The sequence below is a fragment of the Scyliorhinus canicula genome, unplaced genomic scaffold (assembly GCF_902713615.1).
Source record: "Scyliorhinus canicula unplaced genomic scaffold, sScyCan1.1, whole genome shotgun sequence".
Taxonomy (NCBI): Eukaryota; Metazoa; Chordata; class Chondrichthyes; order Carcharhiniformes; family Scyliorhinidae; genus Scyliorhinus; species Scyliorhinus canicula.
In genome coordinates this window covers 626,511-688,975 of record NW_024055734.1, presented here as the reverse complement: position 1 = coordinate 688,975, position 62,465 = coordinate 626,511, and the positions used below count along the sequence as shown (strand labels likewise).

Genomic DNA, 62,465 nt, shown 5'->3' with positions numbered 1-62,465 from the left:
CTCTATCCCAGGCCTCGCTGTATCCTGTAAGTTTCAATACTAACCCCCCTCATCCTTCCAAACTCTAACGAGTACAGACCCAGAGTCCACGACCGTTTCCTCGTACGACAAGCTCTTCATTCCAGGGATCGTTCTTGTGAACCTCCCTCTGGACCCTCTCCAAGGCCCAGCCCATCCTTCCTTAGATACGGGGCCCAAAACTGCTCCCAATGCTCCAAATGCGGTCTGACCAGAGCCTCAGACGTACATCCCTGCTCTTGTATTCCAGCCCTCTCGACATGAATGCTAACATTGCATTTGCCTTCCTAACTGCCGACTGATCCTGCACGTCAACCGTAAGAGAATCGTGAACCAGGACTCCCAAGCCCCTTTGTGCTTCTGATTTCCGAAGCATTTTCTCCATTTAGAAAATAGTCTGTGCCTCCGTTCCTCCTTCCAAAGTGCGTAACCTCACACTTTTCCACATTGTATCTCGGGATGTGCACCTCCTCTGATATAGCTGAACGAGGATGGAGACCCTCGCTTGCTCCAGCCTCTTTCCTGATTGCTCCATCTCGGCGACGCTGTTTTGTTGTGTGAATCCACCAGGTGAAACATTTGGCCCATCGAGTAGTCCTCGACCCTTCGGGAGGAGAGAGAGCACCACGTGGCGTCATCGTTATTTGTTCCAGCAAGGGTGAAAAGTCTGGGTTTGACCGCTGCAGTCACGTTTTTAACGAATCCCCGTTCAAACGGAAAGCATATGGCGGGAGCAATTAAGGCGCCGTACAAAGCCCGCGCCGATGCAGTTTTGTTTGGATGAAGAGAGGAGGCCCAATCCTCCTCCCTATCCCCGTGAACTCCACCGAACCTACACGTCCCCGGACGCTGAGGCACAATTTCAATCGTGGCCAATCTACCTCAGTGGTGGACTTGTGGGAAGGAACCGGAGCACCCAGAGGAAACCCACCCAGAGAGGGCGGGGAGTGGGGGCGGGTGGGAGAGAAAATGTACAAACTCCAGACGGACAGTCCCCCCCCCCCCCGAGGCTGGGAATCGAACCTGCTTTCCTTGGCGCTGATTAGCGCAGTAAATACCAAAACCCTTAACTGCTACCTTTATTACCACGCAATGAAAAAGGAAAATCTCTGGTGACCGTAGCTCCAAGCAACTGCATCCCCTTGCCGAGCTGAAATCTGATGGACACCACAGGGGAATCCCCCCTCTCTTCATCCAAACAAAACGGCATCAGCACGAGATTTTTAGGGCACCTTAATTGCTCCTGCGATACGCTTGCCTTTCGAACCGGGATTCTTTAAAGACGTGACCGCAGCGGTCAAACCCAGTCTTTTAACCCTCGGTGTCACAAATAACGATCAGACCCGATCTCTCGACACACTTCACCACCCGCCCCACTGTGACCTCCGCATGCCCCCTCGCTGCACCCAACGTTCCTCCTCCCCCCTCCACACAGGTAAGGCACCCCCCCCCCCTCCCCGGGGTCGATCCCCTGCATGGGCAATCTGGCACCCGGGTATATTGGCACCCTGGTAGGGTGCCCCGGGGCGCAGTGCCCAAGGTGGTCGGGAGCCCAGATTCCTATTAGGGCACCTTAATTGCTCCCCGCGATATGCTTGCCATCGGAACCGGGATTGTTTAAAAACGTGACCTCAGCGGTCAAACCCAGTCTTTTCGACCTTGTGCCAGGGTACCCGGGGTGGGGGTGGGGGGGGGACAAATGCCGCCCTGGCGCAGTAACGATGCCCGTCTCCTCTCTCTCCCTCCCCCCCCCCAACAGAAAACGCGAAGCTGCGGCTGGTCGATGGCCACAAGCCCTGCTCGGGCAGGGTGGAGGCCTACTACAACGGGACCTGGGGCACCATCTGCGACTCCGGCTGGGGCATCGTGGACGCCCAGGTGGTGTGCCAGCAGGTGGGCTGCGGCTTCGGCCAGTCGGCCACGGCGGGGGGCCTGTTCGGGGAAGGCACGGGACCCATCCTGCTGGACAACGTGCGGTGCAATGGCTCGGAGCGGTTCCTGTGGTCCTGCCCGGCCCTGAACATCCTGCCCAGGAGCTGCCGGCAGAGGAACGACGCGGGGGTGATCTGCACAGGTGAGCTGAGGGGTGGGTGGAGGGGGGGGGGGGGGGGTAGGGGGGGGGGGGGGGGATGGCAAATGGTCAATCCACCTAACCTGTACATCTTTGGACACTGAGGGACAATTTAACATGGCCAATCCACCCTAACCTGTACATCTTTGGCTACTGAGGGACAATTTAGCACGGCCACTCCACCTAAACTGCACATCTTTGGACACTGAGGGACAATTTAACACGGCCAATCAGCTAACCTGTACATCTTTGGGCACTAAGGGACAATTTAACACGGCCAATCCCCCTAACCTGTACATCTTTGGACACTGAAGGACAATTTAACACGGCCAATCCACCTAACCTGCACATCTTTGGGAACTAAGGGACAATTTAACACGGCCAATCCCCCTAACCTGTACATCTTTGGACACTGAGGGACAATTTAACACGGCCAATCCACCCTAACCTGTGCATCTTTGGACTGTGGTATTAACCGGAGCATTGAGATAATACAGCTTGCACACGGGGAGATTGTGCGACTGACCGTTGGCTGATCGGGAAGCGACTCTGGGTCTCACCCTGCGCTGTGGGGCAGCAGGATGGGCAAATCGGAAACTGGGTCCCCCAGGGCTGTGGGGCAGCAGGATGGGGAAATCGGAAACTGGGTCCCCCGGGGCTGTGAGGCAGCAGGATGGGCAAATCGGAAATTGGGTCCCCCGGGCTGTGGGGCAGCAGGATGGGGAAATCAGAAACTGGGTCCCCCAGGGCTGTGGGGCAGCAGGATGGGGAAATCGGAAACTGGGTCCCCCAGGGCTGTGAGGCAGCAGGATGGGGAAATCGGAAACTGGGTCCCCCGGGGCTGTGGGGCAGCAGGATGGGCAAATCGGAAACTGGGTCCCCCGGGGCTGTGGGGCAGCAGGATGGGGAAATCGGAAACTGGGTCCCCCCGGGGCTGTGGGGCAGCAGGATGGGGAAATCGGAAACTGGGTCCCCCGGGGCTGTGGGGCAGCAGGATGGGGAAATCGGAAACTGGGTCCCCCGGGGCTGTGAGGCAGCAGGATGGGGAAATCGGAAACTGGGTCCCCCGGGGCTGTGGGGCAGCAGGATGGGGAAATCGGAAACTGGGTCCCCCGGGGCTGTGAGGCAGCAGGATGGGGAAATCGGAAACTGGGTCCCCCGGGGCTGTGGGGCAGCAGGATGGGGAAATCGGAAACTGGGTCCCCCCGGGGCTGTGAGGCAGCAGGCGATGGCGGCCTGGATGTTTTAACCGCAGTGTTTCCCCTTCGCCCCAGATGAGCTGCAGAGCCCGGAGATTTCCGTTCTCAGGACGTCCGGGATATTCGCCCATGGGGAATCTCTGCAGATTCAGTGCACCTGCCCCAACTACTACACGGGGGCCAGGTTCCAGCTGTACAAGGTGGGCGAGGCGGCCGACATGGTCTCGCTGGAGGCCGGGGCAGAGTACTCGAACGTCACCTTCTTGGTGGCGAACATCACCAAGGGCCTGGCTGGCTATTACACCTGCACGTATCAGCTGCAGAGCGGGAACAGGCTTTACAATTCTACCATGAGTGACAAGGCCAAAGTCACGGTGATCGGTGAGTGGGGCAGGGGGGGTGATGGGGGTGGAGGGGCTGGTCCCTGGGCTTGGGATGCCACAGGAACGGGCGATGCCCAGATTCCCGATTTGATCCGAACGTTTTAGACGTTGACCCGGGAACCCGCTGGCGGACGGCAGCATCGATTGGTCAGTCATAATCGCCCCCGGTTACCGAGTGGCTATATCGTCGCGTTCACTCCCCTCCTTCTTTGTCCATCGCTCGCTCTCTCACTCACTCTCAACCTCTCTCACTCTCTCACCCTCTCACTCTCTCTCTCCCTCTCTCACTCACTCTCAACCTCTCTCACTCTCACTCTCAACCTCTCTCACTCTCAACCTCTCTCACTCTCTCACCCCCTCACTCTCTCACTCTCTCTCACCCTCTCTCATTCACTCTCTCTCTCTCTCACCCTCTCTCACTCACTCTCAACCTCTCTCACCCCCTCATTCTCTCACTCTCTCTCACCCTCTCTCACTCACTCACTCTCTCACTCTCACTCTCTCTCACTCACTCTCAACCTCTCTCACTCTCTCACCCCCTCACTCTCTCACTCTCACTCTCTCTCACTCACTCTCAACCTCTCTCACTCTCTCACCCCCTCACTCTCTCACTCTCTCACCTCTCTCACTCACTCTCTCACCCTCTCACTCTCTCACCCTCACCCTCTCTCACTCTCTCACCCTCTCACTCTCTCACCCTCACCCTCTCTCACTCTCTCACCCTCTCACTCTCTCACCCTCACCCTCTCTCACTCTCAACCTCTCTCACTCTCAACCTCTCTCACTCTCTCACTCACTCTCTCACTCACTCTCAACCTCTCTCACTCTCTCACCCCCTCACTCTCTCTCTCTCACCCTCTCTCATTCACTCTCTCTCACCCTCTCTCATTCACTCTCTCTCACCCTCTCTTATTCACTCTCTCTCACTCTCTCACCCCCTCACTCTCTCACTCTCTCACCCTCTCTCACTCACTCTCAACCTCTCTCACTCTCTCACCCCCTCACTCTCTCACTCTCTCTCACCCTCTCTCACTCACTCTCAACCTCTCTCACTCTCTCACCCCCTCACTCTCTCACTCTCTCTCACCCTCTCTCATTCACTCTCTCTTACCCTCTCTCATTCACTCTCTCTCACCCTCTCTCATTCACTCTCTCTCACTCTCTCACCCCCTCACTCTCTCACTCTCTCTCACCCTCTCTCACTCACTCTCAACCTCTCTCACTCTCTCACCCTCTCTCATTCACTCTCTCTCTCACTTACCCTCTCTCATTCACTCTCTCTCTCACTCTCTCGCTCTCTCACTCTCTCTCACCCTCTCTCACTCACTCTCAACCTCTCTCACTCTCAACCTCTCTCACTCTCAGCCTCTCTCACTCTCTCACCCCCTCACCCTCTCACCCTCTCTCACTCTCTCACCCCCTCACTCTCTCTCTCTCTCACCCTCTCTCACCCCTCACCCTCTCACCCTCTCACCCTCTCTCACTCTCTGACCCTCTCTCACTCACTCTCAACCTCTCTCACTCTCTCACCCCCTCACTCTCTCACTCTCTCTCACCCTCTCTCACTCACTCTCAACCTCTCTCACTCTCTCACTCCCTCACTCTCTCTCACTCTCACCCTCTCTCACTCACTCTCAACCTCTCTCACTCTCTCACCCACTCACTCTCTCTCACTCTCTCACCCTCTCTCACTCAATCTCAACCTCTCTCACTCTCTCACCCTCTCTCACTCTCAACCTCTCTCACTCTCTCACTCCCTCACCCTCTCTCACTCTCTCTCACCCTCTCTCACTCATTCTCAACCTCTCACTCTCTCACCCCCTCACCCTCTCTCACTCTCTCTCACCCTCTCTCACTCATTCTCAACCTCTCACTCTCTCACCCCTCACCCTCACCCTCTCTCACTCTCTCTCACCCTCTCTCACTCACTCTCAACCTCTCTCACTCTCTCTCACCCTCTCTCACTCTCACTCACCCTCTCTCACTCTCACTCACCCTCTCTCATTCAATCTCTCTCACTCACCCTCTCTCACTCTCAGTCCCTCTCTCACTCTCTCACCACCAAACTCTCTACCTCTCTCACCCTCTCTCATTCACTCTCTCTCTCACTCACCCTCTCTCACTCTCAGTCCCTCTTTTTCTCTCACCCCCTCTCTCGCTCTCTCATTCACCCTCTCTCACCCTCACTCTCTCACTCTCTCTCACCCTCTCTCAACCTCTCTCACTCTCTCACCCCCTCACTCTCTCACTCTCTCTCACCCTCTCTCACTCTCTCTCACCCTCTCTCACCCTCTCACTCTCTCACTCTCTCTCACCCTCTCTCATTCACTCTCTCTCACTCACCCTCTCTCACTCTCAGTCCTTCTCTCTCTCACTCACCCTCTCTCACTCTCAGTCCCTCTCTCACTCTCTCACTCACTCTCTGTCACTCTCAAACCTCTCTCACTCTCTCACCCCCTAACTCTCTACCTCTCTCACCCTCTCTCATTCACTCTCTCTCTCACTCACCCTCTCTCACTCTCAGTCACTCTCTCTCTCTCACCCCCTCTCTCGCTCTCTCACTCACTCTCTCTTACTCTCTCACTCTCTCAATCTCTCACCCCCTCACCCTCTCGCTCTCAGCCTCTCTCACTCTCTCACTCTCTCACCCTCTCGCTCTCTCACTCTCTCACTCACTCACTCTCTCACTCTCTCACTCTCAGCCTCGCTCTCTCTCTCAATCTCTCACTCTCTCTCACTCTCTCACCCTCTCACACTCTCTCAGTCGCAAACTCTCACACTCTCACTCACTTTCTCTCACTCACTCTCTCTCTCTCACACTCTCTCACTCTCAACCTCTCTCACTCTCTCACCCCCTAACTCTCACTCTCTCTCACCCTCTCTCTCGCTCTCTCACTCACCCTCTCTCACTCTCTCGCTGAGCACTCCGGAGCACCCGGAGGAAACCCACGCAGACACGGGGAGGACGTGCAGACTCCGCACAGACAGTGACCCAAGCCGGGAATCGAACCTGGGACCCTGGCGCTGTGAAGCGATTGTGCTGACCACTATGCTACCGTGCTGCCCTGACTTTTCAATAATGCAAAATTGAAACTCCGGACGTGAACCGGGAATCCAGTCGGAGGTTGGGGGGGAGGGGGGGGGGGGGGGCGGAAATCCATCCGGTTGACCCCCTTTCCATTTCGCCGTGCGGTCGACCCGAGCTTTCCCTCACGGCCTTGCGCCCCCCTCGACCTCCCGCGCGATGTTCCGCCGTTGCCGTCCGGCTTCCTTAACCAATCTGCCTCTTTGTTCCCCTCCCCCCCCCCCTCCTCCCCCCTCCCCCCCCCCCTCCTCCCCCCCTCCACCCCCATCCCCCCCCCCCTCCCTCTCCCCCCACCCCCACCTCGTTTGCCTCCCTCAGAGAAGCCCACCAAGCCGCACATCCAGATATTCCGCGACTCGGGGACGTACTCCATCGGGGAGTACGTCACCATCCGCTGCACTGCCTCCGCCATCTTCTCCGGCGCCATCTTCCTTCTGCTGAAGGCGGATGGGGCCGGGGAGGTCACCTACCAGGCCGTGCCATCGGCGGGCTTCGCTGTCACCTTCTCCATCGCCAACCTCACCTACGGCGACGACGGCAGCTACTTCTGCCGGTACCAGCTCAAGCGGTCGGGCCGACTGTACAACTCGACGGAGAGCGATCGGGTCAACGTGACCGTGACAGGTGAGGGGCTTCCTGGGCGCACGATCGGCGGGGGGGGGGGGGGGCTTCTTCACCCTGTCTGAAATGACCCTGGTGGGCGGTGGGCGGCCGGTGGGACCGGGCATTTCTGTGCGCGCCGCACGTCCACTGGTTTCACCCATGGACGAGCTGGTGCGCGTGTTGGCCGTTCACGTGAGGCACCGCTGACGGTAAATTGAGCAGTGCTGACATCATCTATGGGGGATGGGGGGGGGGGGAACAGCGTTGAGGGTTGGAATCCATTTGGCACTGCTGTGGAACTGGCTCTTGTGCAGGTATAAAGGTTTGGGGGGGATGCAGCAGAAGAGATGCTCAGGGACAGGTTGGAGCGTGGCGCCATCAAAATGACAACGGTGTCACAGAACACAAGGCACATGGAGCGGTAATGGTGGCGTCTAAGGTTAAAGCTTTGGCCCAGACGAGGAGTTAATTGCAGATTAAAGGTCAGCATTATGTATGTTAACGATCTGGAAGAAGGAGCTGAAGACAGTGTTGCTAAGTTTGCAGATGATGCAAAGGTCTGTAGAGGGGCAGGTAGTATTGAGGAAGCAAGGGGGGCTGCAGAAGGATTTGGACAAGCTAGGAGAGCGGGCAATGAAGTGGCCGATGGAACACAATGTGGAAAAGTGTGAGGTTATGTCACTTTTGGAAGGAGGAATTGAGGCACAGACTATTTTCTAAATGGGAAAATGCTTCAGAAATCAGAAGCACAAAGGGACTTGGGAGTCCTTGTTCACGATTCTCTGCAGGTTAACGTGCAGGTTCAGTCGGCAGTTAGGAAGGCAAATGCAATGTTCAGCATTCATGTCGAGAGGGCTAGAATACAAGAGCAGGGATGTACTTCTGAGGCTCTGGTCAGACCCCATTTGGAGCATTGGGAGCAGTTTTGGGCTCCGTATCTAAGGAAGGACGGGCTGGGCCTCGGAGAGGGTCCAGAGGGAGGTTCACAAGAACGATCCCTAGAATGAAGAGCTTGTCGTACGAGGAACGGTCGAGGACTCTGGGTCTGTACTCGTTGGAGTTTAGAAGGATGAGGGGGGGTCTAATTGAAACTTACAGGATACTGCGAGGCCTGGGATAGAGTGGACGTGGAGAGGATGTCTCCACTTGTCGGAGAGACTAGAAGCAGAGGATTCACCATCTCAGACTAAAGGGACGATCCTTGAAAGCAGAGAGGAGGAGGAGGAATTTCTTCAGCCAGAGAGGGTGGTGAATCTGTGGAACTCTTTGCCGCAGAAGGCTGTGGAGGCCAAATCACCTGAGTGTCTAAGGCAGAGGTCGATAGGGTCTCGATTAATAAGGGGGTCAGGGGTTACGGGGAGAAGGCAGGAGAATGGGGATGGGAAACATATCAGCCGTGATTGAATGGCGGAGCAGACTCGATGGGCCGAGTGGCCTAATTTTGTTCTGATATCTTATAGCACTGACTGAAGGCAAAGTAGTGGGATGTATGAATGGCAGAATAAAGGTCAACTCTGTCTGGGAGCTGAGCAACATAATGCCAGCCATGGTAATTCCTTTGAATGCCAAAGGGGGCGATGGTTATCCTCTCGTATTGGGGATGGTCACCTCCTGGCACGAATGAGACACAACACTCATCAGCCCCAACCCCAGATGTTGTCTGGGTCTTGCTGCTTTTACGTGCGGGCGGTTGGTTTTAGAAACTGGCGCAGCCGCTAGCGAACATCCCCATTCCTGACCTGAAGCAGCAAGGGAGGTTATTGGTGCCTAGGGTACACGATCCGGAGCGACTCCTTGAAGGGAGCCGAGCTGATTGGCCTGCAGCAGACGCGACCCGTGCGTGCCGGCACGGCTCCGAGCCGTACTTCGATTAACCCATGTCTGTTTCTTCCACCGTAGATGTCCTGCTTCGACCCTCGATTTCCGTGCTCAGGTCGTCGGGGGCCTTCATCCAGGGCGAGTCGGTCAACTTCCGCTGCTCGTCCTCCAGCGTCTTCGCCGTGATCACCTTCTACCTCTACAAGGTGGGCGAGTCCGGCTCCATCACCTCGGTGGGCCCCACCTCCGTGTCCAGCTCCATCCTGACCATCCGCAACATCAGCCTCTCCCAGGAAGGGTTCTTCACATGCATGTTCAAAGTTCTCATTAACGGAAAGACGTACGCGTCCACTCACAGTGACCGGGTGCAGATAATCATCGCAAGTGAGTCGCTGACCATCCCCGCGCGCCCCCCCCCCCCCCCCCCCGCCCCCGCCCATTTAAGCGCGCTGGTCATATATTCCAATGGTTTTGTGGGATCTCCGATGGGGATAGCTGGGAATTGCCCTGGGCATGTTCAGCGGAGGTGTGAAAGAGGGAGAGAACTCGCAGAGACGAGACAACCTGTGCATGTTCTCCCCGGATCAGATTCAGGAGCGATTGAGATCAGGCGACGCACAGAGAGACCTGGGGTCACTAAGAACAATTTAACATGGCCAATCCACCTAACCTGTACATCTTTGGACACTAAGGGACAATTTAGCATGGTCAATCCACCTAACCTGCACATCTTTGGGCACTGAGGGACAATTTAACACGGTCAATCCACCTAACCTGTACATCTTTGGACACTAAGGGACAATTTAACACGGCCAATCCACCTAACCTGTACATCTTTGGACACTGAGGGACAATTTAACACGGCCAATCCACCTAACCTGTACATCTTTGGACACTGAGGGACAATTTAGCACGGCCAATCCACCTAACCTGTACATCTTTGGACTGTGGGAGGAAACTGGAGCACCCGGAGGAAACCCACGCACACACGGGGAGAACGTGCAGACTCCGCACAGACAGTGACCTAGCGGGGATTCGAACCTGGGACCCTGCCGCTGTGAAGCCACCGTGCTAACCACTGTGCTACCGTGCTGCCCATTCCATTTGGAGCGAATTTGAACACTACATTTGCCTTCCCAATGACCAGCTGAACTAGCTTTCTGCCATTTATACAAGAGGCACCCCCTGATCCCGTCTGTGCTGTGCTTTCTGCACCCTCTCTCCATTCAAGCAACGTTCAGCTTCTTTATTCTCCCTACCAAAGTGAGCGGCTTCGGATTTGAAATGAAAAGGAAAATGAAATGAAATGAAAATCGCTCATTGTCACAAGTAGGCTTCAAATGTGAAAAGCCGCTGGATTTATTTTTTTTCCAATCGCGACGATCATTCCTTCCTTTCTCCATGGCAACGTTATGGCCAATCAGCTTTGACTTGCCGGCCCACGAGCAGCCATCCCTCAAGTGGCGCACATGGGTGGGGGGAGGCTTTGAAATTTGCTGGTGTATTAACCCGAGAGAGGGGTGATTGAGAGAGTGTCGGCGGCCAGATTCCTCGTGTCGAGTAACGATCGCCTCTCCCCGTTTGCCTTTTTGCAGGTCTCGTCGAGAGTCCCACGATATCGAAGAATACCGAATTCCACCTTTACCCCCAGGGGCAACTGCTCACCATCCTCTGCACGGCCCCGAAAGAATACCGGACCCGCAATTTCCAGCTGTACCAGAACAGCCAAGAGCTGAGCACGAGGATGACCGTGCGCAGCTCTGTGGCCGAGTTCACCATCGTCAACACCACCATGGCCAACCAAGGAGACTACACGTGCGCCTACCGGACGACCATCGCAGGGCGGGAGTACAACTCAACGCCGAGTGAGACACTCACCATCACGATGTCAGGTAGGGGGTGGAAAACCGGGGTGTGACGCCCCCCCCCCGGCGCCAAGAACGGATGTCGCCAACGCCCCCGGCTAGCAAATGGTGCAATTATTTGTTCAAGGTGCAGGGACCTTGCGTTGACCGTCCGTCCCGAATTGCCCCTTGAGAATGTGACGTTGAGCCGCTGACCTGCACCACTGAGATTTCAGGGAGCAGTGCAACCCCGGAGGAGTCCCCACTATTATTACTCTCCCAGACGAACCCCAATTTTATTACTATCCCGGACCAACCCCCAATTTTATTACTATCCCGCACCAACTCCCAATTTTATTACTATCCCGGACCAACCCACAATTTTATTACTATCCCGGACCAACCCCCAATTTTATTACTATCCCGCACCAACTCCCAATTTTATTACAAACCCGGACGAACCCCAAATATTATTACTATCCCGGACAACCCCCAATTTTATTACTATCCCGGATGACCCCCAATATTATTACTATCCCGGACGACCCCCCAATATTATTACTATCCCGGACGACCCCCCAATATTATTACTATCCCGGCCGACCCCCCAATATCATTACTATCCCAGACGACCCCCCAATAATATTACTATCCCGGACAACCCCCAATATTATTACTATCCTGGTCGAGTCCCCAATTTAACCACTATCCCGGACGACCCTCAATATTATTACTATCCCGTACGACCCCCAATATTATTACTATCCCGGACGACCCCCAATATTATTACTATCCCGTACGACCCCCAATATTATTACTATCCCGGACGACCCCCAATATTATTACTATCCCAGACAACCCCCAATATTATTACTATCCCGGACAACCCCCAATATTATTACTAGCCTGGACGACCCCCAATATTATTACTATCCTGGACAACCCCCAATATTATTACTATCCTGGACGACCCCCAATATTATTACTATCCCGGACAACCCCCAATATTATTACTATCCCAGACCAACCCCCAAAATTATTACTATCCTGGACCAACCCCCAATTTTATTACTATCCCAGACCAACCCCCAATATTATTACTATCCCGGACCAAACCCAAATTTTATTACTATCCCGGATGACCCCCAATATTATTACTATCCCGGACGAAACCCCAATTTTATTGCTATCCCGGAAAACCCCCCAATATTATTACTATCCCGGACAAACCCCCAATATTATTACTATCCCGGATGACCCCCAATATTATTACAATCTCGGAAGACCCCAAATATTATTACTTTCCCGGATGAGCCCCAATTTTATTACTATCCTGGATGAACCCCCAATTTAATTACTATCCCAGATGACCCCCAATATTATTACTATCCTGGACGATCCCCAATATTAATACTGTCCTGGAGGACCCCCAATATTATTACTATCCCGGATTACCCCCAATTTTATTACTATCCTGGACAAACCCCCAATATTATTACTATCCCGGACGACCCCCAATATTATTACTATCCCGGACGAGCCCCCAATGTTATTACTATCCTGGACGAGCCCCCAATTTTATTACAATCCTGGACGAGCCCCCAATTTTATTACTATCCCAGATGATCCCGAATTTTATTACTATCCCGGGCAACTCCCAATATTATTACTATCATGGGCAACCCCAATATTATTACTATCCCGAACTACCCCCAATTTTATTGCTATCCCGGACAAACCCCCAATTTTATTACTATCCCGGATGACCCCCAATATTATCACTATCGTGGACGAACTGCCAATTTTATTGCTATCCCGGACAAACCCCCAATTCTATTACTATCCCGGACGAACACCCAATTTTATTACTATCCCGGACGAACTGCCAATTTTCTTACTATCGTGGACGACCCCCAATATTATTACTATCTCAGATGACCCCCAATATTATTACTAACCCAGACCAACCCCCAATTTTATTACTATCCCGGACGACCCCCAATATTATTACTGTCCCGGATGACCCCCAATATTATTACTATCACGGATGACCCCAATATTATTACTATCCCGGACCAAACCCAAATTTTATTACTATCCCGGATGACCCCCAATAATATTACTATCCCGGACGAAACCCCAATTTTATTGCTATCCCGGACAAACCCCCAATATTATTACTATCCCGGACAAACCCCCAATATTATTACTATCCCGGATGACCCCCAATATTATTACTATCTCGGAAGACCCCAAATATTATTACTTTCCCGGATGAGCCCCAATTTTATTACTATCCTGGATGAACCCCCAATTTAATTGCTATCCCAGATGACCCCCAATATTATTAATATCCTAGACAATCCCCAATATTAATACTGTCCTGGAGGACCCCCAATATTATTACTATCCCGGATTACATCCAATGTTCTTACTATCCTGGACAAACCCCCAATATTATTACTATCCCGGATGACCCCCAATATTATTACTATCCCCGATGAGCCCCCAATGTTATTACTATCCTGGACGAGCCCCCAATTTTATTACAGTCCCGGACGAGCCCCCAATTTTATTACTATCCCAGATGATCCCGAATTTTATTACTCTCCCGGGCAACCCCCAATATTATTACTATCCTGCATAACCCCCCATATTATTACTATCCCAAACTACCCCCAATTTAATTGCTATCCCGGACAAACCCCCAATTTTATTACTATCCCGGATGACCCCCAATATTATCATTATCGCGGACGAACTGCCAATTTTATTGCTATCCCGGACAAACCCCCAATTTTATTACTATCCCGGATGACCCCCAATATTATTACTATCGCGGACGAACTGCCACTTTTATTGCTATCGTGGACGACCCCCAATATTATTACTATCTCAAATGACCCCCAGTATTATTACTAACCCAGACCAACCCCCAATTTTTTACTATCCCGGATGACCCCCAATATTATTATTGTCCCGGATGACCCCCAATATTATTACTATCACGGATGACCCCCAATATTATTACTATCCCGGACCAAACCCAAATTTTATTACTATCCCGGATGACCCCCAATATTATTACTATCCCGGACGAAACCCCAATTTTATTGCAATCCCGGACAAACCCCCAATATTATTACTATCCCGGACGAAACCCCAATTTTATTGCTATCCCGGACAAACCCCCAATATTATTACTATCCCGGACAAACCCCCAATATTATTACTGTCCCGGATGACCCCCAATATTATTACTATCTCGGAAGACCCCAAATATTATTACTTTCCCGGATGAGCCCCAATTTTATTACTATCCTGGACGAACCCCCAATTTAATTACTATCCCAGATGACCCCCAATATTATTACTATCCTGGACGATCCCCAATATTAATACTGTCCTGGAGGACCACCAATATTATTACGATTCCGGATTACCCCCAATTTTATTACTATCCTGGACAAACCCCCAATATTATTACTATCCCGGACGACCCCCAATATTATTACTATCCCGGACGAGCCCCCAATTTTATTACTATCCTGGACGAGCCCCCAATTTTATTACTATCCCCGACGAGCCCCCAATTTTATTACTATCCCTGATGATCCCGAATTTTATTACTATCCCGGGCAACCCCCAATATTATTACTATCCTGGACAACCCCCAATATTATTACTATCCCAAACTACCCCCAATTTTATTACTATCTTGGAAAAAAACCCCAATTTTATTGCTATCCCGGACAAACCCCCAATTTTATTACTATCCCGGATGACCCCCAATATTATTACTATCGTGGACGAACCGCCAATTTTATTGCTATCCCGGACAAACCCTCAATTCTATTACTATCCCGGACGAACTCCCAATTTTCTTACTATCGTGGACGACCCCCAATATTATTACTATCTCAGATGACCCCCAATATTATTACTATCCCGGATGAGCCCCAACTTTATTACTATCCTGGAGGAACCCCCAATATTATTACTATCCTGGACGAACCCCCAATATAATTACAATCCTGGACCAAACCCCAATATTATTACTATACCGGACGAGCCCCCAATTTTGTTACTATCCCAGATAAACTCCCAATTTTATTACTATCCTGGAGAACCTCCTATTTTATTACTATCCCGTCCGACCCCCCAATATTATTACTATCCCGGCCGACCCCCCAATATTATTACTATCCCGGACAACCCCCAATATTATTACTATCCCGGCTGACCCCCCAATATTATTACTATCCCGGACAAACCCCCAATATTATTACTATCCCGGATGACCCCCAGTATTATTACTATCTCGGAAGTCCCCAAATATTATTACTAATCCAGACCAACCCTCAATTTTATTACTATCCCGGACGACCCCCAATATTATTACTGTCCCGGATGACCCCCAATATTATTACTATCACGGATGACCCCCAATATTATTACTATCCTGGACCAAACCCAAATTTTATTACTATCCCGGATGACCCCCAATATTATTACTATCCCGGACGAAACCCCAATTTTATTGCAATCCCGGACAAACCCCCAATATTATTACTATCCCGGACAATCCCCCAATATTATTACTATCCCGGATGACCGCCAATATTATTACTATCTCGGAAGACCCCAAATATTATTACTTTCCCGGATGAGCCCCAATTTTATTACTATCCTGGACGAACCCCCAATTTAATTACTGTCCCAGATGACCCCCAATATTATTACTATCCAGGACGATCCCCAATATTAATACTGTCCTGGAGGACCCCCAATATTATTACTATCCCGGATTACTCCCAATTTTATTACTATCCTGGACAAACCCCCAATATTATTACTATCCCGGATGACCCCCAATATTATTACTATCCCAGACGAGCCCCCAATTTTATTACTATCCTGGACGAGCCCCCAATTTTATTACTATCCCGAACGAGCCCCCAATATTATTACTATCCCGGATGACCCCCCCAATATTATTACTATCCCGGACAACCCCCAATATTATTACTATCCCGGCTGACCCCCAATATTATTACTATCCCGGACGACCCCCCCCAATATTATTACTATCCCGGACAACCCCCAGTATTATTACTATCCCGGCCGAGTCCCCAATTTAATCACTATCCCGGACGACCCCCAATATTATTACTATCCTGGACGAACCCCAATATTATTACTATCCTGGACGACCCCCAATATTATTTCTATCCCAGACAACCCCCAATATTATTACTATCCGGACCAACCCCCAATTTTATTACTATCCCGGACCAACCCCCAATTTTATTACTAACCCGTACGTGCCCCAATATTATTACTATCCCGGATGAACCCCAATATTATTACTGCCCCGGAGGAGCCCCAATTTAATTACTATCCCGGACGAGCCCCCAAATTAATTACTCACCCGGACAAGCCCCCAATCTTATTACTATCCCGGATGAGCCCCAATATTATTATAATCTGGATGAGCCACCAATTTTATTACTATCCCGGGCGACCCCAATATTATTACCATCCTCGACGAACACCAATTTTATTACTATCACGGACCAACCCCCAATTTTATTAGTATCTCGGACAAACCCAATTTTATTACTATCCTGGGCCAACCCCCAATATTATTACTAACCTGGATGAGCCCCAATATCATTACTATCCCGGGCGACCCCAATATTTTTACTAGCCTGGACGAAGCCCCAAATTTATTACTATCAAGGACGACCCCCAATATAATTACTATCTGGGACCAACCCCCAATTTTATTACTATCTTGTCGAACCCAATTTTATTACTATCCCGGACCAACGCCCAATTTTATTACTATCAGGAACAACCCCAATTTTATTACTATCCTGGACGAACCCCCAATTTTATTACTAACCCGGACGAACCCCCAATATTATATCTATCCTGGACGACCCCCAATATTATTACTATCCCGGACCAACCCCCAACTTTATTACTATCCCGGATGACCCCCAATATTATTACTATCCCGGATGGCCCCAAATATTATTACTAATCCAGACCAACCCTCAATTTTATTACTATCCCGGACGACCCCCAATATTATTACTGTCCCGGATGACCCCCAATATTATTACTATCACGGATGACCCCCAATATTATTACTATCCTGGACCAAACCCAAATTTTATTACTATCCCGGATGACCCCCAATATTATTACTATCCCGGACGAAACCCCAATTTTATTGCAATCCCGGACAAACCCCCAATATTATTACTATCCCGGACAATCCCCCAATATTATTACTATCCCGGATGACCGCCAATATTATTACTATCTCGGAAGACCCCAAATATTATTACTTTCCCGGATGAGCCCCAATTTTATTACTATCCTGGATGAACCCCCAATTTAATTACTACCCCAGATGACCCCCAATATTATTACTATCCTGGACAATCCCCAATATTAATACTGTCCTGGAGGACCCCCAATATTATTACTATCCCGGATTACGTCCAATTTTATTACTATCCTCGACAAACCCTCAATATTATTACTATCCCGGACGACCCCCAATATTATTACTATCCCGGACGAGCCCCCAATGTTATTACTGTCCTGGAAGAGCACCCAATTTTATTACAATCCCGGACGAGCCCCGAATTTTATTACTATCCCAGATGATCCTGAATTTTATTACTCTCCCGGGCAACCCCCAATATTATTACTATCCTGCACAACCCCCAATATTATTACTATACCGAACTACCCCCAATTTAATTGCTATCCTGGACAAACCCCCAATTTTATTACTATCCCGGATGACCCCCAATATTATCACTATCGCAGACGAACTGCCAATTTTATTGCTATCCCGGAAAACCCCCCAATTTTATTACTATCCCGGATGACCCCCAATATTATTACTATCGCGGACGAACTGCCAACTTTATTGCTATCCCGGACAAACCCCGAATTCTATTACTATCCCGGACGAACACCCAATTTTATTACTATCGTGGACAACCCCCAATATTATTACTATCTCAGATGACCCCCAGTATTATTACTAACCCAGACCAACCCCCAATTTTATTACTATCCCGGACGACCCCCAATATTATTACTGTCCCGGATGACCCCCAATATTATTACTATCACGGATGACCCCCAATATTAATACTATCCCGGACCAAACCCAAATTTTATTACTATCCCGGATGACCCCCAATATTATTACTATCCCGGACGAGCCCCCAATTTTGTTACTATCCCAGATAAACTCCCAATTTTATTACTATCCTGGAGAACCTCCTATTTTATTACTATCCCGTCCGACCCCCCCAATATTATTACTATCCCGGCCGACCCCCCAATATTATTACTATCCCGGACAACCCCCAATATTATTACTATCCCGGCTGACCCCCCAATATTATTACTATCCCGGACAAACCCCCAATATTATTACTATACCGGATGACCCCCAGTATTATTACTATCTCGGAAGACCCCAAATATTATTACTTTCCCGGATGAGCCCCAATTTTATTACTATCCTGGACGAACCCCCAATTTAATTACTATCCCAGATGACCCCCAATATTATTACTATCCTGGACGATCCCCAATATTAATACTGTCCTGGAGGACCCCCAATATTATTACTATCCCGGATTACTCCCAATTTTATTACTATCCTGGACAAACCCCCAATATTATTACTATCGCGGACGAACTGCCAATTTTATTGCTATCCCGGACAAACCCCGAATTCTATTACTATCCCGGACGAACACCCAATTTTATTACTATCGTGGACAACCCCCAATATTATTACTATCTCAGATGACCCCCAGTATTATTACTAACCCAGACCAACCCCCAATTTTTTTACTATCCCGGACGACCCCCAATATTATTACTGTCCCGGATGACCCCCAATATTATTACTATCACGGATGACCCCAATATTATTACTATCCGGGACCAAACCCAAATTTTATTACTATCCCGGATGACCCCCAATATTATTACTATCCCGGACGAAACCCCAATTTTATTGCTATCCCGGACAAACCCCCAGTATTATTACTATCCCGGACAAACCCCCAATATTATTACTGTCCCGGATGACCCCCGATATTATTACGATCTCGGAAGACCCCAAATATTATTACTTTCCCGGATGAGCCCCAATTTTATTACTATCCTGGACGAACCCCCAATTTAATTACTACCCCAGATGACCCCCAATATTATTACTATCCTGGACGATCCCCAATATTAATACTGTCCTGGAGGACCACCAATATTATTACGATTTCGGATTACCCCCAATTTTATTACTATCCTGGACAAACCCCCAATATTATTACTATCCTGGACGACCCCCAATATTATTACTATCCCGGACGAGCCCCCAATTTTATTACTATCCTGGACGAGCCCCCAATTTTATTACTATCCCGGACGAGCCCCCAATTTTATTACTATCCCAGATGATCCCGAATTTTATTACTATCCCGGGCAACCCCCAATATTATTACTATCCTGGACATCCCCAATATTATTACTATCCCAAACTACCCCCAATTTTATTACTATCTTGGACAAACCCCCAATTTTATTGCTATCCCGGACAAACCCCCAATTTTATTACTATCCCGGATGACCCCCAATATTATTACTATCGTGGACGAACCGCCAATTTTATTGCTATCCCGGACAAACCCTCAATTCTATTACTATCCCGGACGAACACTCAATTTTATTACTATCCCGGACGAACTCCCAATTTTCTTACTATTGTGGACAACCCCCAATATTATTACTATCTCAGATGACCCCCAATATTATTACTATCCCGGATGAGCCCCAACTTTATTACTATCCTGGAGGAACCCCCAATATTATTACTATCCTGGACAAACCCCCAATATAATTACTATCCTGGACCAAACCCCAATATTATTACTATCCCGAACGAGCCCCCAATTTTGTTACTATCTCAGATAAACTCCCAATTTTATTACTATCCTGGAGAACCTCCTATTTTATTACTATCCCGTCCGACCCCCCAATATTATTACTATCCCGGCCGACCCCCCAATATTATTACTATCCCGGACAACCCCCAATATTATTACTATCCCGGCTGACCCCCCAATATTATTACTATCCCGGACAAACCCACAATATTATTACTATCCCGGATGACCCCCAGTATTATTACTATATCGGAAGACCCCAAATATTATTACTTTCCCGGATGAGCCCCAATTCTATTACTATCCTGGATGAACCCCCAATTTAATTACTATCCCAGATGACCCCCAATATTATTACTATCCTGGACGAACCCCAATATTAATACTGTCCTGGAGGACCCCCAATATTATTACTATCCCGGATTACTCCCAATTTTATTACTATCCTGGACAAACCCCCAATATTATTACTATCCCGGACGACCCCCAATATTATTACTATCACGGACGAGCCCCCAATTTTATTACTATCCTGGACGAGCCCCCAATTTTATTACTATCCCGAACGAGCCCCCAATATTATTACTATCCCGGATGACCCCCCCAATATTATTACTATCCCGGACAACCCCCAATATTATTACTATCCCGGCTGACCCCCAATATTATTACTATCCCGGACGGCCCCCCCAATATTATTACTATCCCGGACAACCCCCAATATTATTACTATCCCGGCCGAGTCCCCAATTTAATCACTATCCCGGACGACCCCCAATATTATTACTATCCTGGATGAACCCCAATATTATTACTATCCTGGACGACCCCCAATATTATTACTATCCCAGAGAACCCCCAATATTATTACTATCCGGACCAACCCCCAATTTTATTACTATCCCGGACCAACCCCCAGTTTTGTTACTATCCCAGACCAACCCCCAATTTTATTACTATCCCAGACCAACCCCCAGTTTTATTACTATCCCGGACCAACCCCCAATTTTATTACAATCCCGGACCAACCCCCAATTTTATTACTATCCCGTACGAGCCCCAATATTATTACTATCCCGGATGAACCCCAATATTATTACTGCCCCGGAGGTGCCCCAATTTAATTACTATCCCGGACGAGCCCCCAAATTAATTACTCACCCGGACAAGCCCCCAATCTTATTACTATCCCGGATGAGCCCCAATATTATTATAATCTGGATGAGCCACCAATGTTATTACTGTCCCGGGCGACCCCAATATTATTACCATCCTCGACGAACACCAATTTTATTACTATCACGGACCAACCCCCAATTTTATTAGTATCTCGGACAAACCCAATTTTATTACTATCCTGGGCCAACCCCCAATATTATTACTAACCTGGATGAGCCCCAATATCATTACTATCCCGGGCGACCCCAATATTTTTACTAGCCTGGACGAACCCCCAATTTTATTACTATCAAGGACGACCCCCAATATAATTACTATCCGGGACCAACCCCCAATTTTATTACTATCTTGGACGAACCCAATTTTATTACTATCCCGGACCAACGCCCAATTTTATTACTATCCTGGACCAACCCCAATTTTATTACTATCCCGGACGAACCCCCAATTTTATTACTAACCCGGACGAACCACCAATATTATTACTATCTTGGACGACCCCCAATATTATTACTATCCCGGACCAACCCCCAACTTTATTACTATCCCGGATGACCCCCAATATTATTACTATCCCGGATGGCCCCAAATATTATTACTAACCCAGACCAACCCCCAATTTTATTACTATCCCGGACGACCCCCAATATTATTACTGTCCCGGATGACCCCCAATATTATTACTATCACGGATGACCCCCAATATTATTACTATCCTGGACCAAACCCAAATTTTATAACTATCCCGGATGACCCCCAATATTATTACTATCCCGGACGAAACCCCAATTTTATTGCTATCCCGGACAAACCCCCAATATTATTGCTATCCCGGACAAACCCCCAATATTATTACTATCCCGGACAAACCCCCAATATTATTACTATCCCGGATGACCCCCAATATTATTACTATCTCGGAAGACCCCAAATATTATTACTTTCCCGGATGAGCCCCAATTTTATTACTATCCTGGATGAACCCCCAATTTAATTACTATCCCAGATGACCCCCAATATTATTACTATCCTGGACAATCCCCAATATTAATACTGTCCTGGAGGACCCCCAATATTATTACTATCCCGGATTACGTCCAATTTTATTACTATCCTGGACAAACCCCCAATATTATTACTATCCCGGACGACCCTCAATATTATTACTATCCCGGACGAGCCCCCAATGTTATTACTATCCTGGACGAGCCCCCAATGTTATTACAATCCCGGATGAGCCCCAGTTTTATTACTATCCTGGATGAACCCCCAATTTAATTACTATCCCAGATGACCCCCAATATTATTACTATCCTGGACAATCCCCAATATTAATACTGTCCTGGAGGACCCCCAATATTATTACTATCCCGGATTACGTCCAATTTTATTACTATCCTGGACAAACCCCCAATATTATTACTATCCCGGACGACCCCCAATATTATTACTATCCCGGACAAGCCCCCAATGTTATTACTATCCTGGACGAGCCCCCAATTTTATTACAATCCCGGACGAGCCCCCAATTTTATTACTATCCCAGAGGATCCCGAATTTTATTACTCTCCCGGGCAACCCCCAATATTATTACTATCCTGCACAACCTCCAATATTATTACTATCCCGAACTACCCCCAATTTAATTGCTATCCCGGACAAACCCCCAATTTTATTACTATCCCGGATGACCCCCAATATTATCACTATCGCGGACGAACTGCCAATTTTATTGCTATCCCGGACAAACCCCCAATTTTATTACTATCCCGGATGACCCCCAATATTATTACTATCACGGACGAACTGCCAATTTTATTGCTATCCCGGACAAACCCCCAATTCTATTACTATCCCGGACGAACTCCCAATTTTCTTACTCTCATGGACAACCCCCAATATTATTACTATCTCAGATGACCCCCAATATTATTACTATCCCGGATGAGCCCCAACTTTATTACTATCCTGGACGAACCCCCAATATTATTACTATCCCGGACGACCCCCAATTTTATTACTATCCTGGAGGAACACCCAATATTATTACTAACCTGGATGAACCCCCAATATAATTACTATCCTGGACCAAACCCCAATATTATTACTATCCCGGACCAGCCCGCTATTTTATTACTATCCCGGACGAGCCCCCAATTTTGTTACTAACCCAGATAAACCCCCAATTTTATTACTATCCTGGAGAACCCCATATTTTATTACTATCCCGGCCGACCCCCCAATATTATTACTATCCCGGCCGATCCCCCAATATTATTACTATCCTGGACAACCCCCGATATTATTACTATCCCGGCCGACCCCCCAATATTATTACTATCCCGGACGACCCCCCAATAGTATTACTATCCCGGACAACCCCCAATATTATTACTATCCCGGTCGAGTCCCCAATATTATTACTATCCCGGACAAACCCCCAATATTATTACTATCCCGGATGACCCCCAATCTTATTACTATCTCGGAAGACCCCAAATATTATTACTTTCCCGGATGAGCCCCAATTTTATTACTATCCTGGATGAACCCCCAATTTAATTACTATCCCAGATGACCCCCAATATTATTACTATCCTGGACAATCCCCAATATTAATACTGTCCTGGAGGACCCCCAATATTATTACTATCCCGGATTACGTCCAATTTTATTACTATCCTGGACAAACCCCCAATATTATTACTATCCCGGACGACCCCCAATATTATTACTATCCCGGACAAGCCCCCAATGTTATTACTATCCTGGACGAGCCCCCAATTTTATTACAATCCCGGACGAGCCCCCAATTTTATTACTATCCCAGATGATCCCGAATTTTATTACTCTCCCGGGTAACCCCCAATATTATTACTATCCTGCACAACCCACAATATTATTACTATCCTGAACTACCCCCAATTTAATTGCTATCCCGGACAAACCCCCAATTTTATTACTATCCCGGATGACCCCCAATATTATCACTATCGCGGACGAACTGCCAATTTTATTGCTATCCTGGACAAACCCCCAATTTTATTACTATCCCGGATGACCTCCAATATTATTACTATCGCGGACGAACTGCCAATTTTATTGCTATCCCGGACAAACCCCCAATTCTATTACTATCCCGGACGAACTCCCAATTTTCTTACTCTCATGGACGACCCCCAATATTATTATTATCTCAGATGACCCCCAATATTATTACTATCCCGGATGAGCCCCAACTTTATTACTATCCTGGACGAACCCCCAATATTATTACTATCCCGGACGACCCCCAATTTTATTACTATCCTGGAGGAACACCCAATATTATTACTAACCTGGACGAACCCCCAATATAATTACTATCCTTGACCAAACCCCAATATTATTACTATCCCGGACCAGCCCGCTATTTTATTACTGTCCCGGACGAGCCCCCAATTTTGTTACTATCCCGGACGACCCCCCAATAGTATTACTATCCCGGACAACCCCCAATATTATTACTATCCCGGTCGAGTCCCCAATTTAATCACCATCCCGGACGACCCCCAATATGATTACTATCCTGGACGACCCCCAATGTTATTACTATCCTGGACGACCCCCAATATTATTACTATCCCGGACCAACCCCCAATTTTATTACTATCCCAGACCAACCCCCAAAATTATTACTATCCTGGACAAACCTCCAATTTTATTACTATCCCGGACCAACCCCCAGTTTTATTACTATCCCGGACCAACCCCCAATTTTATTACTATCCCAGACCAACCCCCAGTTTTATTACTATCCCGGACCAACCCCCAATTTTATTACAATCCCGGACCAACCCCCAATTTTATTACTATCCCGGACGACCCCCAATATTATTACTGTCCCGGATGACCCCCAATATTATTACTATCCTGGACAATCCCCAATATTAATACTGTCCTGGAGGACCCCCAATATTATTACTATACCGGATTACGTCCAATTTTATTACTATCCTGGACAAACCCCCAATATTATTACTATCCCGGACGACTCCCAATATTATTACTATCCCGGACGAGCCCCCAATGTTATTACTGTCCTGGAAGAGCACCCAATTTTATTACAATCCCGGACGAGCCCCGAATATTATTACTATCCCAGATGATCCTGAATTTTATTACTCTCCCGGGCAACCCCCAATATTATTACTATCCTGCACAACCCCCAATATTATTACTATACCGAACTACCCCCAATTTAATTGCTATCCTGGACAAACCCCCAATTTTATTACTATCCCGGATGACCCCCAATATTATCACTATCGCAGACGAACTGCCAATTTTATTGCTATCCCGGACAAACCCCCCAATTTTATTACTATCCCGGATGACCCCCAATATTATTACTATCGCGGAAGAACTGCCAACTTTATTGCTATCCCGGACAAACCCCGAATTCTATTACTATCCCGGACGAACACCCAATTTTATTACTATCGTGGACAACCCCCAATATTATTACTATCTCAGATGACCCCCAGTATTATTACTAACCCAGACCAACCCCCAATTTTATTACTATCCCGGATGACCCCCAATATTATTACTGTCCCGGATGACCCCCAATATTATTACTATCACGGATGACCCCCAATATTATTACTGCCCCGGAGGAGCCCCAATTTAATTACTATCCCGGACGAGCCCCCAAATTAATTACTCACCCGGACAAGCCCCCAATCTTATTACTATCCCGGATGAGCCCCAATATTATTATAATCTGGATGAGCCACCAATTTTATTACTATCCCGGGCGACCCCAATATTATTACCATCCTCGACGAACACCAATTTTATTACTATCACGGACCAACCCCCAATTTTATTAGTATCTCGGACAAACCCAAATTTATTACTATCCTGGGCCAACCCCCAGTATTATTACTAACCTGGATCAGCCCCAATGTCATTACTATCCCGGGCCACCCCAATATTATTACTAGCCTGGACAAACCCCCAATTTTATTACTATCACGGATGACCCCCAATATTATTACTATCCGGGACCAACCCCCAATTTTATTACTATCTTGGACAAACCCTATTTAATTACTATCCCGGACCAACGCCCAATTTTATTACTATCCTGGACCAACACCAATTTTATTACTATCCCGGACGAACCCCCAATTTTATTACTAACCCGGAAGAACCCCAAATATTAGTACTACCATGGACCAACCCACAATTTTATTACTATCCTGGACGACCCCCAATATTATTACTGTCCCGGACCAACCCCCAACATTATTACTATCTCGGATGACCCCCAATATTATTACTATCCCGGATGGCCCCAAATATTATTACTATCCCGGATGGCCCCAAATATTATTACTAACCCAGACCAACCCCCAATTTTATTACTATCCCGGACGACCCCCAATATTGTTACTGTCCCGGATGACCCCCAATATTATTACTATCACGGATGACCCCCAATATTATTACTATCCCGGACCAAACCCAAATTTTATTACTATCCCGGATGACCCCCAATATTATTACTATCCCGGACGAAACCCCAATTTTATTGCTATCCCGGACAAAGCCCCAATATTATTACTATCCCGGACAAACCCCCAATATTATTACTATCCCGGATGACCCCCAATATTATTACTATCCCGGATGACCCCCAATATTATTACTATCCCAGATGGCCCCAAATATTATTACTAACCCAGACCAACCCCCAATTTTATTACTATCCCGGATGACCCCCAATATTATTACTGTCCCGGATGACCCCCAATATTATTACTATCACGGATGACCCCCAATATTATTACTATCCCGGATGACCCCCAATATTATTACTACCCCGGACGAAACCCAATTTTATTGCTATCCCGGACAAGCCCCCAATATTATTACTATCCCGGACAAACCCCCAATATTATTACTATCCCGGAAGACCCCAAATATTATTACTTTCCCGGATGAGCCCCAATTTTATTACTATCCTGGACGAGCCCCCAATTTAATTACTATCCCAGATGACCCCCAATATTATTACTATCCTGGACGATCCCCAATATTAATACTGTCCTGGAGGACCCCCAATATTATTACTATCCCGGATTACCCCCAATTTTATTACTATCCTGGACAAACCCCCAATATTATTACTATCCCGGACGACCCCCATTATTATTACTATTCCGGACGAGCTCCCAATTTTATTACTATCCTAGACGAGCCCCCAATTTTATTACTATCCCGGACGAGCCCCCAATTTTATTACTATCCCAGATGATCCCGAATTTTATTACTATCCCGGGCAACCCCCAATATTATTACTATCCTGGACAACCCCAATATTATTACTATCCTGGACAACCCCCAATTTTATTACTATCCCGGATGACCCCCAATATTATTACTATCGCGGACTAACTGCAAATTTTATTGCTATCCCGGACAAACCCCCAATTCTATTACTATCCCGGACGAACACCCAATTTTATTACTATCCCGGACGAACTCCCAATTTTCTTACTATCGTGGACAAACCCCAATATTATTACTATCTCAGATGACCCCCAATATTATTACTATCCCGGATGAGCCCCAACTTTATTACTTTTCTGGACTAACCCCCAATATTATTACTATCCCGGACGACCCCCAATTATATTACTATCCTGGAGGAACCCCCTATATTATTACTATCCTGGACGAACCCCCAATATAATTACTATCCTGGACCAAACCCCAATATTATTACTATCCCGGACCAGCCCGCCATTTTATTACTATCCCGGACGAGCCCCCAATTTTGTTACTATCCCAGATAAACCCGCAATTTATTACTATCCTGGAGGAACCCCCAATATTATTACTATCCCGGACAAACCCCCAATATTATTACTATCCCGGATGACCCCCAATATTATTACTATCTCGGAAGACCCCCAATATTATTACTATCCCGGACGACCCCCAATATTATTACTATCCCGGACGAACCCCCAATTTAATTGCTATCCCAGACGAACCCCCAATTTTATTACTCTCCCGGATGACCCCCAATTTTATTACTCTCCCGGATGACCCCCAATTTTATTACTCTCCCGGATGACCCCCAGTTTTATTACTCTCCCGGATGACCCCCAATTTTATTACTCTCCCGGATGACCCCCAATTTTATTACTCTCCCGGACAGACTCCCAATTTTATTACTCTCCCGAATGACCCCCAATTTTATTAAGAAACTGGACTAGACTGCCACAATGGCTCAGATATTGGACAGAACACCCCAATATTTCATTTTAGGTTTGAAAGACCGTGAGAAATGGATATCTCACTGCAGGCGTGATTTCGCGAAGGAATGGAGCCGTGGTAGATGGAAACAATGTCTTCAATATTACACAATAAAATAGCCCTTAATCATCCCTTAAACCAACACTAATCAATAGAGTGAATATAGTAACCCTTCCCTGGCCCCTTCACCTCCTCCCTGCTCCATGCCTGAGTGAGGCAGTGCTTCACGTGCACCTCTTCCAATCTGGTCTATTCCATCCTCTGCTCCAGGTGCGGTCCACTCTACATTTGGAGGAACAAAATGCTTTTCCTGAACGCTCTCCGTCCCTCTGTGAGCAGTGTTGTGTTATGCTTCTTCCTGTAGCGTAAACTGCTTCCTTGATGTACGCTCTGACAAAGGAATGTTCAGACTTGGAGATAGGTTTAACACATTTATTGACCAGTTACCAATTCTCCTACTTGAGTTCGGCTCTCCTGCTAATCTAACTATAGTAACTCAGTCTAACTAACCAGTCTGCTCTAAGCCACGTGGTGGGTGTGATGCTTCCTGATCTGCCCCTGTCTCTCTGAGTGTTCACTCTGGAAAGAGACAGAGCATGCGTGCCCTGTCCTTTTATATGGGTAGCCCCCTTGTGGTAGTGTCACCTCTGGGTGTGTCTTGACTGCCCATTGGCCGTGTCCTAGTCTATAGAACATAGAGAAATACAGCACAGACAAGCCCTTCAGTCCACGATGTTGTGCCGAACTTTTGCCCTAGTTTAATAATAGTGTCCAAAATTCTATGATAATCTAAGGGACAATTTATCACGGCCAATCCACCCAACCTGCACATCTTTGGACTGTGGGAGGAAACCGGAGCACCCGGAGGAAACCCACGCACACACGGGGAGAACGTGCAGACTCCGCACAGACAGTGACCCAGCCGGGAATCGAACCTGGGACCCTGGAGCTGTGAAGCATTTATGCTAACCGCCATGCCACCGTGCTAGAGTTGAGTCAAGCATGAAGGACCACATTGCTTCATTGAGAGGAATAATGATCTAAATAATGACCACATTGCTTCATTGAGAGGAATAATGATCTTTCTCCCCCCCCCCACCAGAACACATGGACCTGCAGTTGGTGAACGGTAGCAATCCCTGCGAGGGCCGGGTGGAGATCTCGTTCGGAGACGGCTGGGGGACGATCTGCGATGACCAGTGGGGTCTGCACGACGGCAAGGTGGTGTGCGCGGCGCTGGGCTGCGGGTCGGTGATGTCGGCGCCCACCCACGCCCGCTTCGGCCGGGGCACGGGGCCCATCTGGCTGGACGACGTGGCGTGCCGGGGGGACGAGGCCCTGCTGTGGTACTGCAGCACCCGGCTGTGGGGATCCCATAACTGTCACCACGGGGAGGACGCCAGCGTTATCTGTTCTGGTGAGCGGGGGGGGGGGGATGGTTGGTGCTGTTGGGGTCCCCAGAACACGGTGGGGGGGGGAGTGTGTGTGGGGGAGGGGTGAGTGTGTGTGGGGGGAGGGGGGAGTGTGTGTGGGGGTAGGGGTGAGTGTGTGGGGGGAGAGGTGAGTGTGTGGGCGGGGGGTAGGGGGGAGTGTGTGTGGGGTTAGGGGTGAGTGTGTGGGGGAAGGGTGAGTGTGTGGGGGGAGGGGGGAGTGTGTGTGGGGGGGAGGGGGGAGTGTGTGTGGGGGAGGGGTGAGTGTGTGGGGGGGGGAGGGGTGAGTGTGTGTGGGGGGGAGGGGTGAGTGTGTGTGGGGGAAGGGTGAGTGTGTGGGGGTAGGGGTGAGTGTGTGGGGGAAGGGTGAGTGTGTGGGGGGAGGGGGGAGTGTGTGTGGGGGGAGGGGGGAGTGTGTGTGGGGGAGGGGTGAGTGTGTGGGGGGGGGAGGGGTGAGTGTGTGTGGGGGGGAGGGGTGAGTGTGTGGGGGAAGGGTGAGTGTGTGGGGGTAGGGGTGAGTGTGTGGGGGAAGGGTGAGTGTGTGGGGGGGAGGGGGGAGTGTGTGTGGGGGGAGGGGTGAGTGTGTGTGGGGGGGAGGGGTGAGTGTGTGTGGGGGGAGGGGTGAGTGTGTGGGGGAAGGGTGAGTGTGTGGGGGTAGGGGTGAGTGTGTGGGGGAAGGGTGAGTGTGTGGGGGGAGGGGGGAGTGTGTGTGGGGGGAGGGGGGAGTGTGTGTGGGGGGAGGGGGTGAGTGTGTGGGGGGGAGGGGTGAGTGTGTGTGGGGGGAGGGGTGAGTGTGTGTGGGGGGAGGGGTGAGTGTGTGTGGGGGGGGAGGGGTGAGTGTGTGTGGGGGTGGGGTGAGTGTGTGTGGGGGGAGGGGTGAGTGTGTGTGGGGGAGGGGGGAGTGTGTGTGGGGGGAGGGGGGTAGTGTGTGTGGGGGAGGGAGGAGTGTGTGTGGGGGGAGGGGTGAGTGTGTGTGGGGGGAGGGTTGAGTGTGGGGGGAGGGGTGAGTGTGTGTGGGGGGAGTGGTCAGTGTGTGTGGGGGAGGGGTGAGTGTGTGTGGGGGAGGGGTGAGTGTGTGGGGGTAGGGGTGAGTGTGTGTGGGGGGAGGGGTGAGTGTGTGTGGGGTTAGGGGTGAGTGTGTGGGGGTGGGGTTAGTGTGTGTGGGGAGGGGTGAGTGTGTGTGGGGGAGGGGTGAGTGTGTGGGGGTGTGAGGGGTGAGTGTGTGTGGGTGTGAGGGGTGAGTGTGTGTGGGTGTGGGGTGAGTGTGTGGGGGTAGGGGTGAGTGTGTGTGGGTGTGGGGTGAGTGTGTGGGGGTAGGGGTTAGTGTGTGTGGGGGTGGGGTGAGTGTGTGTGGGGGGAGGGGTGAGTGTGTGTGGAGGGGAGGGGTGAGTGTGTGTGTGGGAGGGGTTAGTGTGTGTGGGGGTGGGGTGAGTGTGTGTGGGGGAGGGGTGTGTGTGTGTGGGGGTAGGGGTGAGTGTGTGGGGGTGGGGTTAGTGTGTGTGGGGGTGGGGTGAGTGTGTGTGGGGGAAGGGTGAGTGTGTGGGGGTGGGGTGAGTGTGTGTGGGGGTGGGGTGTGTGTGGGGGGAGGGGTGAGTGTGTGTGGGGGTAGGGGTGAGTGTGTGTGGGGGTAGGGGTGAGTGTGTGTGGGGGTAGGGGTGAGTGTGTGTGGGGGGAGGGGTGAGTGTGTGTGGAGGGGGGGTGAGTGTGTGGGGTTGGGGTGAGTGTGTGTGGGGGTAGGGGTGAGTGTGTGTGGGGGAGGGGTGAGTATGTGTGGGGAGGGGTGAGTGTGTGTGGGGGGGAGGGGTGAGTGTGTGTGGGGGGGAGGGGTGAGTGTGTGGGGGTAGGGGTGAGTGTGTGTGGGGGTGGGTGAGTGTGTGTGGGGGAGGGGTGAGTGTGTGTGGGGGAGGGGTGAGTGTGTGTGGTGGGAGGGGTGAGTGTGTGTGGGGGGGAGGGGTGAGTGTGTGTGGGGGGGAGGGGTGAGTGTGTGTGGGGGGGAGGGGTGAGTGTGTGTGGGTGTGAGGGGTGAGTGTGTGTGGGGGTGGGGTGAGTGTGTGTGGGGGAGGGGTGAGTGTGTGTGGGGGAGGGGTGAGTGTGTGTGGTGGGAGGGGTGAGTGTGTGTGGGGGGAGGGGTGTGTGTGTGGGAGGAGGGGTGAGTATGTGTGGGGGAGGGGTGAGTGTGTGTGGGGGGAGGGGTGAGTGTGTGTGGGGGGGAGGGGTGAGTGTGTGGGGGGAGGGGTGAGTGTGTGTGGGGTTAGGGGTGAGTGTGTGTGGGGGGAGGGGTGAGTGTGTGTGGGGGAGGGTGAGTATGTGTGGGGGTAGGGGTGAGTGTGTGGGGGAGGGGTGAGTGTGTGTGGGGGTGGGGTGAGTGTGTGGGGGTGGGGTTAGTGTGTGTGGGGGTGGGGTGAGTGTGTGTGGGGGGAGGGGTGAGTGTGTGGGGGTGGGGGGGTGAGTGTGTGGGAGGGGTGAGTGTGTGTGGGGGGAGGGGTGAGTGTGTGTGGAGGGGGGTGTGTGTGGGGGTGGGGTGGTGAGTGTGTGGGGGTGGGGTTAGTGTGTGTGGGGGTGGGGTGAGTGTGTGGGGGTGGGGTGAGTGTGTGTGGAGGGGAGGGGTGAGTGTGTGTGGAGGGGAGGGGTGAGTGTGTGGGGGTAGGGGAGTAACGTTCCAGTTCACCTCTCAATGACGCGCTCTACCCTGCAAAGTGGCTTTTGGAGATGCTCTCTCTATGCTCCCCGATCCCCTCAGCACTGCTGCTTTCCGCACCCTCTCTCCATCTAAGTAATGTTCAGCTTCTTTATTCTCCCTACCAAAGTGAACAGCTTCGCATTTTCCTACATTCTCGCACGGACCACTCCGGTGTTGGGCCGTCCGGGAGTTGTGGAATCCCCCGCACTTCTGGGGGATAGCCCGGCGCCGGAGGGGTAAGTGCCGACCCCGATCAGCGCCTAAGGACCGCCGTGGTTCCGCGCATGGGCAGATCGGGCGGTGTGATTCCTGCGCATGCGCAGATCGGCCGGTGTGATTCCCGTGCATGCGCAGACCGGCCGGCCTGTTTCCCGCGCATGCGCAGACCGGCCGGCGTGTCCTGGCGCATGCGCAGACCGTCGGCGTATTTCCTGCACATGCGCACAGGGCCATCTCAACACCGGCCATAGCGGGTTGCGCGGCAGGGAAAGAGTGTCCACACGGCACTGGCCCGCCCGCAGATCGGTGGGCCCCCATCGCGGGCCAGGCCACGGATTGGCGCCTCGGTGAGCTTTGGCGAGGGGGGTGGGGTGCGGCCGCTGACCTCCGATCCCGTGAAACCACCTCTGTGTCTTCCTCCCCAGGGGTCAGGCCGAGAATAGAGCTGACGCCCAGCTACAAGGTGTTCCTGATCGGCGAGTCCTTCGACGTCAACTGCACCATCTGGGAACGTAACACCAGTCATGGGATCGACTTTTACTTTAACGGCTCGTTCCTGACCCACCGGGCCATTCGGCCAGGAGACAGATCTGCCCACCTGGAAAAGGTCAACATCACCCTGAAGGACTCTGGGACGTACGGCTGCAAATACGGTAACCAAGTTGCCGGGGACTACGCCAACTCCTCTCTCGACACCTCTGAGATTATCACAGTGACAGGTAAACAAGGGGCCGATCGACTGGCACAGGGGCAAACTCTATTCCGGTGAAGTAGGGGCGGTCAGGGCCGCTGCCTCACAGCTCCAGGGTCCCAGGTTCGATTCCCGGCTGGGTCACTGTCTGTGCGGAGTCTGCACGTTCTCCCCGTGTCTGCGTGGGTTTCCTCCGGGTGCTCCGGTTTCCTCCCACAGTCCAAAGATGTACAGGTTAGGTGGATTGGCCATGTTAAATTGTCCCTTAGTGTCCAAAGATGTACAGGTTAGGTGGATTGGCCGTGTTAAATTGTCCCTCAGTGTCCAAAGATGTACAGGTTTAGGTGGATTGGCCATGTTAAATTGTCCCTTAGTGTCCAAAGATGTACAGGTTTAGGTGGATTGGCCGTGTTAAATTGTCCCTTAGTGTCCAAAGATGTACAGGTTAGGTGGATTGGCCGTGTTAAATTGTCCCTCAGTGCCCAAAGATGTACAGGTTTAGGTGGATTGGCCGTGTTAAATTGTCCCTCAGTGCCCAAAGATGGACAGGTTAGGTGGATTGGCCATGTTAAATTGTCCCTCAGTAGCCCAAAGATGTACAGGTTAGGGGGATTGGCCGTGTTAAATTGTCCCTTAGTGTCCAAAGATGTACAGGTTAGGGGGATTGGCCGCGTTAAATTGTCCCTCAGTGTCCAAAGATGTACAGGTTAGGGTGGATTGGCCGTGTTAAATTGGATGGCAATAGAGGGATATGGACCCCGGAAGTGTGGAAGATTTTAGTTCAGGCAGCATGGTCGGCACGGGCTTGGAGGGCCGAAGGGCCTGCTCCTGTGCTGTACTTTTCTCTGTTCTTTGTGCAATAAACCAAATTACCGCGGGCAAGAAAAATGTAACGTGTACAGACAACTGTTTATAAATATGAGAAAAGCCAATAAAAAGATTTTTTACAAAAACGAAACGCACCGAAGGTTCGGCAGACATGTTCCAGGGTTGGTGAGGTTCTCTCATGGAGAGAGCCTGGGTCAAACTGGGCCTGTGTCCTGCAGAGGTCACCGAATGAAAGGTGATCACCTCGAAAGCGATTATTTAAAGGGACAGGCAGACTTTGAAGTCCCCGTTGGCCTGGTTACTCCCGTCACGGCTTGGGTGCTGGTTTAGTCCGGAGCTCTGCCAGGTTGTTAACTCGCACGCCTCTTCCTCCGAAACAGATCCCCCGGAAACACCTCGGATCGCGTTGTCCGCAGCCGACGGCAAAAGCTTCATCAACTGCACCGTCCGCAATGAGGTTCGGGGCGGGACCATGTACCTGCTCGCAGTCGGCGGCGCTGGGCCCAGCCCGGCCCAGAGCATGCCGCTGTGGAACGCCACCTCCACCTTCACCCTGAACCACAGCGACACGCAGACCACGGCCCGCTACTTCTGCCTCTACCAGCTGCACCTCGACGGCCGATCCTTTAATTCGACCAGCTCCGACCCTGTCCTCGTCGCTGTTTCAGGTGAGCGGGAATCGTGCGTGGGAGCCCTCTGGATCGCTTCCTCGTCGGCTGGGACGCGAGGTGGCGATGCACGTCACAATCCCCGACGCGTTGTGTTGCAGGCATTTGCCGCATTCATCCGGGGTTTGAGTGTGTTCGACTGCTGCAGTCCTGTTTTTAAAATAAATCCTACTTTGAAAGGTTGGAGGGGGGGGTGTAATTAAAACATCGTAAAAGAATCGGGTAAATGGAGTTTAAACCCATCCTGCACCCCTTCAATTTACTGCTGTCTATGTGCCTGTCGAAGAGTCGCTTAAATGTCGCTAATGACTCTGACCATCACCTCTGCCGGCAGCGCATTCCACACACCCACCACTCTCAGCGACTCCACCACCTAGTGCTGAGGGTTGTTGCAGGCACATAGACAGCAGTAAATTGAAGGGGTGCAGGATGGGTTTAAATCTAATTAACTCCATTCGCCCGATTCTTTTACGATGTTTTAATTACACCCACCGCCCCAACCTTTCAAAGTAGGATTTATTTTTAAAACAGGACTGCAGAAGTCGAACACACTCATTGCAGGACATTGACAGGATGCAGAGCTGGGCTGAGAAGCGGCAGATGGAGTTCAACCTCGATAAATGTGAAGTAGTTCATTTTGGAAGGTCGGATTTGAATGCTGAATACAGGGTTAAAGGCAGGGTTCTTGGAAGTGTGGAGGAACAGAGGGATCTTGGGGTCCCACCCAGGTTGATAGGGTTAAGAAGGCGTACGGTTGTGTTGGCTTTCATTAACAGGGGGATTGAGTTTAAGAGCCGCCAGGTTTTGCTGCAGCTTTATCAAACCCCGGTTAGACCACACTTGGAATATTGTGGCCAGTTCTGGTCGCCTCATTACAGGAAGGATGGGGATGCTTTGCAGAGGGTGCAGAGGAGATTTACCAGGATGCTGCCTGGACTGGAGGGTATGACTTATGAAGAAAGGTTGAAGGAGCAAGGGCTTTTCTCACTGGAGCGAAGAAGGTAGGGTGACTTGATAGAGGTGGACAGGGTGATGAGATGCCTGGATAGAGTGGATAGCCAGAGACTTTTCCCCAGGGTGGAAATGGCTGGAACGAGTTCGACATCATTTTAAGGTGATTGGAGGAAGGTATAGGGGAGATGTCAGAGGGAGATTCTTTACACAGAGAGTGGTGGGTGTGTGGAATGCACTGCCAGCAGAGGGGGTGGAGTCAGAGTCATTGGGGACATTTAAGCGACTCTTAGACAGGCACATGGACAGCAGTAAATTGAAGGGGTGCAGGTTAGGCTGATCTTAGATTAGGATAAATGGTCGGCACAACATTGTGGGCTGAAGGGCCTGGACTATGCTGTACTGTTCCATGTTCTATGTTCTATGTTCCATGTTCTATGTTCCATGTTCTATGTTCTATTTATCCACATTATACTGTATCTCCCACGCATGTATCCACTCACTCATCCTGTGCAAATCCATCTGAAACCTCTCTGCATCCTCCTCACAGCTCACCCTCCCCCCCCCCCCCCCCACCAACTTCGTATCATCTGCAAATTCAGTTCCCTCACTCAAGTTATTAATGCAGAATGAGAGCAGCTGGGGTCCTGTGGTACCTCATTAGGCACCGACTCGCCCGCGGATAGGTGGGCCCCGATCGTGGGCCAGGCCACCCTGGGGTCACCCCTCTCCCCCGGAACCAGATCCACGTCACCCCCCCCCGCCCCCCCACGTCCCCCCCTCGCCCTGGAGATTCTCCGATCCGGCGGACTCGGAAAATCCCGCCCTATGTCTTTACTTATCTACCCAGGGAACCTTCCTTATATCAACAAAATTACATTTCTCCTTACTTTTACAACGCTTTAATTGCGCCTCTGCTGCCAAAGTGTCTTTTAAGTGAAAACTTTAAAGAAAATTATCACAGGTGTCACACTCACACTCTCTCACGCACATATACACATACCATAAACAAAATAGTCCACAATGACGAGTTCTGCAGCGCTTAACAAGGACAGTGAAACACAAACTCCAAACCGCCGTCTTTTATCTCCACTCAACCAAACCTCCAGCTCAGGTCACAATCCACTTGGGGGGTGATCACGGAAAGAATGGCGTCCCGATCTGCAGCTCGCCAGCAGGAACTCCCTCAAATGTGGCCTCAGGCAGAGAGAGAAGCCCCCCCCCCCCACCCGCAAGGCCCAAAAATGATTTACCCCCACCCCCATCAGGAACCTTCTTTATAAGAGAACATTTCCATTTGCCATTACTTTTACAACACTTTAATTGCACCGCTGCAGCCAAAGTGTCTTTTGAGCCAGGACTTTGAAGGAAATTATTGCAGGAGTGACATACATAGACGCACACACACACAGACACACACACACACACAGATACACACACACACACAGACACACACAAACACAGACACACAGAGACACACACACACACACACACACACACAGACACACAGAGACACACACACACAGAGACACACACACAGACACTCACACACACACACAGAGACACACACAGACACAGACACACAGAGACACACACACAGACACTCACAGACACACACAGACACACACACACACACACACACACACACACACAGATACACACACACAGACACTCACAGACACGCACAGGTACACACACACAGACACACACAGACACACACAAACTCAGACACACAGAGACACACACAGACACTCACACACACACACACACACACACACACAGATACACACACACACACAGACACTCACAGACACACACAGGTACACACACACAGACACACACAGACACACACAAACTCAGACACACAGAGACACACACACAGACACACACAGACACACACAGACACACACACACACAGATACACACAGACACACACACACAGACACACACAGACACTCACAGACACACACAGACACACACACACACAGGCACACACACACACAGATACACACAGACACACACAAACACAGACACACAGAGACACACACACAGACACTCACAGACACACACACACACACACACACACAGATACACACACACAGATACACACACACAGAGACAGGTTAGGTGGATTGGCCGTGTTAAATTGTCCCTTAGTGTCCAAAGGTGTACAGGTTAGGGTGGATTGGCCGTGTTAAATTGTCCCTTATTGCCCAAAGATGTATAGGTTAGGTGAATTGGCCGTGTTAAATTGTACCTCAGTGCCCAAAGATGTACAGGTTAGGTGGATTGGCCGTGTTAAATTGTCCCTTAGTGTCCAAAGATATACAGGTTTAGGTGGATTGGCCGTGTTAAATTGTCCCTTAGTGTCCAAAGATATACAGGTTAGGTGGATTGGCCGTGTTAAATTGTCCCTTAGTGTCCAAAGATATACAGGTTTAGGTGGATTGGCCGTGTTAAATTGTCCCTTAGTGTCCAAAGATATACAGGTTAGGTGGATTGGCCGTGTTAAATTGTCCCTTAGTGTCCAAAGATATACAGGTTAGGTGGATTGGCCGTGTTAAATTGTCCCTTAGTGTCCAAAGATGTACAGGTTAGGTGGATTGGCCGTGTTAAATTGTCCCTTAGTGTCCAAAGATATACAGGTTAGGTGGATTGGCCGTGTTAAATTGTCCCTCAGTGTCCAAAGATATACAGGTTAGGTGGATTGGCCGGGTTAAATTGTCCCTCGGTGCCCAAAGATATACAGGTTAGGTGGATTGGCCGTGTTAAATTGTCCCTTTGTGTCCACAATTGCCCTTTGTGTTAGGTGGGGTAACTTGGTTCTGGGTATAGGTGGTGAGGGCTTGGGTAGGGTGCTCTTTCCTAGAGCCGGTGCAGACTCGATGGGCCGAATGGCCTCCTTCTGCACTGTAAATTCTATGATCTCTGACGTGCCGTTGATTGGCAGTAAATGTTGAGACTGACTGACCGCCTCACAGGGTTTTTCTTGTTGGTTTTGCCGCTGCAGCGACTCCCAACGTGAAGAAAATCATTGGCTGGTTCTTGGGCATGTTGGTCCTGCTCCTCATTTTGGTCATGTCTATATATTACTTCCGGAAACCAAAGACCTTCAGTATGAAACGTGGTGAGTGGCACATTTTCATCTCCGCGCAGTTTCCGTTGACAGGGGGGGGGGGGGGGGGCAGACCTTTCTCTGCCGGATTACTGCCCGGATCGGAGGCCGGGATTCCTGCAGAGAGTAACTCCCCTTTCCTGACCCCCTCCCCCACCCCCCAGAGCCTGTCCCCCATCAGTTGGCCCGATGGGATTCTCCCCGCCCCCAGCGATATATTTCCCAGTCGGGGTGCTGAGTGACTCGGAGGTGTTAAATTGTCCCTCAGTGCCCAAAGATGTACAGGTTAGGGTGGATTGGCCGTGTTAAATTGTCCCTTAGTGTCCAAAGATGTACAGGTTAGGTGGATTGGCCGTGTTAAATTTTCCCTTAGTGTCCAAAGATGTACAGGTTAGGGTGGATTGGCCATGTTAAATTGTCCCTTAGTGTCCAAAGATGTACAGGTTAGGTGGATTGGCCGTGTTAAATTGCCCGTAGTGCCTAAAGATATACAGGTTGGGGGATTGGCCGTGCTAAATTGTCCCTTAGTGCCCAAAGATGTACAGGTTAGGTGGATTGGCCGTGTTAAATTGTCCCTTAGTGCCCAAAGATGTACAGGTTAGGGGGATTGGCCGTGTTAAATTGTCGGTAAAAATCTAAACTAACGGCGTCTGTTTCCCCCCCCCTGCAGAATACAGGATTTACGTTCGAGAAAGGCTGCTCGATGACGTGACCCATATCGAAGCCATTGATGACGATACTCCGATTTAATTGGGACACTTTTTGACGTACTGTATTTGGAAGGAGCTATGCTCTGAAGATATTGCGCGGGGTGCGTGTGTGTGGGGGGGGGGGGGGGGGGGGGGGGGGGTGACAGTCAACAGGAACTCTGGCTGCGGAATCTCGTTAGGACGCGGACGCCGAACGATCCTTGTCACATCCGCCTTCCCCTGCGACGTTCTGTTTCGCTGACGTCCGTCACGACACATTTCCCGGTTTCACCCATTCTGCGTCTCCGCCCCAGTGTCGTTTTGCAACCAAATTCGCCCCCTGCCAACGTGATGCCGTCTGACACAGATTTGTATCATTTCGATAATAAATATATATATATATATATAATTTCATACAATGCGTGTTTCAATGTCGAAATACTTGCTTCGTTTTCCAAATAACCATGGTCGACACCATCCTCGCTCCGACCGACCAAAATAGAATCATAGAATTTACAGTGCAGGAGGAGGCCATTCGGCCCATCGAGTCTGCACCGGCTCTTGGAAAGCGCACCCTACCCAAGGTCATCACCCCCACCCTATCCCCATAACCCAGTAACCCCACCCAACACGAAGGGCAATTTTGGACCCTAAGGGCAATTTATCATGGCCAATCCACCTAACCTGCACATCTTTGGGCAGCACGGTAGCATGGTGGTTAGCATAAATGCTTCACAGCTCCAGGGTCCCAGGTTCGATTCCCGGCTGGGTCACTGTCTGTGTGGAGTCTGCACGTCCTCCCCGTGTGTGCGTGGGTTTCCTCCGGGTGCTCCGGTTTCCTCCCACAGTCCAAAGATGTACGGGTTGGGTGGATTGGCCATGCTAAATTGCCCATAGTGTCCAAAAAAGTAAGGTTAAGGGGGGGGGGGGGTTGTTGGGTTACGGGTATAGGGTGGGTTTGAGTAGGGTGATCATTGCTCGGCACAACATCGAGGGCCGAAGGGCCTGTTCTGTGGTGTACTGTTCTATCTATCTATCTATCTTTGTGACTGTGGGAGGAAACCGGAGCAACCGGAGGAAACCCACGCACAGGATCTCTGCATCCTCCTGACTGCTCTCCCTCCCACCCAACTGCAAATTTGGAGAGATGACATTTTACTCCATCATCTACATCATGAATATGTATTGTGAATAGCAGGGGTCCCAGCACCGATCCCTGCGATACCCCACTAGTTGCTGCCTGCCAATTTGAAGAGCGACCCGGTAATTCCTACTCATTGTCTCCAGTAGGCCAACCAGCTTTCTATCCATCACAAGACACTTCCCCCGATCCCATGCTCTTTATTTTAACAGTAAGAAGTCTTACAACACCAGGTTAAAGTCCAACAGGTTTGTTTCAAACACGAGCTTTCGGAGCACTGCTCCTTCCTCAGGTGAATGGAGAGGGAGGTTCCAGAAACAATTATATAGACAAAGTCAGAGATGCCGGACAATGCTTGGAATGCGAGCATTTGCGGGTAATCAAATCATTACAGATCCAGAGATAGGGGGTGGTCCCAGGTTAATGATGTGTGAATTGTCTCAAGCCAGGACAGTTGGTAGGATTTCGCAAGCCCAGGCCAGATGGTGGGTGTGAATGTAATACGACATGACATCCCTTAGTGTCCAAAGATGTACAGGTTAGGGTGGATTGGCCGTGTTAAATTGTCCCTTAGTGTCCAAAATTGCCCTTCGTGTTGGGGGTGGGGGTTACTGGGTTATGGGGATAGGGTGGAGGTGTTGACCTTGGGTAGGGTGCTCTTTCTAAGAGCCGGTGCAGACTCGATGGGCCGAATGGCCTCCTTCTGCACCGTAAAGTGTATGATAACCGTTAATAACGTCCCAAACAACATCCAGAAACAAATTTTAACAGGAGCGCAGTAGGTTTACCTTACACGACTGGGAACATTTATAATTCTGAATTCACCAAATGATCAAGAGATAGTCTTTTAATGGCAGAGAGAACAGCGGTACGCCTGCTCTGGCTGGCTTCAGCTCCAACGCTGAAAACGAAACTAAGACACACCCTGCAGCAAACAGCCTAAAACGAAAGTAAAAAGCTGAGAGACAGCCCAGCTCCACCCACACTCTGACATCACTAATAACACCCGTTTCTTGAAGGTACACTCACATGACAGTGGACAGTTAAGAAGGTTATATAAGATTGTAACAGGACCGTGACCAATTGGGCCAGTGGGCCAGTGGATGGCAGATGGAGTTTAATTTGGATAAGTGGTTAGCACTGTTGCTTCACAGCACCACGGACCCGGGTTCGATTCCCGGCTTGGGTCACTGTCTATGCGGAGTCTGCACGTTCTCCCCGTGTCTGCGTGGGTTTCCTCCGGGTGCTCCGGTTTCCTCCCACAAGTTCCGAAAGACGTGCTGTCAGGTGAATTGGACATTCCGAATTCTCCCTCTGTGACCCGAACAGGGGCCGGAATGTGGCGACGAGGGGATTTTCACAGTAACTTCATTGTACTGTTAACGTGAGCCTACTTGTGACAGTAATAAAGATTATTATTTTGGTGATGGTTGTGGGTTTGGAGGGCGCTGCTTGAGGAACCTTGGTGAATTCCTGCAGTGCATCTTGTAGACGGTACACACGGCTGACGCTGTGCGGCGATGGTGGAGGGTTTGAATGTTTGTGGAAGGGGGGAGCAATCGAGCGGGGCCGCTTTGTCCTGGATGGTGTCGAGCTTCTCCAGTGTCGTCTGGAGCCGCGCTCACCCAGGCGAGTGGAGAGTGTCCTGTCACACTCCTGACTTGTGTCCGTGTGTGTGGGGGACAGGCTTTGTGGGGGGGGGGAGCGGGGGGGGGGGGGGGTCAGGAGGTGAGTTACTCTCCGCAGGATTCCCAGCCTCTGACCTGCTGTGGTTGCCGCAGGATTTATACGGCCGGGTCCAGTTCAGTTTCTGATCAATGGTGATCACTAGGATGTGGGGGATCCGTGGGGGATTGATGGTGGTGCCATTGTATGCCAACGGGGCGATGGTTAGATCCTCTCTTGTAGGGGATGGTCATCGCCTGGCACTTGTGTGGCGTGAATGTAACTTGTCACTTGTCCACCCAAACCTGGATATTGTCTAGGTCTTGCTGCATTTGGACACGGACTACTTCATGATCTGAGGAGTCTATCCAATGACCATTTGAATGTGTTTAGTGTTGGCGAGTCCACTACTGTTGCAGGCAGGGAATTCCACGCCCTTACTACTCTCTGAGTAAAGAACCTACCTCTGACATCTGTTATTCCTTCCAAAATGAATCACCTCACACTTTTCTGCATTGAACTCCATTTGCCACCTCTCAGCCCAGCTCTGCAGCTTATCTATGTCCCTCTGTAACTTGTAACATCCTTCCACACTGTCCACCGACTTTAGTGTCATCTGCAAATTTACTCACCCATCCTTCTACGCCCCCCTCCAGGTCGTTTACAAAAATGACAAACGGCAACGGCCCTAAAGCAGATCCTTGTGGTACGCCACTAGTAACTGGACTCCAGTCTGAACATTTCCCATCAACCACCACCCTTTGTCTTCTTCCAGCTAGCCAATTTCTGATCCAAACCGCTAAATCACCCTGAATCCCATGCCTCCGTATTTTCTGCAATAGCCTATCGTGGGGAACCTTATCAAATGCTTTCCTGAAATCCATATACACCACATCAACTGCTTTACCCTCGTCTACCTGTTCGGTTACCTTCTCAAAGAACTCGATAAGGTTTGTGAGGCACGACCTACCCTTCACAAAACCGTGTTGACTATCTCTAATCAAATTATTCCTTTCCAGATGATTATATATCCTATCGCTTAAAAACCTTTCCAAGACTTTGCCCACAACAGAAGTAAGGCTCACTGGTCAATAGATACCGGGATTTTCTCTACTCCCCTTCTTGAACAAGGGGACAGCATTTGCTTCCACATCCTTTCTATAATGCGGCGACCAGAATTGCACGCAATACTCCAAATGCGGGTGCACCAGTGCTTAGTACAGCTGCAACATGACCTCATGGCTCCGAAACTCAATGCCTCTGCCAATAAAAGCTAACACACCGTTCGCCTTCTTAACAACCCTCTCAACCTGGGTGGCAACTTTCAGGGATCTATGGCCATGGACACCGAGATCTCTCTGCTCGTCCACACTACCAAGAATCTTACCATTAGCCCCTGGAAGTGGCTGAAACACGGCAGGTGAACCAACGTCTTGAAGATAATCAGCCAGAGTCTGAAGGGCTTCCACCAGGTTTCCAAATCCGTTTGGTAAAGCCAGTATTATTCCATGCCATACTGGTTTTTAAGCTGGACTGAGAGGTGTCTGTTTATTTTGTTTGTTGGTGAATGGGGAATAAAGTTTTGTCTTAAACATACTCAAGTCTCGTTTCTTCATGCAGTCGTTCCTGGAGAGAATCATACTTTCTGAAGTCTTTCACACAAGCCACAAACGCTCTCACTCACACACTCTCACACTCTCTCACACACTCTCTCTCACACACTCTCACACTCTCTCACACACTCTCTCTCACACACTCTCTCACACACTCTCTCACACTCTCTCCCACACTCGCTCCCTCACACATTATCTCTCACACTCTCTCTCACACACTCTCTCACACACACTCTCTCTCTCGCACACTCTCTCACGCACACACTCTCACACTCTCACACCCTCTCTCTCACACACTCTCTCACACACTCTCTCACACACACACTCTCACACACACACTCTCTCACACACTCTCTCTCTCACAGTCTCTCACACAATCTCACACACTCTCTCTCACAAACTCTCTCTCACACACTCTCTCACACACACTTTCACACTCTCTCTCACACTCACTGTCTCTCTCACACACTCACACACACACAAACTCTATCTCACACTCTCTCTCACTCTCTCTCTCACACACTCTCTCTCTCACACACTCTCACTCTCACACACACTCACACACTCTCTCACACTCTCGCACTCTCTCTCGCACTCTCTCTCTCTCTCGCACACACTCTCTCTCCCACACTCTCCCACACACTCTCTCACACACTTTCACACACTCACTCACACTCTCTCACACACTCTCTCTCTCACAGTCTCTCACATAATCTCTCACACATCCTCTCTCACAAACTCTCTCTCACACACTCTCACATACATACTCTCACACACACTCTGTCACACTCACTGTCTCTCTCTCATACACACTCTAACACACACTCTACCTCACACTCTCTCTCACACACTCTCGCTCTCTCACACGCTCTCTCACTCTCTCTCACACACTCTCTCACTCACACACTCTCTCTTGCACACACTCTCACACTCTCTCCCTCGCACACTCTCTCTCTCGCACACTCTCTCACACACACTCTCTCACACACACTCTCACACTCTCTCACACACTCTCTCCCACACTCTCCCACACACTCTCTCACACTCTCACACACTCACTCTCACACACACTCTCACACACTCTCACACACACACTCTCACTCTCTCTCACACACTCACTGTCTCTCTCTCACACACTTACACACACTCTAACACACACTCTACCTCACTCTCTCTCTTTCACACACTCTCTCACACACTCTCACTCTCTCACACGCTCTCTCACTCTCACTCACACACTCTCTCTTTCACACTCTCTCTCACACACTCTCACTCTCTCACACGCTCTCTCACTCTCTCACTCACCCACTCTCTCTTGCACACTCTCACACACACTCTCTCGCACACTCTCACATACACTCTCACACTCTCTCACACAATCTCTCCCACACACTCTCTCACACTCTCTCTCACACTTTCTCCCTCACACATTATCTCTCACACATTATCTCGCACACTCTCTCACACACACTCTCTCTCGCACACTCTCTCACACACTCTCACACACATTATCTCTCACACACTCTCTCACACACACTCTCTCTCTCGCACACTCTCTCACACACACTCTCTCACACTCTCTCTCACACTCTCTCCCTCACACATTATCTCTCACACTCTCACACCCTCTCTCTCACACACTCTCTCACACACTCTCTCACACTCTCTCTCACACACATTATCTCTCACCCTCTCTCTCACACACTCTCTCACACACACTCTCTCTCGCACACTCTCTCACACACACACTCTCACACCCTCTCTCTCACACACTCTCTCACACACTCTCTCACACACACTCTCACACACATTCTCTCTCAAATACACACTCTCTCTCTCACACACTCTCTCTCACACACTCTCACTCTCACACACTCTCTCACACTCTCTCGCACTCTCTCTCGCACTCTCTCTCTCTCGCACACACTCTCTCTCCCACACTCTCCCACACACTCTCTCACACACTTTCACACACTCACTCTCACACTCTCTCACACACTCTCTCTCTCACAGTCTCTCACATAATCTCTCACACATCCTCTCTCACAAACTCTCTCTCACACACTCTCACATACATACTCTCACACACACTCTCTCACACTCACTGTCTCTCTCTCACACACACTAACACACACTCTACCTCACACTCTCTCTTTCACACTCTCTCTCACACACTCTCACTCTCTCACACGCTCTCTTACTCTCTCTCTCACACACTGTCTCACTCACACACTCTCTCTTGCACACCCTCTCACACACACTCTCTCCCACACTCTCCCACACACTCTCTCACACACTCTCACACACTCACTCTCACACACACTCTCACACACTCACTCTCACACACACTCTCACTCTCTCTCACACACTCACTGTCTCTCTCTCACACACTTACACACACTCTAACACACACTCTACCTCACACTCTCTCTTTCACACTCTCTCACACACTCTCACTCTCTCACACGCTCTCTCACTCTCTCACTCACACACTCTCTCTTTCACACTCTCTCTCACACACTCTCACTCTCTCACACGCTCTCTCACTCTCTCACTCACCCACTCTCTCTTGCACACTCTCACACACACTCTCTCTCGCACACTCTCTCACACACACTCTCTCGCACACTCTCACATACACTCTCACACTCTCTCACACAATCTCTCCCACACACTCTCTCACACTCTCTCTCACACTTTCTCCCTCACACATTATCTCTCACACTCTCTCTCGCACACTCTCTCACACACACTCTCTCTCTCGCACACTCTCACACACTCTCTCACACACTCTCACACACTCTCTCACACACTCTCTCACACACACTCTCTCTCTCGCACACTCTCTCACACACACTCTCTCACACTCTCTCTCACACTCTCTCCCTCACACATTATCTCACACACTCTCTCACACACTCTCTCACACTCTCTCTCACACTCTCTCCCTCACACATTATCTCTCACCCTCTCTCTCTCTCACACACACTGTCTCACACTCTCTCTCACACTCTCTCTCACACACAGTCTCTCACACACTCACACACAATTTCTCTCCCACACACACTCTCTCACACACACTCTCTCACTCTCTCACACACACTCTCTCTCACTCACTCTCTCACACACACTCTCTCTGTCACACACTCTCTCTCTCTCAGTCCCTCACACACACTCTCTCTCACACACACACACTCTCACACAGTCTCTCTCAAATACACACTCTCTCTCTCACACACTCTCTCTCACACACACTCTCACACACACAATTTCTCTCCCACACTCTCTCTCACACTCTCACACACACTCTCTCACACCCTCTCTCTCACACACTCTCTCACACACTCTCTCACACTCTCTCTCACACTCTCTCCCTCTCACACACACTCTCTCTCTCACACACACTCTCTCACTCTCTCACACACTCTCTCTCTCACTCACTCTCTCACACACTCTCACACACTCTCTCTCTCCCACACACACTCTCTCTCACACACACTCTCTCACACACTCTCTCTCTCACAAACACTCTCTCTCTCACAGTCTCTCACACACACTCTCACACACACTCTCTCTCTCACACACACTCTCTCTCTCACACACTCTCTCTCTCTCACAGTCTCTCACTCACTCTCTCACACACTCTCACACACTCTCTCTCTCCCACACACACTCTCTCACACACACTCTCTCTCTCACACACACTCTCTCTCTCACAGTCTCTCACACACACTCTCACACACACTCTCTCTCTCACACACACTCTCTCTCTCACAGTCTCTCACACACACTCTCACACACTCTCTCTCACACACACTCTCTCTCTCACAGTCTCTCACACACACTCTCACACACACTCTCTCTCTCACACTCTCTCTCACAGTCTCTCACACACACTCTCACACACACTCTCTCTCTCACACACACTCTCTCTCACAGTCTCTCACACACACTCTCACACACACTCTCTCTCTCACACACTCTCTCTCACAGTCTCTCACACTCTCTCTCACACACTTTTACACACACACCCTCACACACACACTCTCTCTTCCGCACACTCTCTGATTACACTAACACATTTGCTGCCTTTCTGAAGGAGAATGTAACATGCGATGGGAGACGGCAGTGACAGACGTGCAAACCAGGCAGATCGTTTATTTGCAGACATAGTTTATTGTTGCTCACAGCTGCAGGACCTGTGGGCCGGATCAAGCAGAGGGTTGGCAAATAATGAAGCACCTCACCGACAATCACGGAACAAGCAGTTAACGTGACGGAAAACAGGTTCACATATTGCTGGAAGCTGCCACGGAGTTGGTATTTATTGTTGGCAGCGGACAAACCATCACATCTCCCCCCCCCCCTCCCACTTTCTCCGGGTGCTCCGGTTTCCTCCCACAGTCCAAAGATGTGCAGGTTAGGTCGGGTTACAGGGGCAGGGCTGGGGATTGGGCTTAGCTCTGGTTCCCTTTCGGAGGGTCGGTGCAGACTCGATGGGCCAAACGGCCTCCTTTATGGACTGTCGGGATTCCGTGATCCTACGTAGCCATTGCGGGCGCCAACGCTCAACTGGCGATGGGGAGGGATAGGCGGTGTGGACACAGTTTGGCCAATGGTGTTCCTCAAGCCGCCCATTTGGTGGAAGCACTCTCTTTGTGAAGGGGGTGGGGGGAAGGGCGACGAGGGTTTATGGAAACGATACCTGGACAACGGTGGTTGAGCTACGAGGAGAGGTTGCTCAAATCAGGGTTAAAGGCAGGATTCTTGGAAGTGTGGAGGAACAGAGGGATCTTGGGGTCCCACCCAGGTTGATAGGGTTAAGAAGGCGTACGGTGGGTTGGCTTTCATTAACAGGGGGATTGAGTTTAAGAGCCGCCAGGTTTTGCTGCAGCTTTATAAAACCCCGGTTAGACCACACTTGGAATATTGTGGCCAGTTCTGGTCGCCTCATTACAGGAAGGATGGGGATGCTTTGGAGAGGGTGCAGAGGAGATTTACCAGGATGCTGCCTGGACTGGAGGGCAAGTCTTACGAAGAAAGGTTGAGGGAGCTAGGGCTTTTCTCACTGGAGCGAAGAAGGAAGATAGGGTGACTTGATAGAGGTGGACAGGGTGATGAGATGCCTGGATAGAGTGGATAGCCAGAGACCTTTCCCCCAGGGTGGAAATGGCTGGAACGAGGCGGACATCATTTTAAGGTGATTGGAGGAAGGTATAGGGGAGATGTCAGAGGTCGGTTCTTTACACAGAGTGGTGGGTGTGTGGAATGCACTGCCAGCAGAGGGGGTGGAGTCAGAGTCATTGGGGACATTTAAGCGACTCTTAGACAGGCACATGGACAGCAGTAAATTGAAGGGGTCCAGGTTAGGCTGATCTTAGATGAGGATAAATGGTCGGCACAACATCGAGGGCCGAAGGGCCTGGACTATGCTGTACTGTTCTATGTTCTATGTTCTATGTTCCATGTTCTATGTTCTATGTTCTATGTTCCATGTTCTATGCTCCATGTTCTATGTCCCTTAGTGTCCAAAGATGTACAGGTTAGGGTGGATTGACCGTGTTAAATTGTCCCTTAGTGTCCAAAGATGTACAGGTTAGGTGGATTGGCCGTGTTAAATTGTCCCTTAGTGTCCAAAGATGTACAGGTTAGGGTGGATTGACCGTGTTAAATTGCCCCTTAGTGCCCAAAGATGTACAGGTTAGGGGGATTGGCCGTGTTAAATTGCCCCTTAGTGTCCAAAGATGTACAGGTTAGGGGGATTGGCCGTGTTAAATTGCCCCTTAGTGCCCAAAGATGTACAGGTTAGGGGGATTGGCCGTGTTAAATTGCCCCTTAGTGCCCAAAGATGTACAGTTTAGGTGGATTGGCCGTGTTAAATTGTCCCTCAGTGTCCAAAGATGGACAGGTTAGGGGGGATTGGCCGTGTTAAATTGTACCTTATTGTCCAAAGATGTACAGGTTAGGTGGATTGGCCGAGTTAAATTGTCCCTTAGTGCCCAAAGATGTACAGGTTAGGTGGATTGGCCGTGTTAAATTGTCCCTCAGTGCCCAAAGATGTACAGGTTAGGGGGATTGGCCGTGTTAAATTGTCCCTTAGTGTCCAAAGATGTACAGGTTAGGGGGGATTGGCCGTGTTAAATTGTCCCTCAGTGCCCAAAGATGTACAGGTTAGGTGGATTGGCCGTGTTAAATTGTCCCTCAGTGCCCAAAGATGTACAGGTGGTGGTGAAATGGTCCCCCCCCCTCCCTCATCAGAAAGGACAGAGAGCAGCGGGTGATTCAGTATCGCTGACCATTGGAGCTTAATTTCCAATGATCCATCGAGTTGATCCAACGGTGGAGCCAATCAAGGCCGCTATTAATAAGTGAAGCAAAATCTGAGCAGTTGCCACAATTGCTCTCTGCCTGACCCCTTATTTTCCGGGGCGACGCCCGTGACAGAGCGCGGAGGGATTCAGAGCCACCCCGCCCCCCCCCCCCTCCTCACACCATTACCTCCTCCCCCCCCCCCCCACCCACCAACTCCGCGAGGCAGCCAATCAGAAGTAGAGGCACAGCGCGCCGATCATGGCCAGCACAGCGAGGACCTTGAGCAAGAGCGAGAGGGTGGCGTCGTGCCCACCGCCCTCCAGGATGCGGGTCCTGGCCGGCTTGATCGCCCGGTCCCACTGGGTCAGGACGGCCTCCCTGGCCCCCTGCCACTTCCCCGGCCCCACCAGGCGGAACTGGTAAGGCGAGCAGGGGCCGAAGAAGACCTGGAAGGCCAGCCGGGGGTCGGTGAGGAAGAGGCGCTTCATGTCCACGTGGCAGCCGATGTCCTTGCCCAGCCCGTCCACGTAGGGGATGTAGTCGATCTTCAGGGTGCGTTTCTGGGAGCCCCCAGTCCTTGAGTGAGGAACGACACAAAGGCACACGTCTCATCAATCACTTCTCGGAAGGACATCGTCAACTTTTTATTAAACATAAATTCACCACAGGGTCATGCTGCAGCTGTACATAACTCTGGTGCGGCCGCTCCTGGAGTACTGCGTGCAGTTCTGGTCACCACATTATAGGAAGGATGTGGAAGCTTTGGAAAGGGTTCAGAGGAGATTTACTAGGATGTTGCCTGGTATGGAGGGAATGTCTTACGAGGAAAGGCTCAGGGAATTGAGGTTGTTTTCGTTAGAGAGGAGAAGGCTGAGAGGTGTCTTAATAGAAACATATAAGATAGTCAGAGGGTTAGATAGGGTGGACAGTGAGAGTCTTTTTCCTCGGATGGTGATGACCAACACGAGGGGACATAGCTTTAAATTGAGTGGTGATAGATATAGGACAGATGTCAGAGGCAGTTTCTTTACTCAGAGAGTAGTAGGGGTGTGGAACGCCCTGCCTGCAACAGTAGTAGACTCGCCAACTTTAAGGGCATTTAAGTGGTCACTGGATAGACATATGGATGAAAATGTAATAGTGTAGGTCAGATAGGCTTCAGATGGTTTCACAGGTCGGCGCAACATCGAGGGCCGAAGGGCCCGTACTGCGCTGTAGTGTTCTATGTTCTATGTTCTAATACTTTCTATTAATTGACAGATATGGGGCGGAATTCTCCGACCCCCGTCGGGTTGGAGAATCGCCCGGGGCCGGCATCAATCCCGCTCCCGCCGTGTCCCAAATTCTCCGCCCCATCGCGCCACCCCGGACAGCGCCCCCCCCCCCCCCCCCCCCACCCCCGGCGATTCTCCGGTCCGCGATGGGCCCAAGTCCGGCCGCTGACAGGCCTCTCCCGCCGGCGTGGATTAAACCACCTACCTGACCGCCGGGATTGGGGGCGCGGGCGGGCTCCGGGGTCCTGGGAGGGGGCGCGGGACGATCTGACCACGGGCGGGGTGCCCCCACGGTGGCCCTGGCCCGCGATCGGGGCCCACCGATCGGCGGGCGGGCCTGTGCCGCGGGGGGGCCACTCTTTTCCTTCACCATGGCGGGGGCGGAAGTGACCCCCTCCCCTGCGCATGCGCGGGAATGACGTCAGCAGCCGCTGACGCTCCGGCGCATGCGCGGACTCCCGCCGGCCGGCGAAGTCCCTTCGGGCCCGGCTGGCGGAGCGGGAACCACTCCGGCGCGGGGGCCTAGCCCCTCAAGGTGAGGGCATGGCCCCTAACGATCCGGAGAATTCCGCGCCTTTGGGGCGGCCCGACGCCGGAGTGGTTCACGCCGCTCCGACACGCCGGGACCCCTCGCCCCGCCGGGTAGGGGAGAACCCCGGCCGCGGTCTGTCATTGTCTGGGCCCGTCTCTAATTGCCCCTCGTGATCTCGAACCCGCCGCAGCCCCGCGTGGCGTAGGTACACCCATAGTGCTGTTAGAGAGGGAATTCCAGGATTCTGATCCCAGCCACAGGTATTTCCCAGTCGGGATGGTGTGTGCGAGGGCTGGGAGGGGGGGTGGGGACTCACAGGGGAAGGGGTGCGTCCCCGTGCGTCTCCTGCCCTACCCCTTGTCCCTCTAGGAGGGTGGCGGAATTGGAAGCCGCTGTCTGAGGAGCGAGTGGCTGCGGAGCGTCCTGTAGACGGGACACACGGCTGCCGCTGTGCGTCAGGGGGTGGGGGGGGGAGTGGGTGTCGAAGGCAGGGAGGAGAGGGTTCGCCTCTCGATCGAGCGGGGGGGGGTGTTGTCCGGGATGGTATCGAGCTTCCCCAGTGTCGTCGGGAGCCGCGCTCACCCAGGCGAGTGGGGAGTCTCCCCTCACACTCCTGACTTGTGTCCGTGTGTGGGTGGGGGACAGGCTTTGTGGTGTGGGGGGGGGTCAGGAGGTGAGTTACTCTCCGCAGGATTCCCAGCCTCTGACCTGCTCTGGGAGCCGCAGGATTTATACGGCCGGGCCCAGTTCAGTTTCTGGTCAATGGTGACCACCGGGATGTGGGGGATTCGTGGGGGATTGATGGTGGTGCCATTGTACGTCAACGGGGCGATGGTTAGATCCTCTCTTGTGGGGGATGGTCATCGCCTGGCACTTGTGTGGCACGCATGTGACTGCTCAGGCCCGAGTCTGGATAAGAGTCCAGGATGGTTGAGTTTGGACATGGGGGCTGTTTTGAACTCTGAGGAGCCGTTACTGGTGTGGTATCCGTTACCTGTCTGCGATCTTCGCCTCTCTCTTGGCTATGTCCGCCAGCATGTCCTCAGCTGTTGGTAATTTGACCAAACCTGCAAAAGTAGAAAGAGAAGTCAACGCAATTTCCCGGCCCAACATGGGCTCCACCAATCAGGCGGTACTGAGGTCCCCACTTAAAGACCAGGTGTCCTCCGGCGGAGGGGGACTTCCCGATCTCGGGGCGCGTGGGGACGGGATCGAGGGGAACGTAACCTCGCGACCTTGGGTAGGGTGCTCTTTCCTAGAGCCGGTGCAGACTCGATGGGCCGAATGGCCTCCTTCTGCACTGTACATTCTATGAATATCTATGGATATCTCCTCGTGTCTGCAGGGGTTTCCTCTGGGTGCTCTGGTTCCCTCCTACAGTCCCAGGGGAGTGTCGGGGGGGGGGGGGTTGGGGAGCTTAATAGGCCGGATGCCCAGAGGAAATGTCCACGAATGGTGGAGACACCTGTGGACATATTTCAAGAATTTAAGATGTAAAGGAGCCAATATATTTCTATTCTTGATAAAATACGTCAAGCGGGTAAAAACTACAGACTGACCTGGCTCCTCCCATTAAGGTTGTCAGTATTTTAATGAATGCAGGAAATTGACATGTTATATTTGGTTGCAGTGATGTTATTAAAACCCTGGGTTCGAATACGCACAGGTAGTAAGTATATCTGCTAAAGCTGCGATAACAATAATAATCTATATTTTCAAAAGTAGGTTTACATTAACACTGCAATGAAGTTACTGTGAAAAGCCCCTAGTCGCCACACTCCGGTGTCTGTTCGGGGACACAGAGGGAGAATTCAGAATGTCCAATTCACCCAACAGGCACGTCTTTCGGGACTTGTGGGAGGAAAACGGAGCCCCCGGAGGTAACCCACGCAGACACAGGGAGGATGTGCAGACTCCGCACAGACAGTGACCCAAGCCGGGAATCGAACCTGCGATCCTGAAGCTGTGAAGCAACAGTGCTACCCACTGAGCTAGTGTGCTGTCAGTAAGGGGATTAAGGGGCCATAAATGTGAGGTCATCGTTGCTTTTAACCATTTACTCGTTTACACTTCAATGGCTAATACAATGTTATAGCAGGTCAGGGGTGATGTTATCGTAACAAGAGACGGGAGATAAATAGAAGCTTTTTCCACTGGTTGGAGATCCACAACCACGGGGCATAGTGGAGAAATAAGGGCCGGGCCATTCAGGCCAGATATCAGGAATAGCTTCTTCACTGAAAGGGTGGTAGAGTTTTGGAACCCACGCCCACAAACATCAGTTGAAGCGAGAACAGTCGTTCATTTAAAGTCCTGGTAAGCGAAGATATTAGTGGATATGGGACCAGAGACAGGTATTTGGAGTTAGTCCACAGATCAGCCGTGATCTCATTGAATGTTGGGATAGGCTCGAGGGGCTGATTGACCGACTCCTGTTCCCATGCTCCTACCTTTATGTTTAGGAGGTTCCCTGGAGTGCCGATAATCTAGGTGGGATTGTGCTTGCCCTCAGATAAGCAGGTTATGGGACACCTAAGTGGGAGGAGACTTGATAATGCCTTCCGCGTGGGATACAGATGGTGCAATTACTAGGAGGAGCCAGGTCGGTCCGTAGTTTTTGCCATTTATCCTAAGACAGACGGGTTTGCAGGTTGTTCCTTAAGGGGCCTCTCTCTCTCCTCCGCAGAGAAGCAGGTCACCCGGATTGTTAACTTTATTGCGAAGCGGCTTTTGAGTCCTATTGGGTTGCTGATTTGGAATATATAGTGGGAGATGTTGAAAGGGAGTTACCTGAGAACCGTTCTGACTGCTGAAAAGTTATCTCTGTGGGGCTAATGTGATGGATTCTGTTGGGCAGTACGGTAGCATGGTGGTTAGCATAAATGCTTCACAGCTCCAGGGTCCCAGGTTCGATTCCCGGCTTGGGTCACTGTCTGTGCGGAGTCTGCACGTCCTCCCCCGTGTGTGCGTGGGTTTCCTCCGGGTGCTCCGGTTTCCTCCCACAGTCCCAAAGATATGCAGGTTAGGTGGATTGGCCGTGATAAATTCCCCTTAGTGTCCAAAATTGCCCTTAGTGTTGGGTGGGGTTGCTGGGCTATGGGGATAGGGTGGAGGTGTTAACCTTGGGTAGGGTGCTCTTTCCGGGAGCCGGTGCAGACTCGATGGGCCGAATGGCCTCCTTCTGCACTGTAAATTCTATGTAAATAATACACTACAACAGTACATTTAACTTTTTTTTAATAAATTTAGATTACCCAATTATTTTTTCTATTAAGGGGCAATTTAGCGTGGCCAATCCACCTACTCTGCACATTTTTGGGTTGTGGGGGTGAAACCCACGCAGACACGGGGAGAACGTGCAAACTCCACACGGACAGTGACCCAGAGCCGGGATCGAACCTGGGACCTCAGCGCCGTGAGGCGGTTGTGCTAACCACTAGGCCACCGTGCTGCCCCACAGTACACTTAACTTAACTAACTATGTGTTTCTTATCCTGTGTACATAACGGTAAATATACATTGTTCAGAAACCCAATGAAAAACATTTGTTAAAAAAAAAACGCACGGTAGATCGATCACCACCTTATTCACTGTGAAATGTTCTCAAACCTTTGAAAACCCGCACGGCCCATCGACACTGAATCTCTGCTATGGGCAAGATGGACATCAGCGGGTCCACGAGGCCGATGACGCCTAGGGTCGGGTGTTTCAGCTGAGGCGGGATGATGAGCTTGTACAGCGACACGTGACTAGCCTTCACGTCCACGATGTCTTCCTCTTTCAGGAAGGGGTACACCACCGAGTAGCCGGTGGCGAACACCACCCAGTCGACCTCCTCGACCGTCCCGTTGGCGAAGACGGCGCCGGTCTCGCTGAAGCTCCTCACGTTGGGCTTCATCAGGATGGCGCCCGATATGATGCGGCTCGGCAGCTCGTCACTCACCATCGGCTGCCGCACGAGGGCCCTGGAAACGGACATCGAGGCATCGCAGTCAGTGCCATTATTCGGGCCAACTCTGGGCTAGCGCACGGTCAATTGCAATCCCACAAGCCCCTGGAGCCCCGACACAAGTTAATGAACCAATTATTCATGGCTTAACTCTACCCTGGTCTAATGCGCGGTCAATTTCAGTCCCACAGGTCCCAGGCTAGTGGGGTACCACAAGGAGCTGTTTTGGGGCCACTGCTGTTTGTTATTTTTATAAATGAGGGAGTAGAAGGTTGGGTGAGTAAATTTGCGGATGACACTAAAGTCGGTGGAGTTGTGGACAGTGCGGAAGGATGTTGCAAGTTACAGAGGGACATAGATAAGCTGCAGAGCTGGGCTGACAGGTGGCAAATGGAGTTTAATGCAGAAAAGCGTGAGGTGATTAATTTTGGAAGGAGTAACAGGAAGACAGAGTACTGGGCTAATGGTAGGATTCTTGGTAGTGTGGACGAGCAGAGAGATCTCGGTGTCCATGTCCATAGATCCCTGAAAGTTGCCACCCAGGTTGATAGGGTTGTGAAGAAGGCCTATGGTGTGTTGGCCTTTATTGGTAGAGGGATTGAGTTTCGGAGCCGTGAGGTCATGTTGCAGCTGTACAAAACTCTGGTGCGGCCGCATTTGGAGTATTGTGTGCAGTTCTGGTCGCCGCATTATAGGAAGGACGTGGAAGCATTGGAAAGGGTGCAGTAGGAGATTTACCAGGATGTTGCCTGGAATGGAGAATAGGTCTGACGAAGAAAGGTTGAGGGTGCTAGGCCTTTTCTCATTAGAACGGAGAAGGATGAGGGGCGACTTGATAGAGGTTTATAAGATGATCAGGGGAATAGATAGAGTAGACAGTCAGAGACTTTTTCCACGGGTGGAACAAACCATTACAAGGGGACATAAATTTGAGGTGAATGGTGGAAGATATAGGGGGGATGTCAGAGGTAGGTTCTTTACCCAGAGAGTAGTGGGGGCATGGAATGCACTGCCTGTGGAAGTAGTTGAGTCGGAAACGTTAGGGACCTTCAAGCGGCTATTGGATAGGTACATGTATTAGGGTAGAATAATGGCCTGACCAAGGTTTTGTACAGCTGCATCATCACCTCACGGCTCTTAAATTCAATCCCTCTGCTAATGAACGCTAGCACACCATAGGCCTTCTCCACAGCTCTATCCACTTGAGTGGCAACTTTCAAAAATCTATGAGCAAAAGACCCCAAGACAGAGAATCTTGATCAATGAGGGGAGGTCAGGGGTTATGGGGAGAGGGCAGGAGAATGGGGATGGGAAACACATCAGCCATGATTGAATGGCGGAGCAGACTCGATGGGCCGAGTGGCCTGATTTCCGAATTGGAAAAACGCAAAAGCACCGCCCCCCCCCACCGCCGCAAATCCGTCTCACCTACCGATGATTCGGCTGAATTCCATAGTTTGCGTGATTGAAGCGGTCGTTCAAATCCCTTTCGTAGTACGAGCTGACGAGGGGGTCGGGGAAAAAGCTCGCCATCAAGCAGGCGTAGCGATTGTGAAGCATCATGTCCACGGGGTATCCCGCGTGGGTGATTCGACCGAAGACCCAGCTGCCGCTCCGAGTGCTGAGGAACACCTGGGGGGGGGGGGGGGGGGGGGGGGAGGAAACAGTGGGCATCATTTCGAAGACAGCCTTTTGACCAAATCTTCCAAATCGCAGCCAGGCGAAGCAGGCCATTCGGCCCATTGGGTCTGGGCCCACCCTTCGAAAGCGTGCCCCCCCCCCCCCCACTAACCCGCCCAGGGCCCCCTCGCCCGATCCCCAGAACCCCATCCAAACAGCACAGGACATAGAATAGAATTTACAGTGCAGAAGGAGGCCACTCGGCCCATCGAGTCTGCACCGGCTCTTGGAGAGAGCACCCTACCCAAGGTCAACACTTCCACCCTATCCCCATAACCCAGTAACCCCACCCAACACAATGGGCAATTTTGGACACTAAGAGCAATTTAACACGGGCCAATCCACATAACCTGCACATCTTTGGACACTAAGGGACAATTTGACATGGCCAATTGACCTAACCTGTACATCTTTGGACACAGAGACAATTTAACACGGCCAATCCACCTAACCTGTACATCTTTGGGCACTGAGGGGCAATTTAACACGGCCAATCCACCTAACCTGTACATCTTTGGACACTGAGGGGCAATTTAACACGGCCAATCCACCTAACCCGTACATCTTTGGACTGTGGGGGGAAACCGGAGCACCCGGAGGAAACCCACGCACACACGGGGAGGACGTGCAGACTCCACACAGACAGTGACCCAGCGGGGAATCGAACCTGGGACCCTGGAGCTGTGAAACAATTGTGCTATCCACAATGCTACCGTGCTGCCCCACATGGGGGTGGGAGAATGTGCGACATGTAGAACATAGAACACTACAGCGCAGTACGGGCCCTTCGGCCCACGATGTTGTGCCGACCATTTATCATAATCTAAGATCAGCCTAACCTACACCCCTTGAAATTACTGCTGTTCAAGTCTATTGAAACACTGTTCTCATGAGCAACAAGAGCCGGGGTTCTCCCCTACCCGGCGGGGCGAGGGGTCCCGGCGTGTCGGAGTGGCGTGAACCACTCCGGCATCGGGCCGCCCCAAAGGTGCGGAAGTCTCCGGATCGTTAGGGGCCAAGCCCTCACATTGAGGGGCTAGGCCCCCTCGGCGGAGTGGTTCCCGCTTCTCCGGCCGACATGAACGGCCTTTGGCCACGCCAGCCGAGGCCGAAGGAACTTCGCCGGCCGGCGGGAGTCCACGCATGCGCCGGAGCGTCAGCGGCTGCTGACGTCATCCCCGCGCATGCACAGGGGAGGGGGTCTCGTCCGCCTCCGCCGTGGTGAAGACAGGGCAGAAGGAGGCCACTCGGCCCATCGAGTCTGCACCGGCTCTTGGAAAAGAGCGCCCCCCACGGCACAGGCCCGCCCGCCGATCGGTGGGCCCACCGACCGGCGGGGAGCGATTCCCGCCCCCCCCCCCGCCGAATCTCTGGTGCCGGAGAATTCGGGACACGGCGGGGGGGGCGAGATTGACGCCGGCTCCCGGCGATTCTCAAACCCGGCCGGGGGGGGGGGGGTCAGAGAATCCCACCTTAGGTCCCTCTCTCTCAAGAATACTGAATATTTATTTCGGGCCTCCCCATCTCTTCAGACTCGAGGCACAAGTTCCCTCCGCTATCCCTGATCGGCCCTACTCTCACTCTGATCATCCTCTTATTTCTCACATAAGTGGAGAACGCATTGGGGTTTTCCCCAATCATTCCCGCCAGGGCTCTTTCATGCCCCCTTCCAGCTCTCCGAAGTCCATTTTTGAGTTCCTTCCTGGCTACCTTGTAACCCTCTAGAGCCGAGTCAGATCCTTGCTTCCTCAACCTTACGTAAGCTTCCTTCTTCCTCTTGACTAGAAGCTCCACTTCTCTCATCATCCAAGGCTCCTTCACCTCACCATTCCTTCCTCGTCTCAGTGGGACAAAGCTATCCAGCACTCGCAACAAGTGCTCCTTAAACAATCCCTACATGACTGTTGTGCATTTCCCCCGAGAACAATTGTTCCCACTTTATGCCCCTCAGCTCCTGTCTTATAGCGGTGTGATTTCCCCCCCTCCAATTAAATACCTTCCCATACTGTCTGTTCCTATCCCTCTCTGTGACTACGGTAAAGGTCAAGGAGTTGTGGACACTGTCACCAAAATGCTCTCCCACCGAGACATCTGACACCTGGCCTGGTTCGTTGCCGAGCACCAAGTCCAATATGGCCTCCCCCCTAGTCGGCCTATCTACATATTGAGTCAGGAATCCTTCCTGTACACACCTGACTAAATCTGCTGCACCCAAACGATTTGCAAAGAGGAGGTTCCAGTTAATATGACGGAAGTTGAAGTCACCCATGACAACAACTCTATTACTTCTGCATCTTTTCATGTCTTGCCGCCATATTGATAGAGGTGGGCAGCCAGATGAGAGGCCTGGATAGAGTGGATAGCCAGAGTTTCCCCAGGGTGGAAATGGCTGGAACGAGGTGGACATCATTTTAAGGTGATTGGAGGAAGGTATCGGGGAGATGTCAGAGGGAGATTCTTTACACAGAGAGTGGTGGGTGTGTGGAATGCACTGCCAGCAGAGGTGGTGGAGTCAGAGTCATTCGGGACATTTCAGCGACTCTTAGACAGGCACATGGACAGCAGCAAATTGAAGTAGGTTGATCTTACATTAGGATAAATAGTTGGCACAACATTCTGGGCTGAAGGGCCTGTACTGTTCGATGTTCAACTTCTCTGATGCTATTGGGGGATCTATGGAAAAGCTTAGGTGGATTGGCCGTGTTAAATTGGCCCTTAGTGTCCATAGACGTGCAGGTTAGGGTGGATTGGCCGAGTTAAATTGTCTCTTAGTTCCCAAAGATGTGCAGGTTAGGTGGATTGGCCGTATTACATTGACCCTTAGTGATCATAGATATGCAGGTTAAGTGGATTGGCCGTGTTAAATTGTCCCTTAGTGTCCAAAGATGTACAGGTTAGGTGGATTCGCCGTGTTAAATTGGCCCTTAGTGTCCATAGATCTGCAGGTTAGATGAATTGGCCGTGTTAAATTGTCCCTTAGTGTCCAAAGATGTACAGGTTAGGTGGATTGGCCGTGTTAAATTGTCCCTTAGTGTCCAAAGACGTGCAGGATAGGTAGATTGGCCGTGTTAAATTGTCTCTTAGTGCCCAAAGATATGCAGGTTAGGTGGATTGGCCATGTTAAATTGGCCCTTAGTGTCCAAAGATGTGCAGGTTAGGTGGATTGGCCGTGTTCAATTGGCCCTTAGTGTCCAAAGATGTGCAGGTTAGGTGGATTGGCCGTGTTCAATTGTCTCTTAGTGCCCAAAGATGTACAGGTTAGATGGATTGGCCGTGTTAAATTGGCCCTTAGTGTCCAAATATGTACAGGTTAGGTGGGTTGGCCGTGTTAAATTGTTCCTTAGTATCCAAAGATGTACAGGTTAGGTGGATTGACCATGCTAAATTGTCTCTTAGTACCCAAAGATGTGCAGGTTAGGTGGATTGGCCGTGTTAAATTGGCCCTTAATGTCCATAGATGTGCAGGTTAGGTGGATTAGCCGTGGTAAATTGGCCCTTAGTGTCCAAAAATGTGCAGGTTAGGGTGGATTGGCCGTGTTAAATTGTCCCTCAGTGTCCAAAAATGTACAGGTTAGGTGGATTGGCAGTGTTAAATTGTCTCTTAGTGACCAAAGATGTGCAGGTTAGGTGGATTGGCCGTGTTAAATTGACCCTTAGTGCCTATAGATGTGCAGGATAAGTGGATTGGCCGTTAAATTATCTCTTAGTGTCCAAAGATGTGCAGGTTAGATGGATTGGCCGTGTTAAATTGTCCCTTAGTGTCCAAAGATGTGGAGGTTAGGTGGATTGGCCGTGTTAAATTGTCCCTCAGTGCCCAAAGATGTGCAGGTTAGATGGATTGGCCGTGTTAAATTGTCCCTTAGTGTCCAAAGATGTGGAGGTTAGGTGGATTGGCCGTGTTGAATTGTCTCTTAGTGCCCAAAGATGTGCAGGTTAGGTGGATTGGCCGTGTTAAATTGGCCCTTATTGTCCAAAGATGTACAGGTTAGGTGGATTGGCCATGTTGAATTGTCCCTCAGTGCCCAAAGATGTACAGGTTAGGTGGATTGGCCATGTTAAATTGGCTCTTAGTGTCCATTGATGTACAGTTTAGGTGGATTGGCCGTGTTAAATTGTCTCTTTGCGCCCAAAGATGCACAGGTTAAGTGGATTGGCCATGTTAAATTGTCCCTCAGTGTCCAAAGATGTGCTTGTTAGGTGGATTGGCCATGTTAAATTGTTCCTTATTGTCCAAAGACGTGCAGGTTAGGTGGATTGGCCGTGTTAAATTGTCCCTTAGTGTCCAAAGATGTACAGGTTAGGTGGATTGGCTGTGTTAAATTGCCCCTTAGTGTCCAAAGATGTACAGGTTAGGTGGATTGGCCATGTTAAAATGGCCCTAAGTGTCCAAAGATGTACAGGTTAGGGTGGATTGGCCGTGTTGAATTGTCCCTCAGTGCCCAAAGATGTACAGGTTAGGTGGATTGGCCATGTTAAGTTGTCTCTTAGTGCCCAAAGATGTGCAGGTTAGGTGGATTGGCCGTGTTA

General features: G+C 50.6%; 2 protein-coding genes across 2 annotated transcripts in view; one reads left to right on the top strand and one right to left on the bottom strand.

The window, feature by feature from the left end:
• The first annotated feature begins 1,770 nt into the window (after nt 1–1,770).
• LOC119960802 lies at nt 1,771–39,912 on the top strand. Its single transcript, XM_038788408.1, has 10 exons — nt 1,771–2,092; nt 3,364–3,669; nt 7,075–7,380; nt 9,259–9,561; nt 10,773–11,069; nt 29,604–29,918; nt 33,256–33,549; nt 34,730–35,017; nt 38,979–39,095; nt 39,754–39,912. The coding sequence occupies exons 2-10, from the start codon at nt 3,507–3,509 to the stop codon at nt 39,831–39,833; spliced, it is 2,163 nt and encodes a 720-aa protein (XP_038644336.1). The 5' UTR covers nt 1,771–2,092; nt 3,364–3,506; the 3' UTR covers nt 39,834–39,912.
• A 10,788-nt stretch (nt 39,913–50,700) lies between these two features.
• LOC119960797 (flavin-containing monooxygenase 5-like) overlaps nt 50,701–62,465 on the bottom strand; it is a 50,382-nt gene continuing 38,617 nt past the window's right edge. The window contains exons 5-8 of the mRNA XM_038788402.1: nt 57,691–57,890; nt 55,919–56,274; nt 53,304–53,376; nt 50,701–51,079 (exon numbers count right to left, since the gene is read on the bottom strand). Of these exons, the coding sequence (XP_038644330.1) occupies nt 50,734–51,079; nt 53,304–53,376; nt 55,919–56,274; nt 57,691–57,890 (975 nt within the window). The 3' untranslated portion in view covers nt 50,701–50,733. The remainder of the gene's footprint in view (nt 51,080–53,303; nt 53,377–55,918; nt 56,275–57,690; nt 57,891–62,465) is intronic.

Excerpts from the sequence above, each read along its gene's own strand:
- LOC119960802 (XM_038788408.1), top strand. The coding sequence starts at position 3,507 with ATGGTCTCGCTGGAGGCCGGGGCAGAGTACTCGAACGTCACCTTCTTG. Across the intron at positions 9,562-10,772 it reads GGTGCAGATAATCATCGCAA|GTCTCGTCGAGAGTCCCACG; the intron begins GTGAGTCGCTGA and ends GCCTTTTTGCAG. Across the intron at positions 29,919-33,255 it reads CGCCAGCGTTATCTGTTCTG|GGGTCAGGCCGAGAATAGAG; the intron begins GTGAGCGGGGGG and ends CTTCCTCCCCAG.